General features: G+C 36.6%; 1 protein-coding gene across 1 annotated transcript; it reads right to left on the bottom strand.

Annotated features, from left to right (window-relative positions):
- Positions 1-34,009: 34,009 nt before the first annotated feature.
- On the bottom strand, positions 34,010-54,023 carry LOC141632800 (uncharacterized). The gene is made up of 2 exons (XM_074445312.1): positions 53,370-54,023; positions 34,010-34,711 (listed from the first exon to the last, which is right to left on the bottom strand). Exons 1-2 carry the CDS (start codon positions 54,021-54,023, stop codon positions 34,010-34,012), a joined length of 1,356 nt encoding a protein of 451 aa, XP_074301413.1.
- Positions 54,024-72,089: the final 18,066 nt, after the last annotated feature.

Here is a 72,089-nt window from a genome sequence, read left to right as displayed (position 1 = left end):
AAACTGCAAAGCTTTATTACTAATGTAGTAGATATGTTCGAATTTATCATTAGTTTTACCTGTTGATTACAACTTTTAAGAAAGATTTATCTCAAATCGTGTATTGATTGTTCGTTACGTATATTTTCGGGTTATGTCTTTGTTTTCCATCAATATTGATCAACTTTTATGCTTTGTTGAACTGATTGTGATCAAATAATGGGTATCTCCGAAAATCCGTATAAGTATAAAGACTACATAAGCTTGTGTTGTAGTAGCTGTTGGGTAAACAATTTTCGAGTTAAATTGCTACTCACTTTATCCCAATAAATAATTTACACTGGTTTAATGCTGTGAGGGGGAAATAAGGCAAGCGTAAACTATTGACCGGGACGGAGGGAGTACTATTAAATTAACATATTATACTCTCCTTCTAAAAATTATGTTTAGATAACTTAGGTCTTATTCTTTTGGACTTGATATCAGCTCATTTCAGTTTAGTTAAACTCTATTAAGTTCAGCTCTATCCAGTTTAGTTGAGATCATATTTTCTTAAATTAACTCTCACTCCAGTTCAACCCCATTAAATTCAATTCAGTTTCAGTTTAGTTAAGCTGTATTAAGTTCAGCTTTATCCAGTTTAGTTGAGATCATCTCTTCTTAAATTAACTTTTACTTTAGTTCAATTCAACTCCACTAAATTCAATTCAGTACATATTAATGTCAAAGGCTTACCTGGTAATTAATACAAAAGGTTATATATAAAATCCGAGGGAGTATAACTTAAAAATTTCACAAAAATAAATGGAACTAACAAATAAAGTTTTGAAGATGGTCTACGTAAACATAGAAAATAAATTAAAATTATAATCTGAAACAATTTGATCTATAAACAAAACTACCACCAGCATATATTTGCAGGGAACTAAGGTTATATATAAAATCCGAGGGAGTATAACTTAAAAATTTCACAAAAATAAAAGGAACTAACAAATAAAGTTTTCAAGATGGTCTACGAAAACATAGAAAATAAATTAAAATTATAATCTGAAACAATTTGATCTATAAACAGAACTACCACCAACATATATTTGCAGGGAACTTCATTGTCAACTTCATGTTGCATTGTTTCCATGGATTTGTGCTTCTAAATTTCTAATTATGAGCCCGATCATTATATTAACATATTTCACATCTATTCAAATGAAGTGTTGCTTAAGTGAAAATAGTTTATTCTTAATATGGAGTATATGGCATTGTTGCACAGACACTCACGCCTTATTATTAATTTCTCTAATCTATATTAAGCCTTAAAATACAACCTACAAAAAAAAAACAATATATGCAAGTTATTATATTACTAAAATTGAACACTAAAAACGCGATGAACTTATCATATATACTGATAATTGATACGTACATATCCTCGACTTAATTGAACAAAATATTCAGTATTGGCATCTATGTACATCCATCTCTAACACAACAATGACACTAAAGGTGATCTCTTCGGATGATGACTATTTTTCGACAACGTAATAAGTGTATCCGCTTATTACAAAAGTATAAAATCAAATTATGAAAATATACAAAAAACTGTAACGAAATAACGAAACAAATATCATTGAAATAAGTATCATGGCATCATTGGTAATTGAAAGTAGAAATCAAAAGAAATAATAAATTGTGAGCATAATTTGATCGGGCACAATTTATATAGCTGCAAGGAAGGAAGAGTCATTATGATAGAACTCTCTTTTAATCGTATGATTATAATCTTAATTAGTTTACTATATAGGATGTTGGGAAATGTGTCCTCAACAATAGTGCGATCACATGATTTAAATATCATTATTAAATCTCATTTTAAGAATACATGTGGGATGTAACATTTTACAGTCAACTGGTTCACACATATCGGTAATGATTGGCTGACTAGAGTTTGACATTACTGTCGTGCGACGGTGGTGATCAGTTGATCCCCTTAGGTCATACCTATAGGGAAATACTCTTAATTGATTATTTAATTGATCGTATACCGATACGAGTTAATTAAATTACTTAAAATTGACGGATGATCTTGTGAGTATAATTTACGTATCTTATTGTAAATATGATTAAATGAGACACGGTCTAAGTAATCGAATTATTTTATTACTTAGATGAAATTATTGTTTAAGGAAACAATTGAAACGGAATGAATAAATTATTATAAATACAGAATGTTGTAGTTTATAATTTGGAAACATTTTTGGTACAAGTAATTACGAATTACTAGTCGATTTTGTAAATGACATATTTTATGAGTATGTTGATTTTTAATATGTTAAAAATACATTACATTGTGACATGTCATGTAATATGTTACATGTGACAAATTTGACAAATTACAAAATAAAATGGGTTCTCCATTTTATGCTTAAAAACCGAAAATGAGGAGGTAGTGTAAGATATATATTGTGTTTTTATCTTGAGTGGAAAACACAATCATGATATCTAAGTACTAGCCTTGCAAGCCTAAGCTTTTGAGAAGAGCAAAAACAAAAGGCATTGGGCATACTACCCAATGCTTTCTTTTTTCGGCCTCCCACAAGAAAGAGAGGAGAGCTCTTCTCTTTACTTAATTATTCATTCTTCCCATCTTTTTCTAGTGTAAGAAAATCCTCCAAAAACTCTCTACAATTTATGATAATTCTAGAGAAATAAAATCTCACAAAAACACCACCTCTTGACCGAAATTTTCAAGAGTAAAAATACAATTTATTTGTATCAATTTTATTGTAAAACCAATATTGTTACTAGATCTAAATAGTATTGGTTTATTAAGATGTATTCCTTGGGTATATGCTTTTGGGAGGGATTCTACACTTGAATCCTTGTTCTTCCATTTGGAGAGCTCAAGAACAAGTGAGTAGGTGAACTCACTTGTGCCCATAAATCCGATTTTTATGGTGAGAAAATTATTTTTCTTCCTTATATTGTTTATTAGTTTGCATGCATAAGACCTTTATTAATTTTATGACAAATTAATTTATAAACATATATGAACATGTTAGTGTATATAGATCTACATTTCCTTCATAGGACTCTCTTGGACTCCTCTAAAAAATCTATCTTCTTAATTTTTATAATTTTATAATCTTAGGTTCAGAATAGTTGGACTAATTAATTTAATATTCCATTCGTAAACTATCTGTAAGTTTAATGTAGATTTTTAATACACATTATTTATTATACAAAAGCAGTAGCCAATGAAATCGCTTCAAAAGTTCCTCTTTTAAATATATATATTGATTGATTGTGATGAGCACGGTATTAGCCATAAATTTTCCGCGCGTACTACACCTCAACAAAACGGGGTTGTAGAGCGTATGAACCGTACACTTGAAAATATGGCTAGGACTATGCTCATTAGTAGTAAGTTGCCAAAGAATTTTTGGGCCAAAGCTGTCAACACATCATGTCACATTTATAACCGTGTTATGATCCGAAAAATGCTTAACAAAACACCCTACGAGTTACTTAAAGGAAGAAAGCATAATTTATCCTATTTGAAATGCTTTGGAAGCAAATGTTTGGTTCACAATAATGGAAAGGATAATTTGGTTAAATTCGATGCTCGTAGTGATGAGGCCGTATTTGTCGGTTATTCGGATTGAGCAAGGCTTATAAAGCGTATAATAAACGAACCATGAAAATGGAAGAAAGTGTGCATGTCATATTCGATGAATCTAGTCTTTTTCATTCTAATACACAGGAAGAGGATGATGAAGATGATGAGGACTATGAGCTTGGAATGATCCGACATGACGTGAATGATGTACACGAGGAGAACGAACAAGAGGAGCTGAATCAACAGTCGGATCAACTGTTGATTGAAGGAACTAGCCAAGAGACAAGGGGAACAGAACCACTTAAACCACAAAATGAGGCTACGACATCCAGGGGGAATGAGGGTACATTTGAACAAAACGAACAAACAGAAATAAACTCTCAAACACAAAATGAACCAGAACCAACAGTTGAGTTAACTGTTGAGTCAGAACCCCAAGAAGTCTCACCATCCGTACCAAAGAAGTGGAAACACCAAAAATCTCACCCCCTTTCTAACTTGACCAGTGACTTGAATTCGGGAAGGAAAACAAGATCATCCCTCAATGATTTCTTTGCATCTCATGCGTTCCTCTCACAAATTGAACCAACGAACATCATAATGGCAGTTGAAGATCCGAATTGGGTGATGGAAATGCAAGAGGAACTTAATCAATTCAAAAGTAATGAGGTATGACATCTTGTCCCTAAACCTACTGGTTGTACCGTGATTGGTACCAAATAGGTCTTTCGCAATAAGCTAGATGATTCGGGCAATATCGTAAGGAATAAAGCTAGACTAGTGGTACAAGGATTTAAACAACAAGAAGACATTGATTATAATGAAACCTTCGCACCAGTAGCTAGGCTTGAAGCCATACGTATGCTCATAGCTTTTGCAGCTCACAAAGGCATCACACTTTTTCAAATGGATGTCAAAACGGCTTTTCTAAATGGTTATTTAGAAGAGGAAGTCTTTGTGGAGCAACCACCGGGTTTTATGAACAATGAATTTCCAAACCATGTTTTTAAATTGGACAAGGCGCTTTATGGTTTAAAACAGGCTCCAAGAGTTTGGTATGATCGCTTGTCAAAATTTCTTTTGGAAAATGGTTTTGTGCATGGATCGGCGGATAAGACATTGTTCATAAAGTCACAGTGTGGTGAACTGTTGATTATACAGATTTATGTCGATGACATAATATTTGGTGCAACGAATGAACTCTTTTATATGTACTTTTCGGAGCTAATGAAATATGAGTTTGAGATGAGTATGATGGGAGAACTAGGGTTCTTCCTTGGGCTTGAAATCAAGCAAACTCAAGATGGTGTGATGATTCATCAACAAAAGTACATAAAGGAGATGCTATGTAAGTTCGGTATGACTAATTCTAAACCTTTTTCTACACCTATTGTTTCGTCCACAAAGCTTGACAAAGATGAGAACGGTAAGAAAGTTGATGATACGATATATCGAGGTATGATCGGTTCATTACTTTATTTGACCGCTAGTCGACCGGATATTTTATATAGTGTATGTCTGTGTGCTCATTTCCAAGCTAGTCTTAGAGAATCACATTTCATTGCCGTAAAACGTATTCTTAGGTACTTTGTTGGAACGTCTAATTTGTATCTTTGGTATCCCTCACATTGTCCTTTTGAGCTTTTAGGATACTCGGATGCAGATTATGTCGGAAGCGTTGTTGATCGAAAGAGTACATCCGGGATGGCTACTTTATTAGGTCCTTGTTTGATCTCATGGGCGTCTAAGAAACAAAACAACGTTGCTCTTTCCACCGCTGAAAGCGAGTACGTAAGTGCCGCATTGTGTTGCGCGCAAGTTCTTTGGGTTCGACAACAACTAAGGGACTATGGTATTATCTTAGATTCAACTCCTATATTTTGTGATAATACTAGTGCCATTAATCATGTGGAAAAAGGTTAAATTAGTCTTAAATTTTGTAGAACGGAAGATCAAATAGCCGACATTTTTACAAAATCGCTTGAAAGAGAACAATTCGTAAAACTTCGGTTGGAAATTGGTTTGTTGGATTCCGCGTAAAATTTTATGACGACTTGCCCTCGATGATTGACTAGAGTAGATGTTTACATTTGTTTTTATAAGGGATTATTTGTTAATTTTACTCAATGAATTAAATCATTAATTTGCATGTAAATCCAATGGGTAAAGATATTATTCACATGGAGCCACTCAATTACCATCTAACCATCAAATCTCACTTTCCCCATTACTCATGTACCTAGCCGCCTAAACCAACCTAAACCGGCTACACCCACCTTCCTCTCAACCAATCAAATAAAAAAAGCCAAACACTATTCATCCACCTCATTTACTACATGTATATTTTTCAACTCTTAAATGATGACCTCCCTTCTCACTTTCAAAATATTCAAAAAACTACATCTTCCCCAAACGTTCTCCAAAACCGTCAAAAGCATCCCCCTTCCAACCGTTACTTTTACTTTCACTATAAAAATCATGCCTTCAAAATCAACCAAACCGAAAACATTGAAGGAAATCTGAGACTCCTACAAGCCGAAAACTGCATCGGTTGAACCACAAATCGAAAGTCTTGGATCAAAAACTGTCCAAACTCAAAAAACACCAAAGAAACCTAGAGTCTTTGTGCCAAAATCCCCAATGACAAGAAAGAAATCAGTTGCTATTCGTCCTAAAACAGCGGCCGAAGCTAGGAGGTTCTCAAGTCGGGTTTTCAATCAAAAATTCGATTTGAATATGCCGCATGCAACCGAAACCGAGGGTGAAGAAGGAAGCTCATGGGTTGTTGGTGATGTTGATGATGATGGAAATCCAATCATTCAAGAAGTTGAGGAAGTTGATGTTGGTGTTGGTAAGGAAAGTGAAAAAGAAGAGGAGATTGTTGATGAGGATGTCGAAAAAGAAGGAGAGAAAAACAGTGAGGAAAATAAAGATGAAGGTGAAGAGGAGAATGATAAAAACAATTAAAAAGAGAAAGTAAATAGTGTTGAAAAATCAATTGAAAAAGGTGAGGAAAAAGAAAAGAGTGTTGAGAAAAGTGTGGAGGAATCGGTTGAAAAGAGCAATGGGTAATCGAAACCGATATCAAAGGGAAGTGTTGGTAGTGATGAGATGTTGAAGGATATGGTTCGAAATAAAAGGCAAAAAAGGAGAGGCAAAACCGTGAGTGAGGCAACGGTTGTGGAAACAGAAATCGATACGGAGAAATTGAATGTCGTCTTCAATGATGACGAGTTGTTCAAAGAGAAAACCGTTCCCAAACCGAAAGGCAAAGCTAAGAGAGTGTCCACTCGGTTGATCTCAAAGAAAAGAAAAGTGGAGGAAATGGCAAAGGAAATTGATGATGAATCGAATTGTGTTATGATTGCTATTGAGAAACCTCTCAATGAGAACAAGTCCAAGGCACTCGAGATTCTTCATGGGTATCGTTTTCCTAAGGAAATCTTTGATTGTTGCAAGCATGTCATTCAAGGAAACTTTAAGTCGGGCCGTCTCTATGAACTCGAATGGTATGATTCGTCCCCCGCTTTTAAATTCTTTAAAGATGCAATTCATGCACAAAAGTGGGAGAGTCTTCTTAATCTCTATAACCGAGTTTATTTAGCGGAGATTGTTCAATTTTATACTACGGTCAAAGTTGATGTCCAATCGGGTAGTCTTACCGCCGTTATCAATAACAAACCCTTGTTTCTCAATGTTAAAACTGTCGGGAAATTACTCGGTATTCCTACAACCGGGTTGTCCTCGTTTCCTAAGGGTGGTTGGCCGACTATTGATGGTATAAGTTCTTTGACCGTCACAAAGTTTCTAAGTCCCAAAGCTTCATCGCCTATCACACTTAAACCGAGAGAAATCAAAATAAACCACCGGTTATTTTTCAATTTCATTTATCGAACCTTGATTCCATGTACTGAGAGTCGTGGTGTATGTGGTGTGCTATACATGTGGTTGATCTATTATCTTGCTAAACACCTTCAAATTAACCTACCCGCTTTGATGTTCTTTCACATTGATCATCTTGCTAAGATAGTAGAGAAGCGTAAGGTTGATAGTTCCACCGTGTTAGCATATGGGATGTGGTTATCGGTCATTTTCGAGAAAATGGATATTGTGGAATCGAATAGTTTTGGTGTGGATCACATGTGTGACACTATGACCTCGGGAGTTTTATCACAAATGTACTTGAAAATTGATGGTGATAAACATACTCGTATTTGGTCGGGTATGAAGGCTACAGATGTCGCCTCCTCCTCAATGCAATCGTCTTCCTTGACACGTCTCACTGAGGATGTTAAAGCCTTGTTGGATCTCCAACATGCTGGGTGAGATTGCGGGTCTTCGTTTGGAAATGACGGGTTTGCATAAGGAACTCAAGGAGGTTAAGGGTCAAAATGAAGAACTCTTGGAGATGGTTCACGGGTTGGTTGGAGAAGAGAAAACCGAAGAAGTGGATGATTGATCTCTTGCTCGAAACCGTGCCTAGCCTATGTCGTACCAAGCCTTTTGCCATAACCATGCCTAATGCCTAATCAAAACAAAGGCCTTTCTAATCCTTTTGCCTTGGCTTTATGTTTGTGATATCTTGCTAATATTGGTTATGTTGTTAGTTGTTGAACAATTTATTTTGTATAACTCTAATCCTTATTTAGACTATGTGTTCTTCCTACTTGATGATGTCAAGAGGGGGGAGTTGTTTAAAATTGCAGGTGGGGATTCAATGACTCTTAGGCTTGCGTACACCGTATCTATGTTAACTTGGCGATTAAATGTTCTACTTAGGCTAACGAAAAATTTGACTAATTTTCAATGACCATGTATTTATGCATCTTATTTTGATCATGTTTTGACTTTTTAACCTTGACCATGGATTAAGGGGGAATTGCACACTCAATTTTACTTGTCTTGCCATCATCAAAGGGAGAAATTGAAGAAACCCAATTTGATTAAGTTAGATGTTGATGATGCCTAAAGACAAATTAATCTCATTATTATTTAATTGTATGCCTCTTAAGTCTAACCATGTAGCATGAAGCTCCAATTGTCAACTGAAGGTTATCAAGAATGTCATCATGAAGGTCAAAGATGAAGATTGTCATTAGTGCTAAAGTCATGTGTTGTAAGTAGATCCTTAACTCGAATTTACGTTTAGGTGCAAAAACAACAGTTCAGCCAACTGTTAATTAAGGCTCGTCTTTGAAAGAAATATTTCGAAATTATTTGAAACTTTGTTAAAATGCTTTCAAGTATCACAAATGATTTCTGGAAATGTTTTGTGGTCTTTTGAAGAAAATAAAGCTTTCAATGTCTTGCTAAAGAGTTTTCTTGCACAATAAGACACTTTCTATAAATGAGTTGTTTGCTTTTTACATTTATGGAAATGTTTATAGTTCCCATAAACACAACCATTTATGCTTGTTTCTTGATGAAAAACCCAACCTATTTTTGTATGTGTGCACAATCTGATTTCCTGCAATCTTAGGCACCGATTTCTTAAGGAAGAATACTCGGTTGCTTGGTGAAGAATTCGGATGGCTTGTGCATGTTGCCCAAGCAAACTGTAATACCCGCCCTTTTAGAGACCCGTTGACCAGGGTTGACCGACCTTGGGAGCAGTAATAGTCCTCAGAAGTGCGTACCAAAGTTATCCTGTGTTTTGAGTTATGGGTGGTTCTCGATAGAGTAGAGGCTACTCGATCGAGTAGCTTGGATACTCGATCGAGTAGGGGCCACTCGATCGAGTAAGTGGGTCACTCGATTGAGTAGCGTCTTTTCAGCGAGGGTTTATAATCGTGTTTTGTTAAAACCGCAAATCATTTTTGCCTTATTTCTTCAGATCTTTAGGTCGCCTCCTTCCCTTCCCTTTACAATATACCTTCCATGGGAGCCTTTGAAGGTCCTTGTGCCTTAGGAGTGCATAGCTTGAGTCGGGTAGCGGTCCTTTGCCAGGTTTCCTCATGTAGGTATGTCGTCATCATCATCCGTATCTTTGTCTTTGCAGTTAGGGTTAGCTTAGTAGTGATAGATGTTTGTATTGTGTATATAGGTGTTGCTTGATTGCTGGGTTTTGCGTGTATGGGCATGGAATCGTTGCAGTCGCTTAAAGGTAGGTTCGCCTACTCAGTTTCTGTGGGTGGTCTAGTGTGTCGGTTGTTGTGTTGTTGTTGTGTTTGTGTGGCAGAGTATATGCGGTAATCGGTTGGTGTATACAGTTCATTGGTTGTTGTTGTATTGCAGTTGTCTGTGATTGATTGTCTCTGGTTCTCGAGGTGCGTCCTTGGCTGAGTGGAGTCACTTGCGGGAGTGGCTTCACACCCTAGTTTCGCCCTCCGTGGAACCCTCCACGGGAGGGAATGTGCACATTAATGAGACAGGGTTATCGCTCGGTATGACGAGCGAGGCTTAGGTGGGAACGGCTACGGTCCCCCACTGGGAGGGCTGGTCCAGTGGACAGTCGGTGACGGAGATTTATTGGTGTGGGTATGATTGTGTGTGGCTGGTTGTGTTTTCTTTTGTGTTAATGGTTGTTGTCGGTTAATGTTGTGTCTTGTCTCGGTTACTGACCTTGTGTGGTTGTCTCTTTTGTTTATGTGTATGCCGTGATCCCTTATGGTGAACAGCCAGTCTTAGCAGGTGTTGATATGGTTGATGGCTGAAGTCCTGGCAGGGGTGAGTCGTCACGAGTTCCGATAGGGATAGTGTGTAGGTGATGAGTTATATCTTTATTTTGTTGGTTGGTTGTAACACTTGTAATATAATTATAAATGTTCTGTTATTGACCTTTGATGATTACTTACCTCGGGCAACCGAGATGGTAATGCCCTTATATGCTAAGGAAGGTCTGGTTAAGGCTCCTCGGTATATGGGGGTTTTACAAAGTGGTATCAGAGCGATGATTTTGAAACATGTAACAAATGAACCTAATGAACGTAGCGAGTCTAATAAAATGAACCTGGTGTATGTGTAATGGGAGCCCCAACTGATGCTATATTTTGGGTGAGTAGGCGCCCTCATTTCAAAATCTTGGTCCTATTGTGCTTAAGCCAGTCACTGGGTATGGGAATATGGAGTCAATAAGTATGTACTTAACGTGTATGTTGATTATGTTGGAACTGTCTGTGGTTGAGTATTTGTTGAAGTTAATGTAGGCACAGTAGTTGCGTCAGGGTCATGAATGGTGAAGTTTCGGTGGTGTCAGTGTGTGTATGTGGTGATAATGAGGAACGTCGAAGGTTTTATATGATAGAAGTGCGTGAAAAGTGTAGAAGCGTATGCTGTAGTATGAAATGTGGTAATGTTGGTGTTTGTTTCAGGTTGTTAGTGATGATGATCCTATATGAGTTTATAAGTCTTACAATAGCCAAATAATGATAGCTAAAGAAGTGTTGAGTTATAGTATGAGAAACATCAAAATAGTAGTGGGTATATGCAATGTTTAATGGTTGAAAGTTTTCGATGTGTGGTGATTAATTTGCGTAGAATAATTTGTTTATGTTAAAGCTTGAACGTGTTGATAATACACTTGGATGACATGTGGAAAATTTATCGTTAATTATGTGTTTTGATTAACGTAAGTATAAGTTTGCTAGCAATATGGTAAGACGAGTTTAGACATGATACAATGACATAATTGCATATATGGATGACTCGGTAGCAGGTAAACCATGTTGTGTGAAATTTGTTGTAGCGTAATGTGATATGAATCTTATCTGATGAGACTGTATGATATATTTGAGTAGTAATGGTAATATATGAGTGAATACGATAACCAGTGACGACTTCCGAACTTGGTTTGGAATCGACACGTGATATTGTTTTGCAGGAACCTTCAGTTAACCTTGTAATTCTGACCGTGTACTCAACCTTAATTGACCGAGTGCGAGTGCTTACTAGACCGAGTAGACCTCACTCGATCTAGTTAGGAAGCTATGACGTCGAGATGTAGGAATTTTCTGCGGATACTCGATGAAATAGCACCTACTCGATCGAGTATAGGGCACTCGATCGAGTACCCCAGGCCCTCGATCGAGTAGGCTACAGTACAGGGGCTTTCACAGGTTTCATAAAACCCTTGTTTTTCCTCATTCCTCTCATTCTTTCTTCCTATTTCGAAACCTAACCTCCTAAACCAAAAAATCTTATAACTTGTGTTTGTGGTGATTAATTTGGGTAGTTTTCTTTGCTTTGATTCGTTCTCTCACTTCCTATTTGATAAAGGTATGAACTTCCTTCCTATTTTCATATTTCCATCACTTATAATCTATTGGAATGGTAGAATAATCTGAAATTTCGATTTATATGGACGAAAAGTTGCTTGTAATTGTTGTAATATGATCCACATGCTTCCCTTTCATGATTGTTGATGATTATTGTGCTAAAAATAGAATAGAAATTGCAAATTTGAGGACGAATTTTCTAGGGTTTGTGAAATAAAATTGATTTTTGGGTGTTTTCTACATGTTGGGTGATGAAATTGAGTAGTATATGTTGCATATATCATGTTGGAAGTTGAATTTTGTGATTTTCACCTTAAAATTTGCCTTAAAACTCCGTCTTAAAAGTACCCCAAATTGGAATTCGTTTTCTATAATTGGGATTTTGTGTTGAATATGAATATATATGTAAGAGTTAAATCTTTAATATAGTAGTGGTGATGTTAATTCTTGCTAAATGTGTCAAAATTGTTACAGCTGTAGAGATTGTACTAATTAATTGAGAAGTTGCTCATAATGTTGAATGTCGGTGATGGTGTGTACTTAGTTGCCCTTCTATGAGCATACATGAATGTTTCACATGTTTTCAAGTATACATGGAGTAGTATTTGAGTCATGTCTTGACAGTTGTAGTAGTCGAGGAAATCATGTTTATCCATGCTAAAATTTTCACAGCTATAAGGATCATCTGGAATGCAATAAACTGAATTTATATATATCAAAATTGGGAATTGGTTGGTGAAAGTGTGTAGATAGATGATTATTCAATGTTCAATTTGTGAAGATTACATGTTTTGAGTACCTATGTAAGTATGTTTAAATTGTATGCTGAAACAGATGCCGAAACTAAACCTGGGGACCCGTCAAAGTAAGAGGGGGAGGGCTTCTCAGCCTGAAATTGGGGAGGGTAGTCTTTGTGGACTTCAAACAGAGGGAGAGGTTTGTAGCGTTACAGAAACCGAAGATGAGACCCACCCGTTGTGTGGACACCACACTTTTTGATGACCTGGGGATTGAGACGGATGGGGTTCACGGGGCTGTATCGTTTGAGGAAGCATTCCTATCCTTTTCTGACTTTGGAGTTCATGAGCTCGTTTAAATACGAGCCAGCTGAACAGTCTGTTGAGTTCCGTCTTATGAACAAGAGTTTTGTGTTGACCATGGGCCTCTTTGCTTCTCACCTTGGTTTGGCTAAGCCTCCCAAGGATTCCATCAGCGAGATTCCAGCTGAGTGCGGGGTTTTCCGCCTTATGCCTTGTCTTTCTGGGAAGTCAGCTCCCACCGCCAGCAACATGCTGATTAACGATGTCCAACATGTCACTTTGAGGGTCTTTCTTCGTTCTATATCTAACCTCCTTTATGAGAGGTCGGATATGAGTAAGCTGAACAATCACGAGTTCTTGCTTTTGATGTCTTATCTTAACCCGGAGCGGACTGAGAAGGTGGTCATCAATGCTCCTGCTATGGTCTGTGCTAGCCTTGCTTTAATGGCTACTTCTACTACTCGGTACTTGAGTTGTGGTGCTTTCGCCACCCGGTTAGCTGAAAAGCTAGCCTCCTTTGAGGCTTCTTCTGAGTACGTTCCCCTAGCCACACCGGTGCCCACCATGGACAGAGACTACTACCTCGATCTGAAATGGTTGAGAACCATAGAGGATGGTAGCCTAGCCTGGAGGGTGTGGGGTATGAGCTGGATGAGGATACCGGCTCCTAATCACCTCCCACTGATAGAGCTGTTAGACCCAGTTGTAGTTGCTGTGGACTCCGATGAGGAGGAGGAAGATGATGTACTCCGGCCGCGACAGACGTACCTCATTGATGATACGATTCTTCAGGTGATGCCCGAGCCGAGGAAGGGGGAGAACGTGAGAGCAGCGGAGGATAGACCCAGGCTAGGGAGAGGACCACGTCGTGTGAGGGAGAGGACGGCTGAGACCCAGCCACAGCCAGCAGCGCCGCCTCAGTATCCTTTTCCTTGTTACCCCTACCTCGATACCCCAGAGACGCGTTCAAGCTACTTAGCGGAGAGAGTGTCCTCTACCTTGATGCTCAGGAACATGCATGAGATGGCATATGCCCAGGGTATTGGGACCGAGGGACCACACCCAGTGTGGTGGAGCGGAGTTGGGGACTACAGTGGGGTTTTCCACTCTTACGGGGTGGACCAGACAGCATGGGGGACACCACAGTCCTTTGCTTTTGGTGGTTTGACCCCATGGTATGAGAGTCCTGGAGCTGGGGCAGGGGTCAATGCGGGTCTTGGGTCATCAGGAGCAGGCACCTCGGGAGGGGATGGTGGTGGAGATGAGATGATGGATGAGCAGCAGCAGCAGGAGTGATACTCCTTTCTTTCTCTTTGTCTGTGGTTTGGTTGTGTTGGATGGTAGTAGTCGTTTTTAGTTAGTACTGTTATACTTGGTTTGTATGGATGGCCATAAGGCCGAATTTGCTTAGTTTGAACTTGTCTGCAGGATTTTGGGGGTCGGGTTGTCATCCCGACTCGCGCTTATGTGACATTTTCTATATATATTGTGTGTGATAACAGGAAGGTTTCGAAAGTTTTGAACTGTGGCCACTCGACAGAGTGCCCCTTACTCGGTCGAGTAGCTGCAGGTGTGACAAGGATGGAGTATTCTGATCTCAGGCTACTCGATCGAGTAGCCAAGACACTCAATCGAGTAGAGGGCACTCGATCGAGTACCATATATACTCGATCGAGTAGCACTGTTACATGAACATTTCGTTATTTAAAATCGTTTTAATGTTAATATCATTGCATGTTTTGGTGTCTAACATAGTTATTGATGGTTGGTAATATGTTTGAACCGTTAATTCGATTTGTTGGAAGTCGTGCTTGGAATGTGAGTGCAATTAGCGACGAATAGTGAAAGTAATAGTTCCTTTTGTTGCCTTCTTTTATATATTTTCAATAACTCATTCTATTGGAAAGTCTCGTTATATTTCACGGAGTTAGCATATTTCCCATACACATTTGATACACTCATACATTCGTGTTTATGACTAATTATTCGAATAAAGTGGCATATACTTTTATGACTTAATGGTTGTATGAGTAATGAGTAATGTCACTAACGAATCATATGTGTTGGGTACATGTCAAAAGGTAAGTTCTAAGAAATATGTGTAGTAATTCGTGGTGAACTTTGTGGACGAAGTTCCTTTTAGAGGGGAAGAGTAATGTCGCAAAATAAAAAGGCCGATATTACAATCATTTTGTTGTTTGTTTATAATGTTTTCTATTATTTCGGTTACATTTCTTGTACGAAACTATAATTGTTTTCACTTGTTCGTTGAGTAATTTGTATGTTGAAGTAAAGGTTAAATAATGTGTTATGAAGAGACGGTCATAGAAAGATAGTTATGATGTAATGTGTTGGGAATAGAATCGTATCGTTGGGTAACATAGTTTTGTTAATGTGACATGTTTCGTGTTGATGGTTGTTACTAGTGAACGTGTAATCTCGTAGTGCGTGGCTAAGTGTTGTGAGCAGCAGTGTAGTCGTTGGTTGTGTTGGTCCATGTTGTGAGGTTGGTACTTCAAGGGGTAGGTTGCATGAGTTGATCTATACAGTGTGTTAGACAGTTGATGATGATGACATGGAGGATAGTATTTCCGGGGAGTAGTGACCTATGTCGGAAGAGTAGTGACCAATGTCGGAAGAGTAGTGATGTCGTTTTGTTTCCATATCTTGTGCATTGGGATAGGTGAGTTGAACTTCGGGGACGGAGTTCTTTTAAGGGGGGAAGACTGTAATACCCGCCCTTTTAGAGACTCGTTGACCAGCGTTGACCGACCTTGGGAACAGTAATAGTCCTTAGAAGTGCGTACCAAAGTTATCCTGTGTTTTGAGTTATGGGTGGTACTCGATAGAGTAGAGGCTACTCGATCGAGTATCTTGGATACTCGATCGAGTAGGGGCCACTCGATCGAGTAAGTGGGTCACTCGATCGAGTAGCGTCTTTTCAGCGAGGGTTTATAATCATGTTTTGTTAAACCCGCAAATTATTTCCGCCTCATTTCTTCAGATCTTTAGGTCGCCTCCTTCCTACCTTCCATGGGAGCCTTTGAAGGTCCTTGTGCCTTAGGAGTGCATAGCTTGAGTCGGGTAGCGGTCATTTGCCTGATTTCCTTATGTAGGTATGTCGTCATCATCATCCGTATCTTTGTCATTGCAGTTAGGGTTATCTTAGTAGTGATAGATGTTTGAATTGTGTATATAGGTGTTGCTTGATTGCTGGTTTTTGCGTGTATGGGCATGGAATCGTTGGAGTCGCTTAAAGGTAGGTTCGCCTACTCAGTTTCTGTGGGTGGTCTAGTGTGTCGGTTGTTGTGTCGTGGTTGTTGTGTTGTTGTTGTGTTTGTGTGGCAGAGTATATGCGGTAATCGGTTGGTGTATACAGTTCGTTGGTTGTTGTTGTATTACAGCTGTCTGTGATTGATTATCTCTGGTTCTCAAGGTGCGTCCTCGGCTGAGTGGAGTCACTTGCGGGAGTGGCTTCACGCCCTAGTTTTGCCCTTCGTGGAACCCGGCACGGGAGGGGATGTGCACATTAATGGGACAGGGTTATCGCTCGGTATGACGAGCGGGGCTTAGGTGGGAACGGCTGCGGTCCCCCACTAGCAGGGCTGGTCCAGTGGACAGTCGGTGACGGAGATTTATTGGTGTGGGTATGATTGTGTGTGGCTGGTTGTGTTTTGTGTTAACGGTTGTTGTCGGTTAATGTTGTGTCTTGTCTTGGTTACAGACCTTGTGTGGTTGTCTTGTTTGTTTATGGGTCTGCCGTGATCCCTTATGGTAAGCAGTCAGTCTTAGCAGGTGTTGATATGGTTGATGGCTGAAGTCCTGGCAGAGGTGAGTCGTCACGAGTTCCGATAGGGATAGTGTGTAGCTGACGAGTTGTACCTTTATTTTGTTGGTTGGTTGTAACACTTGTAATATAATTATAAATGTTATGTTATTGACCTTTGATGATTACTTACCTCGGGCAACCGAGATGGTAATGCCCTTATATGCTAAGGAAAGTCTGGTTAAGGCTCCTCAGTATATGGGGGTGTTACACAAACTACTTACATTATTTTATTCACTTGTGCTTATGAGTGTAAGATATTTTAATGTGTAAAGTATACTACTTGGACATTATAAATAGCTTGCTTAATTCATTTTTACAAGTGTGCAATAACGAGTTTAAAACTGAAAAAGACCTAAGCTTTCAATCGAGTAAATTAACTTTGCAAAACCGTTTATCATTTCAAAATCTTTGAATCATTTTGCAAGGTTGTTTATTTATCTTTTGAGTCTTTTATTGAGTTATTGTATTGCACCTAGTCGTTTAGTCGTGTTCAAGGATCCCGTGTTTTGTACTTAAACTTTATCTCATTCGTTCAATTGAGTGAACAACATTGAGATAAGTGGAGTCTTGTAACAACCGGGTAGAACCAAACAAGTCTTAGGATAGAGTTATCCTTAAGCATGAAGTCTTCGAAGCGGAGTAGCTTTTGAGCATGAAGTCTTTCAGCAGAGTAGCCCAAAGCAAAAGTCTTATTACGGAGTAGCTTTAAGCAAGGAGTCTTTCGGCGGAGTAGCCCAAAGCAAAAGTCTTGGAAGCAGAGTAGCTTTTAAGCATTAGCAACCGGAGTAGGTTGGGGAGTTGTTTTATTATTCGGGGTGGTCTTAGTTTGTATGAGTTTACTTCTGAGACGTTTAATAAAATAGCGCTGGACGTAAGTCGCGGAGTAGTGACCGAACCAGTTTTTAAAACATCGTTTGTCGTGTCTATTTCGTTTTATTTCCGCTGCACACTCTACTCACGTTTTTATCTACAGAATCAACTGTTGAGTACACTGTAACTTCTACTTGCTGAATCGTTGTTGATTATTTCTAACTCTCTAGTTCTAAGAATCAACTTCTCCTTTCATCTAAGCATTGTTCAAAGTGTTTAAGAGTTTTTAAAGAAGCTTTCATTAAGCTTAAATTTTAAATAGACACCTAATTTACCCCCTCTCCCTCTTAGGTGCTCTCGCCCGTGACTCTTCAGTTTGTGTACGTATAAAATGAAGTGAGAACTTCCCATTAATTAATTATTAGGCGAAGTTTTAAATATATTCCCTCCGTCGCAATCATTTGTTTACCCTTGATTAAGATGCCTCTTACAAAGAATGTAAAAGAATAGGACGGAGGGAATACTTTGCATGTGAGCTAAATGAGCAAGACATTAAGCCTTCCCAAGTTAACTAATACGAGTATAACTGAGTACTACAAATCGGTTATTACATTACGGAGGTATTAACCCTTTTTCTTAAAAAAAAAATTAAAAAATTGGCAAATATACATATGGAGTAATATTTATTTACTCCGTACAATTTTACAAGCAACAAACTATTGTGAGCTTTTCCTTAAGAAAAGCTAAATGAGCAAGACAGTAGGCCCGTAGGAAAAGTTAAATGAGTCTCCAACTTAAGATTAATAAATAATGGTAATTAAATCTACATGATAGAGGATAATGGTAAATTGGTAATTAAATCTAAATGATATTCCTTTCATTTTTCTATTTTCACCCCATTTCTCTATTATATTTGAGGTATATTTTAATGAAATGGGTGAAAATAGGAAAATGGAGGGAGTAGAAAATTTTTTTTAAAAAAAGATGTACAACCAATCAAACTTTACCCTCCAGATTTGAGTATCTTCTGTCTTAAGAAAACCAAACGTGTGATTCTATATGAAATAGAATCCTAAGAAAAGCTCAGTAAAAGCTGTACGGATATTGATGACACACTGAAATACGTTTAATGGCACATGACTCCTATACACACTCTAACACACCTACATAGTATTTACATCATAAGAATATGTATATTTTAATAAATAGAATATCTTCTCATATGGTAATTTGCAATGATTGATAATTGTTGAGATATCTTTCTTGAGAATGTTACCGTTTTGTCTTGAAACAATGCTGACAAATATTTCTTCCTTATTCTCCCTATAAAGGAAAATAAATACTTAATAAAGGTTAAACTATGCTAGCTATAAAGTCGGTAACATTGTATGTGTTTTTGTTGTTTACCTTAATAGGCTTTTCAGCTCATTGACTTCTGGAAAGTCTAGATTAATATAAACCTTGCTTGATGAGGAAGTGTCAAGCTTCATAGAAGCCGTGAGTATATTTTAATGTGCACTGAATAAGAATAAGGTCAGCAATATATCTATTAAAATCAAGAGAATAAATAGCCATAAGATGGCAAAGAGAATTGCTTACCCATATTGTAACCTTTAACTAAAGTAAAAGTCATGATTTGGGGATTTGCATGTCATTACGAGAATTAGGTAAAAAATGACAACGAGTTACAAGTTAAATTCAATCAATCATAAAGATGAGTCATGATTTGGGTAGCAAATAGATGTGGAATTAATCGGAATCTGAAAAGAATAAATGGAAGATGGGGATTCAATGTTTGGCGATTGAAAATGGAATGATAGGAAGTAAAAAGATCTGAGTTTGGGGAGGCGATTGGTGGTGGTTAATCTGATCGTTGTGGTGTTCAATTAGGATTGGTGGGTGGTGATGCGTAGTTCGGCAGGAGGACAACGTAGGTGAGTTGTGAGGGTGATGGGTATTATACATATCCAAAAGAAAAAGGGGTGAATTGAAATGATTAAAATGAATATTTTAGTTTGTTTTACATCAAATGTGAAAAACATTCACACGTGTTAAGTCATACGAAAGTTCTTTTATTAATAATACAAAAGCCATTGTGTTGTGGCTAATTGATTAAGAGCATTCATACGAAAGTTCTTAATTAAGTCGGTCTAATGAAATTTATCGTGAAACTGTTAAATATTTTATTTTTCGGATGAGGCAATTTAATGAATTAATGAACATGTATCACACATATTTTTCTCCGTACAATTCGACTGCTACAAGATTATCTGCTTTTTATAGGACTCTTGCTCACTACTTATTTACTGTTCGAATATGCATACACCGTCTTACACAAGAATTACTCACATAGAAAAAGACATGTCAAACGGGTTCATTTAGGCGCTTAATAATAAATGGTCTATTCATATAATGAGATTATGTCACAAAGTAACGAAATTGATCACTCAAACTGCAACATGCAAAGATGAAGTGAAATGTATCTGCTTTTTACGCAAATTTCATGAGAGTATATGCTTTGTTCAAGTCTTTTCATTCTTACAAAAGTACCAAACAATAGGCCCGTGCATCGCACGGGCATTAAATCTAGTATCTATCTATCTATCTATCTATCTATCTATCTATCTATCTATCTATCTATCTATATTAATAAAGGAAGCTTTTTTCGAGCGTTTACAGAGTCTCCAACTTTTGCAAACTACTAAACATTAATTAAAATCTATTTATAAATAAGTGTATTTAATCAATTTAGTTTGTGTAACCGTTTTTTAATCATCCAGCTAAACTTCTTATGTGTTTCACTTGAGCTGCAAAAAGACTAAGATAAAATTATTATATAATAATTAATTAATTAATAATTATTATTATAGATAGAATTGTAATTAAAGACTTTTGTTCCCAGTTCCTAAACCAATTCATCAATTGGTACCCAAACACCTATTCCTAAGTATAAATATGTATATATACTCCCATGGTATTTCTAGACACCCTCCCCCTGCCCATATTATGTTGGATTACCAAAATAACCTCATGTATGGCCCATAATTTTACTGTCATTGCAATCTCCAAAGGAGTAATAATAGAGGTAGTTTGGTCAATTAGTTGATTAAAGAAGATCCGTATAAGGAAACGTAAACAATCAAATAAAATGTTTCAAAACGAAATACGCAAAGAACTCAATGGAACGGAGGAAGTACAAATAATAGGTGAATGCCAATATTAATATGATACAAGTAACTCATGTACTTCATAATTCCTATATGGTGCTTAATCCCCATAATGTAATACGTGCAATTTTAAGACTCATGAGCAATGTATTACACTCCGTAAGTTTTGAGTAAAAATATTCCTTTTTCACGAAAAAATGTATTATGATAACAGTTCAATCAACATAGAATTAGCATTTGAATTGAACCTTTTCATGAGTAGGATTTGATATGGTGGTTTCCTATAGCATGATGAGGTTTATTAAATGTTGGGTTTTTCTACATGATAACCCTATATTTTTTCAAATTCTACATGGTAACCCTACTTTTCAGAGAATACACATGGTAACTCTTAACTCTGTTAATACGAATTGCCGTGACCCTTAACTTTTTTTCCGTCAGTTTTATCCGTTAAGTATATGACGTGGCCAATTGAATTTTGAGCTTTTCTATAAGGTAACCCTATATTTTTAAAAATTCTACAAGTTAACCCTACTTTTTCTACATATCACATGTGCATAAAAATATAATCCCCTAATCCTTATTTTCACAATATTACTCGATTACTCCCAAATTGTCATATCCACCCTCATTACCCTTTAATTAACCGAGTTTTTAAAGAAAAATCCAATAAGAACTTTGTTCAATATCAAAAAAATAAGATATTCTAAATACCAAGTAGAAGTACTCTATTCCGAGCATTATAATAATCAATCCCAAATTTGATTCATAGGATTTATCTAATTAATAAACTTTTGTTTTCAAGACCTCATCAAATACGACAAAATTTAAAATGTTGTAAACACAATAATAACTTACTTCAATTATTCGACAAATTTACACAATAAATTGACACAATAAAGTTGGGTAAAATTAAGGAGTGGAGACTCATTTGTAAACATTGACTTAATAGTGGATTTCTTTATTAATTATTGAACCCGGTTTTTGAAAATTTATGGTAATGATACCTTAAAGAGATGATGATATTAAGAGTTGACGTTTTTTGGAGTAATCGAGTGAAAAATGTACTAAGAAAGATAAATTTATGAACTAAGGGAGTATTTTTAAGAGTGTTTATCTTGTAAAAAAAATGAATAGGGTTATTTTGTAGGATTTAAAAAAAACAGAGGGTTACCTTGTAGAAAGTCTCAAAATTCAATTTGCCACGTCACATACTTAACGGACAAAATTGACGGAAAAAAAAGTTAAAGGTCACGGCAATGCGTATTAACAGAGTTGAGGGTTGCCATGTGTGTTCTCTGAAAAGTAGGGTTACCATGTAGAATTTGAAAAAACACAGAGTTACCATGTAGAATAACCCTTAAATGTTTATAAAACCAAATATTACAAGTGGCCCGTGCATCGCACGGGCATTAAATCTAGTATATATACTTAAAAGAGGAACTTTTAAAGCGATTTCATTGGTTATTGCTTTGGAGCGATTTCATTGGCTATTACTTTTATTGAATAAATTATGTGTATAAATAAAAAGAGAATTAGCTTTGATAAACTACTTTATAATAAAGTATGAAATTAAACCGCTAACTAATTAATTAATTATCAATCGTAAAGTAAGAGTTTTACTTATCCTACTAGTTTTATACCCGTGCAAAAAAATGCACGGGTCGTAACAACATATGTTAAGTGTTCAATATCGTAATAATATAAATTGTCCATAAAGACGGTATTGAATTTAATCGGACCTCTTATTTATTATTGTAACCACATATAATGAATTGAGCTGCTTCTTTATTCAAATGTTAAATTCAAATGACGGTATTGAAATTGTAAATATGATATTGTTGATGCCTGATTACTAAATAAATGTTTTTGTCTCATAATAATGCTTTGTAAGACTTGTGGTTTTTTTTAAGATAAGAAATTTAGTGCTGGTACTTTTTTATAATCATTAAAATCTTTACCATGTGTATTTTTTTTAACATTATAATTATATGAATCTTTTCAAATTTTGCTAAATTTTTTATATTTCTTAACATTATGAATTATAATTATATGAATGTGCTTTAATTCTTATCGAGACTTGCATTTTTTTTTTGTATAGGAATGTTATTTGGGTACCTATCAATAAGAAAACCAGTACAAATAATTTGTAGTTTTATTAATTTTATAAATTTTTTTTAATTTTTTTCATTCAGATGTATTCCTAACATTTTATGAAAATATATATGTATAATATGTAATTATAAAAAAAAGTTAAAACCAAAATTAAAATATCGTAAACAGTCGTTTGAAAAGGAGAAAAAAAAAACCAAATCAAGTGAAATATAGGAGAGAGGGTAATTAAATGTGTAGGATGAACATGGGGGTCCTACCTTAAATTTTTTCTTTTTAATCCTTAAAAATCATGGACCAATAGGAGAGTTTTATTGGCTTCAACTTTTATAGATAAAGGATTCTTCCTGTGAGTTAAGGGTAAGACAAGGACCCGAGCTTTGCAAATTTTTTCCGTTAAGGACCTCAAAGATTATTTTTTCCCGTTAAGGACCTTAAGACTAACACCGTTAGTTTCCGTTATGTTTCTAACATTAAAATAGATTTTAACAACCAATATATTTTATGAAAATACTTGTATATTTTATAAGGCAAAATATATTATGAAAATAAATTTTACTGACCAATATATTTTATGAAAATACTTATAACAATTGAAATTAATTAAGGCAAGAGCAACATATACCCATTAATCGAGTTAAGGATATGGCAAGGACTCGAACATTGTTTCAGCATACAATAAACAATAGAAACATCATATCACAAAAATCGGTTGGATTGCAAGACAAAGTTATCCAATTGAGCAGCTAGGGTCACGCAATCAGCTACACCTTGGGAACTTGTGAAGGTAATTGGTTTGATAGTTTTGATTTGTGAAGCAAGAAGGAGCTTAATCTTCTGTAATTTGCATTTTGGGTTGTTTTGCTATGTCACAGAGATTAACAGTTAATGTATTATACAACCGGTTGTTTATACAACTTATTCAGTGTTGTCGAGCTTTGTTACAAAGTTGCCGTGCTCTATTAACAAAATTATCGAGTTATGATACAAAGTTGTTGAGCTTAACAGAATAATTATTAAGCTCAATAACTTCGTAAAATAGCTCAATAACTTGTAAAATAACTCAACAACTTTGTGTGAGAACTCGATAACTTTGACGCGGTTGTACACTTGTACATAGCTATTATACAACTAGTTGTAGGATAGTACTAGTTTTCTTGCCCGTGTGTTGCACGGATATTAAAATAATATGTGATAATTTTCACAATAAAATGGAATATAGACATATAGTACATCCTTCATGTCTAAGATTTTATATATGCCGCATGAACAACAAATAATTCCCGTTAACATAATATTGACATAAGAATAAAAGAGTGTTTGATTAAAAAAAAAAATTTTAGGAAAATAAAACCAATATCAAGTTTATATATATGATACTTGGACTGATAGTTTTCAAAATTTGTTCATTAATACCTGTTTGTTTTTCAATTGGTCAAGGAAAACAATAATATCTACTCTGCATAATCAACTCAATGATGCAACAAATCTCATTCTTTCGAATAACAACCATAATTTAATCATTGCTGGATCAAATTGTAATTATGTAAAGACAATTAGAGGTAGTTAGAATGTTATATCTCCCGGTCAAACTATAGAAGTACGTTTGAATGTGAACCAAATTCTGACGTAATACTACATGTCTAGGGCTGGTTATGACCCCACACTCTATAGCTATAGTCTTGGCCCCCATCTTCTCATTTGAAACAAAATATTTCACGCAGACCCCTATTTTTCTTCTCTATTCACACACATAATCTAAAACAATCTCATCCCTTAAAAGATCGATCATTGTCTCTGAAACTTATCTCATATTTATCCAATCAAGTGAAAAACTAAACTCCTACTTCTAGAAAAATCCACCATCCAATAGAAACTAACCCTTTCTCTCGACAATGTTTTTTTTAGGAAAATAAAACCAATATAAAGTTTATATATATGATACTTGGGACTGAGAGTTTTTAGATTTTGTTCATTAATATTTGTTTGTTTTTCACTTGGTCAAGGAAAACAATAATATCTACTTTGCATAATCAACTCAATGATACAACAAATCTCCTTCTTTAGAATAACAACCATAATTTAATCATTATTGGGTCAAATGCAAGTTACGTAAAAACATTTACATGTAGTTAAATGTTACATGTAGTTAAATGGCTGGAGTTGCTTATGACACCCCCCTATAATAACAGTCTTGCCCCCATCTTCTCATTTGAAACAAAAGCCTTCACGCAGACCCCTATTTTTCTTCCCTATTCACACACATGATCTAAAACAATCTGACCTCATCCTTTGAAAGATCGATCCTTGTCTTTGAAACTTCTCTCAAATTTATCCAACCAAGTGAAAAACTAAATCCCTACTTCTAGAAAAAATCCACAATCCAATGGAAATTAACCCTTGCTCTAGACAATGTTGTTAGAATTAAGATTTTACTTTAATTTGGATTGATGGGGTCAAGATTAAGTTTATCAGTATGATCTTTTCAGGTTTCTTGTTATTATTCATGTTACCTATGTGTTTTAATGCAAGCGATATTTTGCTGATAAATAACCTTATTTATTATCAATATCCTCGTTAAACTCATCACCCTCCACAAATGCACCATCCCTCCACCCCACTAATTTACCCGCAAAATAAAACATCGCCCACTTGTGATTAGTTCTTACTACTTGAAACAACCTTCAATCCACTACCACTATCACTACCTTTCTGCCACGTTTTACATCTAAAAAGTCATAAATCACATTCACCTCCATAAAAATATAGATCGTCGTCTCCCTTATCGAAGACAATTAATTTCTCCTTCAACAAAGAAAAGTATAAGAAGCAATCTTCCCTCTTATCTCTCTCCTTTTCCCTTCCTAGTCGTTTTCTCGTCCCCTCCCCTACCTCCATTCATTTTTATTGTCTTTTTTTCTTCAAATTTTATTATCTTATAATTATTATCCCCTTTCTAGATCTAGTAAGGAAAAACTTTAGTCAATCAACTCGTCGCAATGAATCTCATTCCCACTCGAAACAACCTTTAGCCCACTACTTAATCCATTCGGTTCACACATAAAACGGTCTAAAATGCCAAGCTTTCATCTCTCTCTTGAAAAGTCCATCTAGTTAACAGAAACCTAACAGCTACATTCTGAACTTCATCATTTTTACATCCCGTAAAGATTAAGTCGAACATGACAAAAAAAAATGCAGAAACTTAGGTTTTGTTTTATAACGACAGATTGAACATTTTTTTTTTAGCATTTTGAGAGTTTTTGCACTATTTAAATAACAAATGTGATGTTTTGAGTGTTGATCATCGACATACTGAAATAGTAGATTGTGGTGTAATTTCCTGTTTTACATTATGACCTTTAATTAGTACGGAGTATATTATAAGAAAATAAAAATTGAGTTTTTTTATCTCTGAGGAAATTAAAGATCAAACTTTATCTTTATCATATTTATAATTAATATTCTTCACTTAAAATATATAAATTTAATCAAGTTCAAATAAGTTAGCTAAAAGTTATAAATCACACATTGTACGAAGCTGTATAATTATTTTTTTTATTAATATGAAATAAATGTCATAAACTTTATGAGAATAATGCGGTAGAGAACTATAGAAGAGTTGGCAAGTACGTGACCGCCTTTTAGGTTTAAATTATTTCATATATTTTGCGTAAAGGTGGTTAAAGCATTGTATTATGCATGACAAATATGTCTCACCCTTCCCCAATTTGTATCTCTCCTTAAATTATACTGATGATGTGCTCAATTTATACAAAAAAAAATATAGCATCAACAATAATTAGTTTGCTCCATATAATTGAATAATACCGTTTTTTATGCATGTAAATTTGTCAGAAGAAAAGCTTGAGAGAAACGGTCTTCACTATGTTAGGGAAAAACTACTCTTACCCTTTTATGTGTTTTTCATGACTTTTTTTTAATGTATCTAATAATTTGAATCTTAACCTTATACATATTTCTATAATAAGTGTATCTAATTTACCTTCAAGCCTCATTCAAATCTATTTTATTACTCGTGGTACCATTTTTACTTTAAATTGTAAAACAATCGCACAATAAAGTTTTTCAAAACATTTACTCATTTGTCATAATATAATATTTTGATTCGCAAATTAGCAGCAACTTTCTTTATCTTTTAATACTCCTTGAAAAATAGATATCAAACTTTTTACTCATCAATAATTTGTGAATATCTTATTTAAATTTTGATTAATATACTTTTATATAATGACAAATGAATGTAAATAATATAATAAAAAATTATCAATAGAAGTTGAAGTTTATTGTGAGGGAAATAACTTTAAAATTAGTAGGAGAAATACATATGATATTTGAAAAATAAATTTCGTATTATGTATAATTAAATATGACATTAGCAATAACAAAAGACGTAAGGGCATATTTCAGCGTTCATTTTACTCTTTACATGAGTAAATTCCATGTAGTACGTATTATGCATGCACATTTGTCATAGCCCAGTTCGGCCTAGGGTCTTTTAGCCTCATAATACCTCATTTTTTTAATCGAAAGTTGTTATAAAATTGGATATTATAAATATATCAAAGGTTTTTTGGCCTTCTAATTTAATAAAAAGTGAACAAATACTAATGAATAATTTTTTAATATTAATAAATTGTAGATAATTAATTTATTTCATGTTTCTTATAATAAAATTGTAAAATAATTAATTAATTCTAGGAAAGTTATATCCCTAATTATAATAGAAAAATTGTAAATAATTAATTATCTTCTAATTCTAATGCTAATAGTATTATTAGAAAAAAAAAAGCCTCCTTTAGTTATATACTAGATTTAATGCCCGTGCGATGCACGGGCCACTAAGTAATTTCTGATGTGGAAATGGGACAATTTTAGTATTCACGCCATTTTTTATGGCGGTAGTAAACAAAACTAATTAACTTAAACTAAACTAAATTATTAAATGTAGATGAACTAAACGAAGCTGAATTTAATTGAATTGAACTGTATCGAGCATAAAATAATGATAATGACTAATGAGTAATGACGATGGTGCTTATAATGATAGTAAAGATATAGAGTATAACTATAATTGAGTTGAGTTAAATTTAATGGAGTTGAGCTAAATTGAGCAGGATGAAACTGAAGTAAACGGAGTCGAGTAAAACTAAAATGAACGAAAGAAGGCTGAAATTAAACTGGGAAAAATATGGTCAAGTAGGTACATGTCGTGGCGTCGTGCTATACGTAGCTTTCGGATTGTAATTCTAGTACGCTTAGATAATCCTTCAGAAAAGCACTATTTCAAATAGATCATTCCCAAGAAAATATATCTCCTACTCCGTATAATTTTCGGATCGTTTTTCTTATGAGATGAGAGTTGAAGGATTATCTAAGCGTTTGTAATTTTCGGATCGTTTTTCTTCGGATCGTTTGAAATCAGGTTATTCAAACAACACTAGTAACGTCACTCCTACATTATATATTTATTGTATTTGTAATTTTTATGAACGATATGTGATGATTGCGTAGGCCGTATGAGATTGAACAACCAAAATCTAACCAAGCAAATACTAAATTTCTAAAATTAATCTTGAATAATATATTCATAAGACAATACTCCGTATATAGTGAGTTTTGGTTTATGTGAAGCACTCCGTACAATATAGTTTTAGTTTATATAAACAAATCTTAATTAGTATGAAGTAAGGGAGTAATTACATCAAGAAAAACTCTAAATACGGTATTATCGTGTACGCTAATCAATGAGAATGTACCTTTTAATTTTTACTTAGATTATCTTTAATTTGTTAATCGTGAAATATCGTCATCCAATTTTCTTATTAATTGAGGAATACGATGATATGGTATACTAAATAATTTCTCGATTAGCTTCTACTTTGTTTGACTCTCATTAAAAATGAGAGCCGTCATATAATGAATAATCAATTGGATAAAAAGGAAAACACATATAACTTTCGCATAATACTTTCGAGAGATATTGATTCTTCCAACATTAAAAGTATAGTAGGTCTCATGAGATACCGTCCCCCACTAATTTAGTGTGAGACATAATAGGGAAAAAAGAAATTCAGTGGATCCCTCACCCCATCATGTGAAAGGTCTCTCTATAACACTATTGCGAAACCGTCTCTCCGGAGTTTTTGTGATATAAAAATCGGTTTACAATAGTTTTTTCACACCAACAATGACGTACAATTACCCATCTACTAACCGGCAATTTGTCTAGGAATTGTTTATGCATAAGGTTATTAAATTACGGGTAATTATGAATAAAACTATATCCATTATCATAACCAATCTACAAAATATTACATTTACGTATTACATATGGAGTTAGAATGGGAAACCAACTACTCCATCTGATCTCTCCCTGCATTGTTTATATACAATGGTCAACCTCTTTTTCTTTATGCGATGTATGCAAAACTTTCAATAATCACTTGTCCACGACATATACTCCCTTCTTCCCAATTATTTAATCAAAGGCGAAATAAATAATTGTGACGAAGGGAGCATATAATTGCAAGTGCATAATGTGGATCGCTGAACAATACTAAGATGATACGATGCACTCCACTTCAGCCATTATCATATACGGATGTAGAAGATTTGTATTAGAAAAATTGCATCGTTAATTTGTACACTCCATAGACTTGTGCACCATAAAATATTGTCAAGCTTTAGATCTTATTTATTTACTTTTATAAAATATCGGGGCCCTATTGTACTTATAGGGCGTATCATCTTGCTACGATCGACAAAACTCGTCATCATAATCTAAGAGATTATAGTAAGAATATCACCTATCTCAAAAAAAAATTCTAAAAAAAAAGTTAATTAAACAATTCCAATTCAACAATAAGAGACATATACATTTAAATTAAACACCAAAACATCTGATCAAATCGTCTAAAAAACCTATGCGTATTAGTTAGACTTTAATATACAATCCATATAATTGTAAGGATTTTCTTAAGAAGAGGATATAATCACCGATTCACCGACTTACCGTTAATAACATTGACATGGTAATACGGAGTAAAAACTACTGATATTATTGTTGATGTGGCATTGATTCAATACCGATGTTCATTTTTCTTCACTATTTCCTGAAAAATCATAAAAAGGTACATAATTAGATCTCATTGCGTAAAAAATATATATTCACTATGACAAATATTAACACGATGCATTAAATCAAATATTAGAGTCGTACTCAATTTTTGGGGAGGGAACATTCAAAGGTTAATAGAAAGATTATTGATCTCATGGTTTATATATACACTAACTAATAATAGAGTTTGATTATGTGTGCAATTAAGGAACATTCAAAGGTTAATAGAAAGATTATTGATCTCATGGTTTATATATACACTAACTAATAATAGAGTTTGATTATGTGTGCAATTAAGAAATAATAATAGAGTTTGAGTATGTGTACACTTGTAGTTTGTGATAAACGGGTGATATATTTTTGTTTTTATTATTATTAATTGATTTGATAGTTGCAATTATTTAGCATTATCTATATTTATTTTATTTATTGAGGTGTTTGGCGAAGGTTGGAGACTCTAATATAGCTCGAAAAAAGCTTCCTTTATTAATATAGATAGATATATTGATTGATTGATTTGTGAAAGATTAATGGGTATGTGTGTTACTCTTGCCTTAATTAATTTTGATTGTTAAAATATATAAGTATTTTCATAAAATATATTGGTTGTAATTAATTGTTAAAATATATAAGTATTTTCATAAAATATATTGGTTGTTAAAATTTATTTTCATAATACATTTTGCCTTGTAAAATATTAGTTATTCGTAGTGCTTAAACTCATCTTGCTAGCGCTTGGAGAGGTTGAGGGAATCCGTGAGTCCACGATCACTTATTAGGAATTCCTGTGCTACTTATAGATTATACATCAAAAAATGCAGCCATAATGGGTTGATTTTTCTTCATAATTAAGATGGTGATGGAATTCTAAATTAGTCTGGTAAGAGTGGTTAAATAAAGTGTAAACATATCACCGGAATATAGAGAGTATAAGTATAAATACGAGAGGTTTTACACGGAATTGGAACTTTTTTACGTACCCATCTTATATGTTAGTCTTAATTATTCGCCAACATTAAAATCCATAATGTTGGATTGAAATTAATTGTGTAGCTACTTTTTTGTTAATAATGTATTTTTTTATTACCCTATAGTTTGTATGTCATTTGTTAGCCAATGTATATATAGTTTGTCGAGTTAGTTTTGGTGAAGACGGGTCGGAGCAAGTGACGGGTAATGTCACTCACAAAACGGATAAGGGGGGACAAGGTGGGGGCACCCCCATGTGCTTCCCTCTCTCCTTTATTTGGGTCATTTGTGAGAGGAATTGGTATCCGTCTATACGTATAGACGGATAGTATCCGTCTATAATGAGAATTTGTGTTCTTAGAAAAGGTAAGCGTTTATTTGTCATTCAATTATGTAAAAGGTAAACCTTGATTAAATAAAGTACTGTATAAGTTTGCGTTGATTAAAGTGCAACAACGTGCGTGGTTTCTAGCTTTGCTGAGAACAAATTTTTTCAAGTCTTGGTCAATGGATAGTTCTCGAGCATAGTAAATTACTTGAATAAAGTATTTGTTTAACCGATTTAAATATATCATACCATAAACTCCCAACTAATCTTCCACCACAACTAAAAGACTACCAGTAAGAAATTACGGAGTATATGATACCAAGAACATTACAAGTAAACTTCCACCCCAACTAAAAGACTAGCACTATGCAATTTTTTTTTTTTTAGGTGAAAACCCGTAGGCTTTACTATAATAACGATAAATCAAAAGAAACAGCATTGTTCGCGATCGGTGGTAGAACATCCGACCACATGACTCTCCCAACGACTCTAGGACAAACATGAGCTAAAGCATGAGCTACGCTATTGTTTACACGACCCGTATAAGACCAAATAACTGAAACAGAAGAAATACACGCATGTAAAATATCGTCCAACACTAAAGCTAGCAAACTCCTTCCTTTCGACTTCCGTTTCAGAGCCTCGATCACCGGTAAGCAGTCACTTTCCACAATAATTCGCGAGTGGCCTTTTCTTGAAGCTTCCTTGACCCCTTCTAGAACCGCATCCGCAACCGGCACGTCCCACGTTTGTACCTGCACACAAGAAATACCCCACAAGACCCGGCCATTTCCGTCCCTACACACCACCCCCAAGCTCACTCCCTCTCCCTCCTTAACACCGGCATCGACATTGACCTTGACATACCCATCCCGCGGCGCCATCCATCCCGAGCTCCTATCCCTGCCCACTCCTCGCTCCCCTCCTTCGCGTCCTTTCCTGTTAGTCACACCACCACCATCAATCTCGTTCAGCACATCCAAGGCACGCTTTATAACTCCCTGCGGGTCCGTCTCTCTCAAGTCAAAGACAACCTTATTTCGATGCTCCCACAGCGCCCAACACCCCACCATAAACTTAGACTGCTCCCTCAACCCGTACTCCCTCCACCTCGCTTCCACCCAGTCCCTAATTCCCCCACCTTCGTCCTCCTCTAAATCGAGCCCAAGACCCTCCCACACTCGTTTAGCTATGCGGCAATCTCTAAATAAATGAATACTTGTTTCGTGAGAAAAAGAACATAAAGAACAAAGAGAGACCTCACCTCGAACACGAGTAGCAATATTTGCCCTAGTCGCCAAAGCTTCGCTGCACAGCTGCCAGAAGAAGAGCTTTACTCGAGGCCACACCGGGACATTCCACAGCCTATTCCATAACCACTTCTCCCTTTCCCAGTCCGACGCTCCTCCCCATTCAAGGACATCCTTCTCCCCTGCCAAAGCCCTATAGGCCGATTTAACCGAGTACATGCCATCCTTTTCTCGACTCCAATACCAATCATCCCGAGGCCTATTCACACTAAGCCTAATATTACGAATTCTCTCTCTTTCGAAAGGCAAGAAAAACGCAGCAAGCATGTCCTCCCTCCACCCATTGCTATCAATTAAATCAGCCACCATAAGGTTTTCGCGCCCCGGACTACAAGGAGAAAGAACCCGTCCGGATTGAGACCCCGGTATCCAAGCATCAGACCAAATCCTCGTAGACAAGCCGTCCCCAACTCTCTTCCGTAATCCACCCTCAATAGCAGCCCACGCCTCAATAATGCCCCTCCAGGTATAACTCGGGTTATACCCCAGACTAGCAGTAGCAAAAGCACCGTTTGGGTAATAACGAGCCCGCATAATTCTCGCCCACAAACCTTCGGTCTCAGTAGTCAAACGCCACACTTGCTTCCTAAGTAAAGCCAGATTAAACAAATGGAAATCTCTGAAACCCAACCCCCCCCCCCATACCCTTCGGTAAACACATACGTCGCCAAGCAACCCAACTTATGCCTCTCTTGCCTTCCTCATGACCCCACAAAAACCGGGAAATCAAAGATCGCAGCTCATCACAAAAGTTGACGGGAATTTTAAAAATACTCATCACATAGGTAGGGAGTGAATTGGCGACTGCCTATATAAGAACCTCCTTACCAGCCCTAGACAAAGTTTTCCCACGCCAACCGCTGAGCCTCTTACTTAGCTTGTCTCATAGAATATCCGTTAAGCACTTTTTTGATCTCCCAACCACCGTAGGAAGCCCCAAGTATCTGGAATGTTCCTCAACCTCGGTAATGCACAACCGAGTAGCAAGGTTACTCCTCTGTTGGATCGACACACCTTTACTAAAAGACACAGTTGTCTTATTTAGACTAACCAACTGACCCGACGCATCTTCATATCTGCGAAGGATAGTATTAATAGTATCGGCCTCCTCCATGTTTGCTCTAGCAAAGAAAATACTATCGTCCGCAAATAGAAGGTGTGAAACAGCTGGCGCGTCATGGGCAATCCGAATACCGTGTAGACTCCCCTCCTCCACCGCTTTCCTCAAAAGACCGGATAAAACTTCCGCACACAAGATAAAAAGGTAGGGCGATAGGGGATCACCTTGTCCTAATCCTCTTGTAGGCCGAAAGCTATGAGATGGACTGCCATTAATCAGCACGGAGAAAGATACCGTTGTCACACAAGCCATAACCCGATCCACCCAATTTCTATCGAAGCCCATCGTGGTTAGAACCTTCTCCAAGAAGCTCCATTCAATCCTATCAGATGCCTTAGCCATGTCTAATTTGATAGCCATAAAACCCTCCCTATTTTTTTATTTTTTCATAAAATGAAAAAGCTCGAAACCAATAAGCACATTATCCGAGATGAACCTTCCTGGAGTGAAAGCACTCTGATTTTCCGAGACAATATCACCAAGGAATAATTTCAGGCGATTAGCCAAAACCTTGGAAACCAATTTATATATAACGTTGCAAAGGCTTATCGGCGGAAAATCACTCACTTTATCCGGGGCTTTCTTCTTAGGAATTAACACGATGTTGGTTTTATTGAACTCCTTTGGCATCCTATTCCCACGCAAAATGTCCAGGACCGTGCTCACCACCACCAAGCCTACCGAACCCCAATATGTTTGGAAAAATAAACCATTCATCCCGTCCGGTCCCAGCGCTTTTAGCGGGTGCATTTGATTCAAGGCCTTTATCACTTCCTCCTCCTTATAATCCTGCGCCAAATTGCTATTCATATCATGTGAAACCCGCTGCCCCAAGCTTTCCAGAACCTCAAAATTCCGCGGGTTCGAAGATGCAAACAGAGATTGGAAATACGCCATAGCCACACTAGAGATTCCTTCCTCCCCCGTATGAGTATTCCCGTCGTCATCCACAAGCTTATGAATAGTATTTTTCCTCTTCCGTTCTCCAACTCGAGTGTGAAAAAATTTCGTATTGCGGTCACCGTCCTTGAGCCAAAGTGCACGAGATCTCTGACGCCAATATTGTTCTGTGGGATTTATCTGTATGCATCCCTTTATATTCAAGGATTATAACGAATTTTATGAAGATGATCACTAGTCATAAATAAAATTACATAAACAAAAGTAAAGGATTAAGAAATAACCTTCGGTCCTAGCAAAAACGGCCTATGAACAATATCGCAATGATATTCTCCTATCAGTTGCACCCAAGATGATATGAGATATGCCCTTTGATTATGCTAGAATCGATCCAAAATTTTCTGTAAAAATTTAAGTTATTTGTGTTTTTCTTTGATGAGAGGGAGGCAAGAATGGCTTAAGAAAAATTAGGTTAGAATAATGTTCTCCCTCACTCCCTATAAACCGTGTATTATGAAGTAATTAGGATAGATCATATTCTTTTAATTCTCGGCCCATTTCACCGAAATAAGGAGTATAATTTCCTTATTTTCGGTTATTCCAAAAATGTATAAAATGTGTTAAATTGTCATCTAGTGAGGATCGAACCCATGACCTCTTGGTTTGAGTACCCTCACTATTACCACTATGACACATTCATCTTGTTGATATTAAATATAACCGATTACATTTAATTACGAATTAACAGATTAATTCGTCCAAGCTAACATTACATACATTTAATTAAATATAACTTATTATATTCAATTTACGAATTGACAGTTAAATCGTCTCAACTAATATTATTTAATCTTCATTAAATAATTGTCTCATCAACACATTGACTAACTGTTTAGTCATATAAGGCATCAATGTGATCATATTTCTATAACCACATCTCTCAAACACATCCTATAGGTGTGACCTTTAGGGACCAGTTGATCACCGCCATCTGTATGATAATAACGTCAAACTTTCTAGCAAGCCAACCGTTATTAGGTAATCGTTAATCAACTGATTTAAATACAAAGTATACCCTTGTGAACCTGTAAGAGATTTACAAATGTTATCACACTAATTTTTGGAGGACACAAGCTCCAACAAACTCCCACTTGTCCTCACAAGTGTATGTGCGATAACCGATTCTCATATCCTAAAATTTCTCCCACTCAATGTAAAACAATTTGCAAAATCCGTATTCACAAAGGTCGTATTTTACAAGTGATCTGTATCAAGAGTGGTTTCCCCGACTAGAGAGTAACATAACTGATAAACGAATCATCATTCGAGCATGACCATGCATTTCAGTTACAACTCCTTGAGTGGCCCTGAGAAATAACTATACCTGATAAGGGTTGGATATTTTCCTCAACTCGAATCCTGCCGATTTAAGCACAGTATGAAATGACCCAGAAAAAATCTACTTAGCCTCCAGTTACGGAGACCGTGAGAAAGAAACCAAAGTCACCCAAAAACTGCCTTAATCTCAAGAGACCATCGATAGTCAAAAGAATCGACTCTAGGAACACAATGGATGTCCTATCCACGACCTGGCACCGAATGTTATTAAACATTTAGGACTCCGTTACGTTGTCACAAAAAGTTGTCCTACGAGGTATCGTTATAATCTCGCATCTGTGATCGATCAGTCAACCGCTTGACTTATGGCTCGTTGAACCCACCATCAATCGACTGCACAATATAATAGCCGGAGTTATCAGCTCACATTGGCGATTACGGACCAAAATAAATATAATGTAATTCAGTTCACTTTGTGGCGTTCAATATTGTCAGTATAATCCACATGAAAAACAAAATATTATATATAAAACGATGAAGTTATAGTATATGAAAAAAGATAATGTATCAAATCCATAATCAACTACTACAACTCAGGAACACGTTTAATTCCCATGGAAATAATGTGCCCTACATGCTTATCATAATTCAACGAAAAGAGTAGAATCGCTACAACACTCTGTCTGGAACTCTTCCAGCTGATCGCAACACCATTAAGAGTGAAGACGAACCCGGATTGAGATTTTAAATCATCTCGATCCGTTTGGAAGCTAGCATCTGCGTAACCGGTTGTGCATAGCTTAGTATCTCCTCCATAAGTCAATACCCAATCCTTAGTCCTCCGTAGGTACCTGGATTCTTTTGGTACTGACTCGTCATACTCAATGCATATGCCACATCTAGACGTGTGCATATCATGGCTTACATGATTGATCCTATAGCCGATGCATAAGGAACTCGACTCATGCGTTCAACCCCTTCAGGCATCGTGGGTGACTAAGACTTGCTCAACTGCATCCCAGACGTCATTGGAAGGTTCCCCTTCTTGGAGTTGGTCGTGCTGAACCTCTAAAGAATCTTATCCAAATAAGACTCCTGACTAAGTGATAACGTCCGTCGTGATCTATCTCGGTAGATACGGATTCCCAAAATGCGTTGTGCCTCACCCAGATCTTACATCTGGAAATGGTTCTTCAACCATCCTTTAACCGAAGATAGGAGAGGAATGTCATTCCCAATCAGGAGTATGTCATCGACATACAATATCAAGAATACAATCTTGCTCCCACTCGACTTGATATATAAGCATGGTTCTTCGACCGATCGAGTAAAACCATACTCTTTTATCACCTGGTCGAAACGATGATTCCAACTCCGAGAAGCTTGCTTAAGTCCATAAATGGAACGCTTAAGCTTGCATACTTTCTTAGGATGTTCAGGATCTATAAAACCTCCGGGTTGTACCATGTACAACTCTTCCTCCAAATAACCGTTTAAGAAGGCGGTTTCACATCCATTTGCCAAATTTCATAATCATGAAAAGCGGCAATCGCTAAGATTATCCGAATGGAACGTAGCATGACTACAGGTGCAAAAATCTCATCATAATGCAATCCGTGCACTTGAGTGAAACCTTTTGCCACTAGTCGTGCCTTATAGGTATCTGGTTGCGCGTCTACAAAACGCTTTATTTTGTAAAGCCATTTTCACTGTAGAGGTTTTACCTTATTAGGTAAATCAACTAGATCCCACACGTCATTCTCATACATGGAGTCCATCTCGGATTGCATGGCTTCGAGCCATAGCTTTGAGTCGGAACAGGTCATAGCACCTTTATAGGTAGCGGGTTCATTACTCTCTAGGAGTAAAACGTCATTCTCCTCGACCATACCAATGTATCTGTCCGGAGGATGAGAGACTCTACCCGACCTCCTAGGTTCCTCAGGAATACTAACCGTATCATTAGTTGGAGGAACCACTTCATCCATCTGTTCCTCGGTTGTTGGTTCTGGAATCTCCGACAGCTCGAATGTTCTATTACTCGTCTTGTTCTCGAGAAACACTTTCTCTAAGAACGTCGCACTGGCCGCAACAAAAACTCGATGTTCAGTAGGCGAATAGAAGTAATGACCAAATGTCCCTTTTGGATAACCTATAAAGTATGTCTTGACCGATCGCGGGCCGAGCTTATCCTCGTTACTCCACTTGACATAAGCCTCGCAGCACCAAACCCGAATAAAGGACAAGTTAGGGACCGTTCCCTTCCACATTTCATATGGAGTCTTGTCGACAGCTTTAGTCGGACTTCGGTTAAGTATAAGAGCAGCTGACAAAAGAGCATAACCCCATAATGAATCAGGCACTAACGTGTGACTCATCATGGATCGAACCATATCCAGTAAGGTTCGATTTCTCCGTTCGGACACACCATTTAATTGAGGTGTTCCAGGTGGAGTTAACTGTAGAACGATTCCACGTCTTTAAGGTGTTGATCAAACTCATTTGAAAGATATTCGCCACCCCGATCTGAACGGAGTGCTTTAACCTTTCTACCCATTTGGTTCTGAACCCTGTTCTGGTATTCCTTGAATTTCTCAAAGGACTCACTTTTATGCTTCATTAAGTAGACATATCCGTATCTACTCAAATCGTCCGTGAAAGTGATAAAATATCTATAGCCATCTCTAGCGGCAATTGATATAGGTCCACAAACATCAGTATGTATGAGTCCTAATAGGTCACTAGCGCGCATTCCAACACCTTTGAAGGAAATTCGAGTCATCTTGCCAATGAGACATGATTCACACGAACCATATGTAGAAAAATCGAATGCGGGAATAGTTCCATTATCGACGAGTTTCTTCACGCGTTTCTCATTTATGTGTCCCATTCGATAATGCCATAGATAGGTTTGATCTTTGTCACCAACCTTTATTTTCTTATTATTCACGTGTAATACTTCCGTGGTTTGGTCTAAGATGTAAATTCCATTCATGGAAACTGTGATACGTGCCTAATATATAGTCTTTTTAGCCTATTTCAGCACGTATTTCTATGCATTTTTATACTGTTTTTATAGTATTTTTCCCCGAATTGGCTACTTTGGTTCGTTTTGTCCATTTTGTAGAAATGAACGCGAAAGTAGTGGAATCGTACTCTTTTTCGTCCTTTTTGCATGCATTTAGAGGAGACGGGATCTGTCCAGAGGAAGATACTGCGTGGGGAAGCGTCATGGCATGGATTACGAGGCATTTAGGCGCGGACTTGAGCTGATTTGAAGACGAAGTACTCGATCGAGCAGTTTTACCACTCGATCGAGTGGTTTTTACGTCTCCCATTGGTCGATCGAGTAGAATTCTACTCGATCCTTAGCCTGCAGAAAGATGAGTTACTCGATCGAGTAACTTTCTACTCGATCGACTAGATTTGATAGGGTGTTTTCTCGATCGAGTGGTTTTATTCCACTCGATCGAGTGGTTTCGCTGATTTGGGCTTCTAATTAGCCCGTGTTATGTTTATTTCGTTAAAACTTAATTACTTTGCTATTTAAGCACGCTTTACTTGGTCATTAGGATCTATCTTTCATATTATCAGAAACTTTACTACGTTGCTTTACATTACTCACGGTAACCTTACTTTGGGATTATTCTTACTCGGATTTGATTGTTCTTTACGCCGGATTCGCTTTATTGTAATTCCTTCTTCTTCTCTTATTAATAATTGATCATTGTTTGCTTAAATTTCTTGTTTACTCCATTTAATCCCTCTGCCCTAATTTACTTTTATGCAAGTTATTATTTATTTCATAATGTTTACTGCTGGAAAATTATCTGCTGATAGTTTAATTAGCGACATGAGTAGCTAAACCCCTTTCATGTTGGGATTAGGGGATCTGAGGTAGGAATGTGACGATGTAGTAAATGAATTAGATGAATTAATTACGAGACTCTGTCACCATAGCAATTTAATTGTATTCACCGACTTAGTTGAGTGCACACTTCTGAGTCACCTCTTTAATCTGGCTAAAATTAATCCTAGATCGAAAGATTGGACTAAATAGGCCTGCTATGAACAGTAGACTACCCTGACGAGAATGAAAGTTAAGTTAGTGGTAATTTAGGATAGAAAGTGGACCGAAAGGACCTTTCAACATCCGTCTTACATTAATTCGTCTGAGTCATTTACAGCTGAGTTACTGGACTACCGTAGTGAACCGAAATCCTGACATGTCCCTCTCTATCTGATAGTTTAATCTTATTTCTCTGCCTTTATTGCTCTCGCCCTTTATTTCTCTTCCTTTAAAACTTCGTAGTTTAGATAACAATTAAAACAACCCCCCCCCATTTGTGACCAAATAGACGGACTTCTACAGATATCTTGCCTCCCTGTGGAGATCGACCTGACTTCCCTAGCTATATAGTTAGTTTAGTTAGTTTATTTTTGACAGGTACACGACAGACGTGTCAAATTTTTGGCGCCGTTGCCGGGGAGGCAATTGCCCTATTTTTTTTCGTTCCGTTTATTTTATCCGTCTCAGGGAATTTCTATTCCTTGAGGCCGTTCTTATTATTTTCTTTCATGGTTGTTTATGCCCAGGTCAGACAGGTTTGAATTAGTTTCAGCTGATTCAGAACCGGAGAGATTATTCAAGCATAGACTCCGTCTGCTAAGGAAAACACGAAAGGAAGACTTGAGTACTTTTGAGCCAGAGCTAGATCATTCCCTTTTCGCGGAAGACAATCCGATTTCTACGGTAAAGATGCCAAAGCTTTCCAGTCATTCAGTGGCTAAAGCATCCTCTATTCCGAAGGGTTTCAATCTCCAGACTGAGGATGGTAATACATTCGATATTCGTCCTTTTTATATCAATCTGGTGGAGAGGAATATCTATAGAGGTGTGGCAGGTGAAGATCCGAGGAAGCATATGGAGACCTTTACCGATTACTGTTCTACTATCCCCGCCACTAAGAGGGTAACTCAGGACAAGATGGTCCCTTATTGAAGAGATGGCGAATCACAGTGCTGAATATGGTAACCCGAGGGATGGGATTAGGATAGTTCATGCAGTTGATAAGCAGGTTTTGGCTCAGCTGGAGACCATAAATGCTAGGTTCGACAAGTTGGAATTACAAGCTGCTGGGGAGCCTCAGACGGTCCATGTTCTTACTAGAGGAGAGACCGTTTCTTGTGAGAGATGTGGGAGTAATGATGGCCACACTGCTGTTGGCTGTCTTGTAGAGAAGGAACAAGTCCTTGCCTTTCAAAGCAATATAGGGGGGGGGGGGGTTCTATTACAATAATCAAGGGGCGGTCCATCCCAACGAGGTGGACTAGTCGAATGTGCCCAATCCTACTCCTCCTCCGCACCAGCAGCAGCCTTATGTCCCTCCACACAAGAATCAACAAGGCTTTCAAAAGCCCCCTTCTTTTACTCCTCCTAACCATGGTGCATCATCTTCCGGTGGGGTGAGTGAAATTGGTGAGCTTAAGTCTATGTTGCAAGCCTTCACGAAGCAGAGTGGCAATTGATTAATCAACGAAAGATCGTCCATAAAGGCACTTGAAACTCAAGTTGCCCAATTAGCCACTAATCAGTCCACAAGAAAGCAGGGTCAATTACCGACTCAAAATGAGAAGAATCCACACGAGACGGTAAATTTCATCAATCTGAGAAGCGGACGTTCATATGAGGGACCGGAAATGCAGAAATCAGACCCGAGGAGAGTTGTAACTGATGGTGAACAGTGTTCTGGCGAAGAAAATGAGCTCACGGCAAAGAAAGTGCTCGATCGACTGGTTTCAGGTGGTCGATCGAGCAGATTTGGGGATGAAAGTGGTCGATCGAGTGAAAATACCACTCGATCGAGTGAACAGGAAAGGCAGAATGGTCGATCGAGTAGTTTTTCTACTCGATCGAGTGATGAGCAAAATGGAGTTGATCGATCGAGTGAAAAAACTACTCGATCGAGTGGTATTGATGAAGATTCTACTCGATCGAATGGGTATATTGGTCGATCGAGCAGTTTTGATGACGGGAAACTTATTCGAGAGCCTGCTAGTGCTCGTTTAAGCGATAAATCACCGGAAAGACCTCGTTCGAGAGGTAAGAAGCGTCCAAAGGATACAGAACTTGCTCCGGAAGATACATTGGAAGAGAGAAACAAGGGACTCGAGATACCTATCACGGTTCCCTTCCCGAGGCGGTTGCAGAATACTAAGGCCAATCAACAATTCGGCAAATTTATCGAACTTCTAAAAAGCTTGGAAGTCACTTTGTGCCGTTTCCGAGTTTGCGACAAAGGTACCCTCTTATATTAAGTTTATGAAAGAAATTTTATCGCGTAAGAGGAGTATTAGTGATAGTGAGACCGTAGCTTTGACTGAGGTGGGGTCAGCCCTATTTCAAAATAAGTTACCTCCTAAGCAGTCAGACCCGGGTAGTTTCTCAATTCCGTGTCATATTGGTAACTATTTGATTGATAACGCGCTATGCGATTTAGGCGCTAGCGTAAGTGTCCTACCATTGTCTCTGGCTAAGAGACTTGGTTTGACAAAGCTGAGCTGCACCAACATGACAGTCCAGATGGCCGACCGTAGTATATCATGACCACTAGGCATAGTAGAAGACGTACCTGTGAGGATCAGGAGGTTCTTTATTCCCGTTGATTTCGTTGTCTTAGACATCCCCGAAGATGCACACATCCCTATTATTTTAGGGAGACCATTTTTGTCCACTGCCCGTGCAGTTATAGACGTCGGGGGAAATACTTTGACCTTTCAGGTAGGGAACGAGGAGCTGATTTTTCATCAGTCTAAGTCCCAGAGGGATCCCATGCAAGCTCGGCCTTGCAATGTCCTCTCTTCTATTGACCCTATTATTGACACTCCAGATGAAAATTTGGAGTATTGTGCTGCAATTGTTATCCCTCCGCCTCAGACTGAGAGCAAAAAGGGGGAAAGTTCGTCTGTTTTCCTTACTGCAGGTACAGATGAGGGCAATGAAGGAGCTGTCAAAGGGTGTTGTGCAACTACTTTCAATCAAATTGGAAGTAAGGATGCTAAAGACGGTGATAGAGGAGCAAGGACGAGGAAAGTTCGCGCTTATGTGGATGTGAACTATTCCCCTCCTAGAGAATTAAATGATTCAAATTCATGCTCATGGAAGTTAAAGAGGACAATTAACGTTGCTGAGATGACGTCCTCCAGTCAGGAGCCCTCCAAGGGGCTACTGAATTGCTTTGGGAATTAAGCGGGGAAATGCCCCGTGTAACACTTTGTAATAGATAATTTTTAAAATTTTCCGTTGAATTTGTTTTATTGCTTTTAATTAGGACAATTAGTTTTTAGACAGTTTTTAGCGTAGATTTAAGACTATAGACTGTCCCTATGCGTATTTGGTATTTTGGGAAATTTTTGCACATGTGTTTATGCAGGTTTGGGGAAGTTTTACGCATTCCAAGGAAGAAAAGACGAAATTCAAGAGCTTACGCAAGAAAAGAGCTCGATCGAGTACTTTTTGTACTCGATCGAGTGAAAAAAAATGGTCGATCGAGCACTTCTTCCAGTCGATCGAGTAAAGCAATAAGTGGGACTTCTCGATCGAGTAGTTTTTTACTCGATCGAGCAGATGGAGCATCAAAAGTGCTCGATCGATTACACGTTTATTTTTCACCTTTGCATTTTTGTTTATTTCATTTAACCCCATTTTTTCGTCTAAACACCCCCTAATTGCGATCAATTCATCCCCAAATCCCCAATTTTCTTGCCCAATCTCCAAATCCGCCTCCTACAATCTGTTACCTGTCAATTAATCTCTCATAGCCCCATATTTCCCCCTTAATTTGTGTTCATTTACACGGTTTTTAAAGCGGGTTAGGGTTTGTGGTTTTGTGATCGAAAAATCGCCTCTTTTGCTTGTTTGATTGAAGATTAATTGCATTTGTAGGTTGTATTCATCAAGATGGAGTCTAGTACTTTACCTTCTACCAGTACCACCTCTAGTCCGTCTTTGAGTGAGACAGTGGCCCCTGCTGTTGCCACTGCCTCCGCCTTAGTCACCACTACAGCCCCAGTGTTTCTAGTTTCAGCTGCAGGGATAGTTTTTGCTCCAACTAGCTCAGTTGCTAGCTCAGTTCAGGCTGCCTCTTCCTCTACGATCACCACCACTGCTAGCACTGCTGCTAGTTCTTCTTAAGTGGTGGCCACAACAGCCACTACCTCTGCACCAGCCTCTACTTTTACACCTGTGGCGGACTCGCCAGCAGCCGCAGCTGCCTTTAGAGTAGCCTTGGTTCCTCACACCGTCGCTGCACGGGCTTCAGCTCTGAGTTCCAGAGGCCGGGGTCATAGACAGTCTCGAGCTACGCCAGCTCCTGTTACCTCTACTTCCGCTCCTAGCACTTCCACAGCTGCGCTTCGCTTCGCTTTCTACTTCGCACGATCACGGTCCGAGGGGACACTTCCTCGACTCGACCCTCACCTGACTACCCACGGGTACATTTCATTAACGTTTTACATCGCAAGAAATTTTATCATTTAGTACGCTGTGTGCATGTACCTTCCCGATTTCTAGAGAAATCGGCCCTTGAGAGACTCGGCATTTACGAGTCGGTTTGTGACTTACTTCGGGCCACGGGGATGGCTGGGCTCATCACTATGAGCAATCGGAATTTTCTGGAGCTGAGCCTCGAGTTTCTCAGCTCCTTTATCTTCTCCTCGGGGACATACAAGACTGACCCCGATTGTTCTTCAGTGTCCTTCCGGTTGTTTAACCGGACTTTTCCGATGACCTTAGGGGAGTTTGGTAGGATACTTGGCCTTTCCTCTACGAGCGCGACTGTTGCCCCTAGGAAGGTCCACCGCCAGCTGTGGCGGACTTTAGCTCAGGCCACCTACCAGGAGCGAAAGCTCCATCAGGTCCACCATCCCCCTGTCCGTTATTTCCTTAGACTGATGGGGAGCACTAATTTCGGCCGAAAGGAACCGAACAACATTACAAACAACGAACTCTCTATCCTGGGCGGTTACCTAAACATTGACTGTGGAGGTCCTTTTACCTTCAACATTGCCTACTTGACCGCCCAGTACCTTCAGAGCCAGGGGCTGAAGGAGACGGGAACCATTGCCTGCGGTGGCATAGCCACCATTCTTGCCCGTTCTCTTTTCCCCGACTGGCCTCGTAACTTGCAGTACCTCAAGGGAGAGAGGCTACTGAGTCTGGAGGCCATGCATTCTCGCATTGGGCCGACCCAGGACTACCATACTTGGAAGATAGACGACTCCTTGTCTGTTGACTTACCTTGTGACACTCTCCCCCGTCTTGAGCCCTCGCCCACTGTTGCTAGGGGCACCCGTCTGCCGTCACTGCCTAACCTTCACCTTCCACTCCGACCACGACCACCTCCTGCTACACCTGCCGCTAAGAAGCGGCGCTTTGAGACTGGAGAGGGGTCCACACCTTCAGGGAGTACCCAGCCTTCCACGGCTACTCCCATTCCGACCCCTACTCCCACTACTACTACCACTCCTACTCCCACTCCCACTGACCAGACACAGACTGGGCCGGTCCTACCCACTACTTTCGTACCACCTCCTCCCTTTGTGGCGCCCTCGGTCCTGGACCAAGGGGGCGCCGTTTACGGTTTGTTGCTTGCGGTTGCAGAGTGTCAGGCTCGTATGGAGAAGGATTTGGCTCTTGCTTTAGACCCTCTGTACGAGTACCACTTGCGGCGACACAGACCGATCCCAGAGAGTTGGCCATACCCTTCCTTCTTCCGGTTCCCACCTGAGGGGTACCCGGAGTCTGCTGAGGAGGAGGAGGACGAGGACCCTGAGGTGGCAGTGGAGAGAGCTCGAGCTGAGGAGCAGAGGAGGAGAGAGGAGGAGAGAGACCCGGAGTTCAGGGTGGAGGAGATCCGTGACAGCAGTGACGACGACGACGATGACGAGTAGCTACTGGTCTACTCACTTCCCCAGTTTTCTGGCTGGTTTGGGGAAGTTCGTATTTTGTATGTATCTCTTACTCTTTTATTTTGTCTCCTTTATATTTATTGTTTTTTTTATTGATTGGTTGTATATTCCCGTTCCCTTGTATATATCTGCTGATGTATGCTGGAGGACAACGAGGGCGTTGTCCGTATTGGTTTGGGGAGGGTATTGCATCCTTTTGAGTCTGTATTTGCATTTGTTTTGCATTCACGTTTATTTTTCAGCTTTGCATTGTTGTTTATTTCATTTAAAAATCAAAAATCCAAAAAAAAATTAGAAAATTTCAAAAAAATCAAAAAATTTCACGTTTATTTTTGCATATAGGTTGAGTTGGAACGGTAGATTTCCGTGATGAAAACGCACTATAACTTGTCATTTTGCTTGAGCCTTGCAATTTTATTGATAGTTATTAGCTTTGTCATACGCATAGTCTACGAGTTTCTGTTCAAATATAGCTTACTGTTTAGACTTGACCTGATAAATTGGCAAACTACTTGAAAAATTCTGAGTTTTTAGAGCCATAACTGGTGACATTCATGACCAGTTCATTAGGAATTGAGAGTAGTACTCCTTGCATAGCATGTTCGTCTCTTTTGCACTTTTATGACATTCAATTTCTTGTCAAATGCACATATTCGGGTTTGTGGTCGGTGTCACATGCAGGGAGGTGCTTGCAAATTTCCCTTTCCTTATATTTTTCACCCATTTAGCTCCACATTAGCCAAAACTTGCCCTTTTGACCCATTAGCTACATCCTAAATTAAGCCTGCCTAGTCAAGCTAGTTAGTATGTTCTTTTGTGGTATGTTTTCCGTTGCAGTTTGGCCCATATATCTCTGTTTTGGAGTTGGTGGAAATTGAGGAAGGAGGAATAAGAAAAAAAAAAGAATTGAAAAAAAAAAAAAAGAAAGACGTGAAAAAGAAAGAAAGAAAGAAAAAAAAAAGAAAAAGAAAAGCTGGAAACGTAAATCAGGAAGAAAAAAAAAAGGAAGTTTGAAAAAAAAGAGTTGTTTTATTTGAGTTAGTTCATTCAGACGGTATTAAAAAAGGGAAGTTTGTGACCGTCTGACTCCTCCGTTTTATCCCATTATTTTTGAGGAGATTGTGTTTTGAGTCTAGTGAGTTTTGTGCCAAATGAAGGGCACTTGTACTAGGTTTTTCAGTCAGTTGAGATTCAGATGGTTTCTTTATGGTCCTGTTAGGAACTAGCTTGACGCTTTTACCTCCACATTTCCATAACATGTTTTGCCTTTTCTCACCTGAACCTCACTATTCCCATATTATTTGTAAGCCCTCGGCGGCAACGGACATTATCGGTTGGAGTGTGTGCATTAGTACTTGAATTTTCTTTCATTTTTGTTGCATGCATGCTATGTAGGTCGCAGTTAGGTGAGTGACTGTCTTTTCGTACCTCTTTTACATATATCATTCACCTTTGCTTCATGAGAGAAGAGTGGCCAAGAGAGAGTCCGATTTTGTTGGTCTTGCAAGGTCGATAAGTTGGCTATATTTCCGAACAGCTTATAATTCGCTTGCGTATTTACTGCTTAGCTTTAACTGTTAGTTTTTGTTGCATTAAATTGGTTCAAGTAGACAATTTAAGCTAGCTCTGAGTTATCATTTCCGTTCCATTAGTTGCATTTTAGTTTACTCGAGGACGAGTAAAGGTTCGGTTTGGGGAGATTTGATACGTGCCTAATATATAGTCTTTTTAGCCTATTTCAGCACGTATTTCTATGCATTTTTATACTGTTTTTATGGTATTTTGCCCCGAATTGGCTACTTTGGTTCGTTTTGTCCATTTTTTAGAAATGAACGCGAAAGTAGTGGAATCGTACTCTTTTTCGTCCTTTTTGCATGCATTTAGAGGAGACGGGATCTGTCCAGAGTAAGATACTGCGTTGGGAAGCATCATGGCACGGATTACGAGGCATTTAGGCTCGGACTTGAGCTGATTTGAAGACGAAGTACTCGATCGAGCAGTTTTACCACTCGATCGAGTTGTTTTTACGTCTCCATTGGTCGATCGAGTAGAATTCTACTCGATCCTTAGCCTGCAGAAAGATGAGCTACTCGATCTAGTAACTTTCTACTCGATCGACTAGATTTGCTGGGGTGTTTGCTCGATCGAGTGGTTTTATTCCACTCGATCGAGTGGTTTCGCTGATTTGGGCTTCTAATTAGCCCGTGTTATGTTTATTTCGTTAAAACTTAATTACTTTGCTATTTAAGCACGCTTTACTTGGTCATTAGGATCTATCTTTCATATTATCAGAAACTTTACTACGTTGCTTTACATTACTCACGGTAACCTTACTTTGGGATTATTCTTACTCGGATTTGATTGTTCTTTACGCCGGATTCGCTTTATTGTAATTCCTTCTTCTTCTCTTATTAATAATTGATCATTGTTTGCTTAAATTTCTTGTTTACTCCATTTAATCCCTCTGCCCTAATTTACTTTTATACAAGTGATTATTTATTTCATAATGTTTACTGCTGGAAAATTATCTGCTGTTAGTTTAATTAGCGACATGAGTAGCTAAACCCCTTTCATGTTGGGATTAGGGGATCTGAGGTAGGAATGTGACGATGTAGTAAATGAATTAGATGAATTAATTATGAGACTCTGTCACCATAGCAATTTAATTGTATTTACCGACTTAGTTGAGTGCACACTTCTGAGTCACCTCTTTAATTTGGCTAAAATTAATCCTAGATCGAAAGATTGGACTAAATATGCCTGCTATGAACAGTAGACTACCCTGACGAAAATGAAAGTTAAGTTAGTGGTAATTTAGGATATAAAGTGGACCGAAACGACCTTTCAACATCCGTCTTACATTAATTCGTCTGAGTCATTTACAGCTGAGTTACTGGACTACCGTAGTGAACCGAAATCTTGACATGTCCCTCTCTATCTGATAGTTTAATCTTATTTCTCTGCCTTTATTGCTCTCTCCCTTTATTTCTTTTCCTTTAAAACTTCGTAGTTTAGATAACAATTCAAACAACCCTCCCATTTGTGACCAAATAGACGGATTTCTACAGATATCTTGCCTCCCTGTGGAGATCGACCTGACTTCCCTAGCTATATAGTTAGTTTAGTTAGTTTATTTTTGACAGGTACACGACAGACGTGTCAAACTGCTTTGCCATAAATCATTTCATTGAAAGAGAAAATACAACTATTATCCTTTATTGAAAATGCAAAACCGTCTTTAGCAAGTACGGAAACTGAAAAAATGTTCTTAGACAAACTGGGTACATAGTAACAGTCATTTAAAAATAACTCAAAACCACCAGGGAGTTGGATTACATATGTTCCCTTCGAAACAGCAGCAACTCGTGCTCCATTCCCGAGTCGCAGGTCTACATCATCCTTTTCGAGAGGTCTGATGTTATTTAGGTCCTGCAAATTATTACACAGATGAGAACCACATCCAGTATCTAGTACCCAAGTTCCGAAAGTTGCATGGTTAATCTCAATCATACGAATATAAGATGACATACCAACAGGAACGAGGCGGCCTGCATTGATGTCCTCACGGTACACGGGACAATTCCTCCTCCAATGTCCAGTCTTGTGACAATGGTGGCACTCAATGTCACCGCCCTTGCTCTTTGCCTTGCCCTATGAGCCACTAGTCTCACCGGGCCAACCCTTACCGTTTCCTGGCTTCTTAAACTTTGGCTCACCTACAGCTAGGTCGCCATGAGTCTTGCCCTTTCCTTTACCCTTGTTGAAAATCGTGAGAACATCCTGCTTCACACTCCCACTTAATTTCATATCCTTCTCGGTCTGTACGAAAAGGGAGTGTAGCTCATGAGGACTCTTTTTCAAGTCATTCATGTAGTAGTTCGCCCTGAAAAGGGCAAAACCATCATGAAGAGAATGAAGCATTCGGTCAATGACAATGCTCTCACTGATTTTGCAATCAAGAGCCTCCTGCTTCTCGACATTCTCAATCATGTGAAGAATGTGTGGGCTAACCGGTTGGCCCTTCTGGAGTTTCGCATCAAAGAAGCGACAGGTATGCTCATATGTAACGATTCTCGGTGCTTTTGAGAACTCGTTAGTGACCGTGGTGAAAATCTTGTTCGCACCCTGAGCAATGAAGCGTCTCTGCAAATTGGTTTCCATTACAAAGATGAGTACGTTCTTTATCGCACCCGCTTCCATAACGAAGTCACTATAAGCGAGTGACTCGTTGACTCCTGCATTGGGGCCTGGGTTGACCGGTATTGGCTCAGTTAAGTACTTTAGCTTACCGTCAGCAATGGCAGCATTCCGTAGTGCCGCCTCCCAGTCCGCAAAGTTGGACCCATCATTCTTCAGTCGCGTGGACTGATTCATGTGGTCCATGAAAGCTTTCAGCCAGGACTCGCGATCAAGTGTGGCACTAGGCATTGGGATTGCGTTATTTCCAGCCATTTAGTTGTAACAGTATTATCAAAATAATCGTGTTCTATACTGCGAAAAGAAGAATAAAAATAATAAGCATGTGCATCGTTTATAATTTTAAGTCTAATGAACTAATGTCATAACGCGAAGACTAAAAACATTTATACAATTGACCTCCCTCAAGAATTATATAAATGATCCCAAGACTCAATTCTCTGTAAATTGATAAGCTAACCTTTTAGCTAATTCTACCGTTAGAATTCTTGGTCGATAAATTTCTGTAAATTCTATCTTTAGTCCATCATAATCACGAGAAACACTTCGGACTATGATGTTGAGGTAAACTAAGTCAACACAACTACTTACCCAACGTAGAAGGGGTCATATTATGCCTACCGACGAAGAAGGGATTCATAGTTGTTTGCCCTTATAAAGACTAGTCTCAATTTCCGTTTTAGAGGAAGATCCCATCAACTTTATTTTAATTCATTTTAAGTGAACTAATATCTAGCATGCGAGAATGAATAAACTAAGGTGATGGCTTAATAAGTCTGTGACATCTGTATGTCCATGAAAACTAACATACAACCTATATGAGTCAATTTTCATGTATTTTAGTAGTAGGTGGTTTGGTTTTAGGCGGAAAATGATGCATTAACTGGCATGTGAATGAAAAACAATAAGAATGAAAACGTAAAAACAATAAAAGGTCCTAGTGTGGCCTATCCTATCAAAATGAACATTAAATACAAGTTTGGAATCCATCCTTGGACCCGAGAAGCTTGTCTTGATGTTCCATCTTGATCCATGTAGTGGGAGTGAGCTCCAATCTCCATCTTTAGTCTTCTTTGAAAATTACAATAAATAAATTTACATAATAAACCTATTTATTACATTCTAATTTCAAAACTCTAAACTAAAGGAAAAATAAAGGAGATTCGAGATCTCATAATTACATAAAAATCATGTTTCCTTCATTACGAAAACATAATTTGACTAAGGCCACACTAAGCATTATAAATTACAACCGATTGCAAAGAAAAGACGTAAATAAATTCATTCAACGATTCATTCAACAAAAATAAAATGCATCAACTAAAAATAAATTAAACATACATGACACAATTCCTTAATTATGTTGATTAATTTATCCAAACCACCTATTTAAATTAAATTAAGTGACAATTCCTCAATTAATCACATTAATTTCAATCTTAATTCATATTAAACTTGTAATATGAATTTAGTCCATCAATATTTTAAACTGCTTTAAAATAATTAGGTATTTTTTAATTATGAACCGCTTCACAATAATTAATTGGCCCAAAAAAAATCTTTAAAATTAGCTCGGTAAAACCGAAACAACTCAAAAATAATCTTTCTCTCGGTTTTACAGCTAAAACCAATTTTTTTTTTTTTTATAAACTGTCCAGCCGTGAACAGTAACAGTAAAAAAAACAGCCCAAATTTTTTTTATTTTTTTTTTCATTTTTGCGGCAAAAACAACAAGACAAAAATAGCCCGTTTTGTTTTCTTTTTAAACTCGGCTTTATCTGTAAAAACCGAAACACAATTTTTTTTTTTTTTTTATGAACTGCTACAGTGAACAGTAACACCGAAACATGAATAGTAACAGGAAAAAAAAATTCTTACTTTTATCGAATGCTTTACAAATCGGCATAAACAAAAACAGCCACAAAAAACTTTAATCGGTTTTTCAGGAGAAACCGAAAGAAAGAAAAAAAAAACAGAATTTTTTTTTTAAAATACTGTTCATCCGTGAACAGTAACGGAAACGAAAAAAAATTCCACGGCTCAAAAAAATTCCAGCCGATTATATTTTTTCGCAAACCCTAATTATTGTTTACAAACAATTTTATGAGAATCATCAAAATTAAAATTCGTGGCATTGGCTCTGATACCACTTGTGGGATTTATCTGTATGCATCTCTTTATATTCAAGGATTATAACGAATTTTATGAAGATGATCACTAGTCATAAAATAAAATTACATAAACAAAAGTAAAGGATTAAGAAATAACCTTCGGTCCTAGCAAAAATGGCCTATGAACAATATCGCAATGATATTCTCCTATCAGTTGCACCCAAGATGATATGAGATATGCCCTTTGATTATGCTAGAATCGATCCAAAATTTTCTGTAAAAATTTAGGTTATTTGTGTTTTTCTTTGATGAGAGGGAGGCAAGAATGGCTTAGGAAAAATTAGGTTAGAATAATGTTCTCCCTCACTCCCTATAAACCGTATATTAGGAAGTAATTAGGGTAGATCATATTCTTTTAATTCTCGGCCCATTTCACCGTAATAAGGAGTATAATTTCCTTATTTTCGGTTATTCCAAAAATGTGTTAAATTGTCATCTAGTGAGGATCGAACCCATGACCTCTTGGTTTGAGTACCCTCACTATTACCACTATGACACATTCATCTTGTTGATATTAAATATAACCGATTACATTTAATTACGAATTAACAGATTAATTCGTCCAAGCTAACATTACATACATTTAATTATATATAACTTATTATATTCAATTTACGGATTGACAGTTAATTCGTCTCAACTAATATTATTTAATCTTCATTAAATAATTATCTCATCAACACATTGACTAACTGTTTAGTCATATAAGACATCAATGTGATCATATTTCTATAACCACATCTCTCAAACACATCCTATAGGTGTGACCTTTAGGGACCAGTTGATCACCGCCATCTGTATGATAATAACGTCGAACTTTCTAGCAAGCCAACCGTTATTAGGTAATCGTTAATCAAATGATTAAAATACAAAGTATACCTTTGTGAACCTGTAAGAGATTTACAAATCTTATCACACTAATTTTTGGAGGACACAAGCTCCAACATGTTCTTCTTTTCGTCTCAAATCAGCCAATTCCGCAACAAGCTTTCTCCTTCTTCGTACATTGTCCTCGGTCCTCTCACCTTCATTCACTCTAGCCAATTGTTTACATTTCCTCCCAATACCCCTTCCAATATCAGATATCCTCATCCCTTTCCATTTCCCCAACTCCCGCGCACACTCAACAAGGACACGAGTTGCGTTCTGCCCCCCCTTTCTACCCCACGCTCAATGGCCTCCCTACACCCCTCATCACCCACCCACGCCTGTTCGAACCTGAAGATCCGTGATGAAGACCCGCGTAACTCCCTCCTATTCAAATAGAGTTTAATCGGCGCATGATCCGGCCATTCTCTATCCAAATAAACAAGCCTTACGTAAGGGAACATATCAATCCACTGCGTCGAACACATAGCCCTATCGAGCATGCTTTGTCTATTAGCCTCCCCCGCTTGCCCATTATCCCAAGAAAAATTATAACCCTCCCACGGCACATCACGAAGTTCGCACTCGTCAATATCATTCAAGAAATTATTCATTTGCCACTGCTGTCTCTGACCTCCTTTCATTTCGGTAGAAAAAAGAACCTCATTAAAATCCCCAATGCACACCCACGGCATCGTTGATTGGCTACCAAGTAACCGAAGAAGCTCCCAAGATAGATGACGATCCGCCACATTAGGCCAACCGTAGAAAACCGTAAGCCTCCAAACTCCCCCTTCACTTCGCACTTCACAATCCAAATGGTGCAAAGACGATGACTTAAAAGTGCAATCAACGTCTTTCTTCCACAACAAAGTTAACCCACCGACTCTACCCGCACTATCCACTTCCAAACCGTAATACCCATCCAAACTGTCCCTCACCCTCCTCATCTCACGACCACTAAGTTTTGTTTCACACAAAAACAAAATGGTCGGGGCCTCCCTTCGTACCAACGCACGGAGCGCAAGAACCGTGTCGGGGTTGCCCAAGCCCCAACAGTTAAGACTTAAGATATTCATTGGGCCCGGCGGGGTTGACCACTGTGAACCTCCGCCTCAGGTATTAAGACGCCCCAGTCTGGCGTAGCTTTCAACTTGTTTTGCCCTGCAACCCAAGAATCATCCTCCCGCCCCCGTTTCTCCCCAAGTCCCTGCCCAACCTGCTCAACCACGCTGTCATTCACTCCCACATCAGCTCGCAAAAGTCTTCTCCAACTCCCATTGCCCTCGACACCACCAGTCACTCTACTGCTCCCCTCTCCCCCGTCCTCCACTCTACTCACTGTCTCCAAACCCTCTTTGTCGAGCTCCATAGCTTGAGCCCAGCTATTTCTCCTCCCCGTAATCTCCCCCTCCTCGTAAGACTCATCACCATTCTCCTGAAACACCCGATGCCCCACAGCTTCCCCTACCCCCCCTCCTGGCAGAACCACCCACCACCCCCACTCCTGCTTTATCCGTCTTCATTTTGGCCTCCGATTTTTTGTGCTTAAGATCGATTGAAATTGCTTGTAGTTTACTAATCATAGCCACAATTGCACTCTCCGAGTCAGCCTCTTTAACAGCTTCAGCCTCAAAACTTGGACGAAAATCACGTGCCGCTTTCCCCACCCCTCCTTAACAGTCTTGATAACTTTCCAAGGCGACACTCGTAACCAATCCCCGAACTTTAAATCCTCTTCCTCATAAGGCCCCTCCTCACAATCTTTCTATCCGTGCCCTATGAGACCACACCCATAACAATATGTCGGTAGCCTTTCATATTTAACAGAGAAATTGACGGTTGTTCCATTCTTCATGCGAACAGGAATAACAGCTTTAAGGGGCACATTGATGTCATATAGAACACGAACCCTAATAGCCCTATCCAGCGCGGCATTGGGACCATGTTCGAAAGCTATAAATTTACCCAGACAATTCCCTAATCTTTGCGCATTCGTCAAACTCGTTCTACCCCCAATTGGCAGGTCATAAATCCTCGTCCAAATAGGAAAATAATGAGACAAAGGGACATCCGTGATTTTACCTGAAGAATTCGGTTCATTGAAACACCACATAAATTTCTCAAAATGCCATGGTTGACCTTTGAGAACCCTAGCCTTGTCACGTTCTGCCCCAAACCGGAACACGAAAGTCTTCTCCTTTGCATCGACAACGTTCCCCATCATTGCCCTTGATGCCCACAATTTCCTCACAAGAATCAACTCGTTTAACCCCGCCGTTTCCTCACCGTCATCATCCCATTCCACTGAACCCTCATCTCCACCCATAGGCTGCTTCCCTTCCCGGTGATGGCCCCTGGATCCACTCGATATCTGACACCTGCACAAGAAACAAATAAACGAAAAGAAACGAAAACCAGAAACAAATCCCACGATAAAAATCGCGAGATAAGCCTCGAGCGAGAGAAGAGATCGAAGAAAATTAGACAGGAAGCCCTAGACTTGTCTAGCTCTCAACTTTTCACTATGCAAATTTTAGGTAAGCATAATAAAACACCCATTTAATCATCTAGATTAAATAACAAAGAATCCGTTACATAAGAACTAACCTATATAAAAAGTTATAGATTATTGATTTCAAAGTCCAATATTATTATTATGGATTTTGTATAATACATGAATATGACAGTCGAAGGAAGGTCGTTTAATATGGAGTAGATGTTTATAGAAGCATATATGGACATCTAAGCTCTTTCTATTGCATTATCATATACGCCATACAACTACTTCTACAACTAATGATGGTAACATCCTAAAAGGCTAAAACGACTTATAAAATAAATCAGCGAGATTTTTAAGCACACATAGTAACCGAAACAAAAGCAAATAGTCATTTAAAATGCCTTTATTATCAAGGTTGACCTCATGATTATATTACTCAAAAGCACCTTGAGAAATGACAACGCCCGGGCTTTAGTCGAAGTTTTGGGACTATTTGAAATCAATCATACTCTAATAATCGTCTGTATATTCCTATTACGTTAAGTTTTTTTTTTTTTTTTTTTTTTTTAAAGATAACGTTATGGTAATGACTTTGAACCAGGTTAAGATATTACCCGGGCAACGCCCGGACATGAAATCTAGTACTCCCTCCGTCCCGGTCATTTGTTGTCCTTTTTCATATTGGGGTGTCTCACTCAATTGTTGTCCTTTATATTTTAAGAATGAGTTTGATGAGCAATTTGATCATTCACCCTCAATTTGTTCCACTTGTCATTTAATAATTAGTCTCCTCCTCTTTCCTTGATCTTTGTGTCAAAACCAAAGGACAACAATTGACCGGGACGGAGGGAATATCTATCTATATTAATAAAGGAATTTTTTTTCGAGCGATTATAGAAAGTCCAACTTTTACAAATCAATACATCAATACATATATATAAAGCAGAAACTTTTCGAGCGATATTAGAGAGTCCAACTTTTTTAGAATTCCTAATAGGTGTAGATCTAGATTTTTTCTATTAATAATTTATGAAAAAATTATCCTAATCAAAGTATATCTAATAATTTATGAGAATGTAATCCTAATAGAAATTAAATCTAATAATTTATGAGAAAAATAATACTAATAGAAGTGGATCTAATAATTTATCGCTTATTTTTTACTAAAATAATAATAATAATAATAATAATAATAATAGAAAAATAACTCTATAAAGAATATTTATTTTAGAAACATTTATAAAGCAAAAAAAAATCATATAATAAACGTATAAAAGTGTTAAAATTGTATATTTTATAATCATACAATTAATCTTTGTGAGAAAAAAAAATATCCTAATTTCTTACAAATAAAAATATCGTCAAAAATCTAAGTTGTTCGATTTTAACTACTTAGAAAAAATCGTGTAGTAACAAAGATAATTTTATTTAAAAACTTTTTTGAATATTTAAAAGATTTACACGAGTTGTTAATTATAACCAAACCCGTAATTGTCTTACAAAAACCTTAGGACAAAACTAATTTTCATTTTTAAAAAAATATTTCATGAAAAAATAACATGTCATAAAAGGAAAAAGAAGTAAAGATTAACATTTACTTAACATTTGGTAGAGAAAAATTTCTACAATGACAATATTAGAAATAAACAACATCAAAGATGGCATGAAATATTTTTAACTCTGATTTACTATAACGTATCAAATGTGTATGATTAGATTAACAATAATATTCACATCAGATTAAAAAAATTTGAGCTACCATTTATAAATATTAAATAAGTCTCATATCGATTTTGTCAAATGAGCCAACAAATTAAATACAAATGAACAGAGTCAAGAATTATGATTTTATACGGGATTAATAATCCAAGAACCAGCTAACTATGAATAAATCAGTGTACGATAAATATATTGAAAATTTGTGAGAACTTTATATAATCTACTATTATATCACCGAATTTTTTCTTCAAACTGGTTTCAAATTCATATCAAATCCATAATAGACGTTAAAAATGTATTGAACTGCCAAATATACAAAATTATGCGGTTACATCAATTTTTACTTTCTAAATTCTAATTCATCTACGTGTTTTTATTCACTTAATTATTTACCGCGGTTTGCGTATGGTTGGTTATTAGACTTATTACTTTGTAATGTACTGATTGTATATATAAAAGTGCAATAGTTTTTATTGTAGCTTTTCATTTTTTTTTTTGGAAAATTTCCATTTTGGTCCCTGAGGTTCAGATTAATTTCACTTTAGTGCCCTGAGGTTTGCATAATTCTACTTTGGTGTCCTAATATTTCGACTACTTCCCACTTTGGTAACCTGGGTTTTGAATAAAATTTCATTTTGGTGATCTCAAACATTTAATAGTCAACCTTTATCTTAATTACATTTTCAGTAAAATAAAGTGCAAAATTGGATATTAAACTTCATACAAAATAGTATAATCAACATAATATTACAAAAAAATGTCTTTATGTTCAAAATATTTTTTTAGTACTCCCTCCATTCCATTTCAATAAAATACTCCCCACATATATTAGATAAGGGGGAAGATAAAAGATAAATGGAGGGAGTATAAAATACTAAAAATGTTATGTATAGGTCACTAAAGTGGGAAGTAGTCAAAACCTCAAGACACCAAAGTGAAATTATGCAAACCTCAGAGGACTAAAATGAAATTAGGCTAAACTTGACGGCATCAAAGTGGAAATAGTTCTTTTTTTTAATGGTTAACTATGAGATATCCCATATGAGTAGTTGAATATAAAGTACTCCTTAGTGTAATAAATTAGGTTAAACTCATATATATTGGTTAAGAAGTGAAACGATTGTACATATATATTTAGTAATTTCAAGCCATTTCTTAAAACTGAAACTCTTTTCTGATTCATTTTGTTATTATAAATAAAGAGTAGACATCAAGTCTTCATTGTGACGGGTATATCTGTTACAAGCTTGCGACGGATCGAGTACTACTCATGTGGGTAGATAAGACAAAACAGATTGATACTCCCTAGGCATTCTGCTTTTGTCTTATCTACCCATATGAGTAGTATTTGACCCGTCACAAGCTTGTGACGGATATGTCCATCATAAATGAGAATTTGTGAACAGTAAATAAAAATGTAAGATAATGAGACTTGATTTTGTTAATAAATAACATTTCAAATAAACAAAAATGGGTTATAATTTTAATAGAATTAATCTAAAACCAATCGAGTTTAAGAGTAGTATCCTAATATCCTACTCTCGCCAATCCACACAAAACTTCTGATTTGTTTTTTTGAAGGTCAAACTTTGAAAAGTTTGACCGTTAATTCACTCAAAAATATATCTCACATCTAAAAAAATAGATTTCGTATTTTACATATTTCTTATGAAGTTCATAGGGAATAACCAGTCTTAATGGTAGATACTCAAAAACAAATTTTTATTATTTAGAGATCCAACAAAAATCCTCCAAACAGGCTACATATATAATTGAGATACATGTTGTTTTGCGTACCACAATTCAACATTTACACTATCGTATGCATACAAAATGGAATATTGGTAAATGTTGTAAGTTAATCTAATTTGTGAATGTTATAAAACCAGTCTCAGTTACCACGTGTTCATTTTATGGAATTAAACCACATTTTTGGGAATGACGCTTTAAATTAACTAAAATCGGTGGTGCGTACAACAATAAAAATAAGTAATTACATAATTCAACTGATGTGTTTTCGGATGCTATACAACTGTTATAATTAATACCAAAAAAAAGTAGCTTTTATGGTAAAGATACTGATGATCCATCAACAATCAACTAAATCAACCCTGAAGTTTTTTGTGTTCCGATTTTCAACATAGTTGGACTTTTTTTGTTATCAACTTAGTTGACTGTTATTACCAAACCATGACAATGTAAACCAACCTTTGAATTCTTAGAACATTCAACATGCATATTGTTAAGGATGATCCTAATGGGAGCCTCATGCATTCGATGTAATAGAATCACATATATTTGTGTACTATTGTTTAGAGACTATTAAATTTATTGGAATTCAGTATGGATTTGATTTTACGAGATGTATATAAACAACAAAACACTCTCTTAATTATAGATAGTCAAGGTAAACTTATGTTATAGGAGATCTAACATTTTCTCTAAACACACTAAATATTGATAATTATGATACTTGTGGCTTTACATAACACCATTTAGTTTTACGTAGTTATAAGTTAAAATAATTTGCAAAACTTTGCAAAACTCGTAAAGGTCTGTCTCAGTTATTAAGGGCGGTTCATTTGGTGAGTTGCACTATGTTTATGGAGATAACTGTTGTATTTAATTAAAACCAGTGATACCTATAACAATAATGGAAAAACTAATTACATACTTTTACCATGTTACTTGATGTTTCACAACTGAATTGATAACTACTAAATGACAAGACTTCTATGCTAGAAGCACTAATAGTTCATTGATGATCAACCACACGGCTACACCAACCACGAACTTTTGTTTATCAATGATTTATACATAATTGAACTTCTTTTATCAACTATAAAATATATTTATACAGATGATCCTAATAAGAGCCCGTGCATCGCACGGGCTTTTCAACTAGTCACTTGATAAAATAGAATAACATACCATGTTCGTAAGGTATTATAATACCAAAAAACTGTAAGTAATGAAACTGGTTTGTGTAAACTTGTATGTTATTGATATGAGATACAAGGTATTTATACATATTACAAAGGTATGAACAAGAATGTAAATAAGTAAAGGATATAAACATATAGCTAGAAATAAGGAGAGAAATATGGCAAAGAGAGTATTCACAGTTGACTTGCATTCTTATGAATGATATGGACGATTATATGGGATCATATTCCAAGATATGGGGAGCCATATCTTTGACTATGATTTTGTATTATCAACACTCCCGCGCAAGATGGACGGTCGTAGACGGAGTCCAATCTTGGATGATAGCTCGTAAAACCGGGACTTGTGTAGTGGCTTCGTAAGAGTGTCAGCGAGTTGGTCGGAGCCATTGATGTGTTGTATTCGAATTGATCCTTTGCGAACCTGTTCTTTAACAAAATGAAATGATAGTGCAAGGTGTTTTATACGAGAGTGAAAGACGGGGTTAGCTGAGTAGTGTGTCGCAGATAAATTATCACAAAATATAGCAGGCGGTGTATTCTGCGAAAAACCAAGCTCGGCTAGGACCGAGACTAGCCATAGAATTTCTGAGGTCGTGTCAGCTACAGCTCTAAATTCTGCTTCGGTGGTTGAGCGAGAAACCGCTCTTTGCTTTTTAGAGGACCACGAGATTGGGTTTTGTCCAAGATAAACTATGTAGCCAGTAGTGGATAGGTAGTCTTCCGTGTCACCTCCGAGGTCCGCATCACAGAATGCGTGGAGTGTGAGTGGGGTCGACTTGGTGAGGTGAATACTGAGGTGCAAGGTTCCATGGAGGTAGCGTAACAATCGTTTTAGGGCTGACCAATGGGAGGCAGTAGGATAGGTTAGATATTGAGCTAGTTTGTTGACGGGGTAGGCGATGTCGGGACGGGTGAGAGAGAGGTATTGGAGACTACCGACAATGGCACGATAGTCCGTAATATTAACAATGGGTTGAGTGGATTCTTTGCATAGTGGCGGGTGAGGGACCATGGGAGTGGTGGCTGGGTTACTTTCATTCATATGAAATTTGTGCAGGAGGTCGGATAAGTATTTCGACTGGTTAAGGTGAAGACCCGTTTTGGTGGGGGTCACTTCGACACCAAGGAAGAAGGAGAGGGGTCCAAGGTCCTTGAGGGAGAACTTTTGAGATATTTGGTTGATGAAGGTTTGAATGTGCGAGGTGTTAGGGCCAGTGACGATAATATCGTCGACGTAGACAAGGACAAAGAGTGTGGTTTGGGGCGTGTTTAGGACGAACAAAGAAGGGTCGGAAATGGAGTTTTTGAAGTTAAGAGATAGGAGATAGGTTTTGAGCTCGGTATACCAAGCTCGAGGGGCTTGCTTGAGTCCGTAAATAGCTTTGTGGAGTTTGCACACAAAGTCAGGTTTCTCGGGGTCAATGAAGCCGGGTGGTTGGTCCATAAAAACCGAGTCAGTGAGATGTCCTTGAAGAAAGGCATTGTTAACATCGGCTTGATGAAGATGCCATTGTTGGGACACGGCTATGGAGAGAACAAGGCGGATTGTGGCGGGTTTTATAACGGGACTAAAGGTATCCGAGTAATCGATGCCGGGGCGTTGATGAAAGCCCTTGACAATGAGTCTTGCTTTATATTGTTTTAATGTACCATCGGGATTGTATTCCAATTGGAAACAATAGGTGATCATTCATTAGTTATTACAGGGGCGAATCCAATGAGTAGCAAAGGGTAGCAACCGCTACCCCAATGAAAAAAAAAATATTGTTTGCGTATTTAAGCTGCTACCCCAAATATGACTGTAATGAATAAATAAAACACGGCGCCTATTGTATGCATGAAAGCTTGTGTGTTCCAGCGGTAAGAGATGTGTTAGATTATCCAGTAGAGAAGGGTTCGAATCCCGTTATCTACATAATTCACAAATTTTTTATCCTTGTTTTCATATCATTAAATGATCTTTAAATCATTAGATGATCTTTAAATGGTGTGAAGGAATCCGAAATAAATTACTCCGTATAAATTAAGCTCCCACGCTACAATAATTATTCAATATTTAGCTTCTCTTCCTAGTTCCTTTGATGAGTTATTTATTTCAAATTTTCAAATTTTTGATGTCCATTATATTTATGCATTCGGACTTTGTGTTTCTATTTTACCTGATAATTTTATCATAATTGTATGGAAAATAAAATGAAGATAATTGGTCAATTCATAACATGAATTTTAAGTAATTACATAGTACACCCTCCATCTCAGTCAATAGTCAATAGTTTACACTTGCTTTATTTAACTCTCACAAAATAGAGTAAGTGTAAACTATTCACTGGGACAGAGAGAGTAATGGTTAAGCCTTTTTTTTGTATACTATCATAAGTTGTTAAATTATAAAATGAGAATATTAAGTTAGTCCGGAGCACTCATTTGTTAAAGCGTTTGTATTTTGAATTTCTATACAATATGTAACACATTTTTTTCACAACTTTCCTTTTTCCATATAATAATCCATTTCATATTTTCGCTACCCCAAACTTAAAATCCTGGCTTCGCCCCTGAGTTATTAACAGCCACTATATAAGTTGTAGGTGTGGTAATATATAAAAACGTGGTTTTAGGTGAACAACAAAGAGTTGTTTAATAACGAGCAAATCTAATAGTAGTGTAATATTAATTAGTCAATATTTTACTCTTAATGCACATACTAGGAAAGTATTACTACAAGTTTACTGCAAGTAACACACATCCATTAGAAATAAACTCTACCACTTAACAAAGTAGTCACAATAAAAAGAATTTGAGTATGAATAAATTAGACTGGATTTTTACTCCTAATAGGAGACAACTATCATAAAGTATAGTATATATAAATCGTTATATTATAATCAAACTTTCAAATTTGAGATTCTGCCTATCCTCTTTATTTTCTTGTGATGTTTACATGAATGATAATAATTATAATTAATTATTATAAGACTAATATGGGTATTTTGTTTTGCGCAGTTGGAAAAAATCTGATATTTTACAAGAATTCGCATACTTCAGGTATAAGATCTTATCTCTCCAATTCTCGAATGAAATTCGATACAAAGTTTATGCGATATTTAGTGTATTGTTTTTCTGTCTAATAGCCCGTACTAATTTCGGCCAATTATGCACGCGTATATGTTTATCGGTGCTCCATTGCCAAAAGCATTCGTAAGAATTGTGTGAATTTGTTGTATTGCATATCGCCAAATATAATATATAGTATAATAATTAGGCGATGGCAATTCAATGTTTAAGGTAAACTCCTCCACATCTTTTGTATTCATCGTCTATTACTTTTTATTTGCGTAATTGCATTGTTAAACGTAAGTTTATATTATTAGAGTTATTATTGTTGTTATTCAATTTGTTTAAGTGAGTAATTCTCTAAGATATACTTTCGTTTGACAGGTACCTTGAAATCTGAAGCCTTTTCAAGATGGCCGTGTCAATATGTCATCGATATTTCGAGTATTTTGGCACAACATTGATACGATGTGCATAAAGAGCATGGAATTGTGTATGGAGCATATATGAGTTAAATATACAATTTTTATTTACAGCTACTAAACTCATATTATCGTTCCTAATAATTTAGTATTAATCTTAAACAGTTTGCTTAGATAAAGAGTAAATAATACATGGATGTAAATCGTTTAGTAGTTTTGTGATAAGATTGCAACAGTTGGTAAGTTCCCAACTTTTTATTCACAAATTCTCACACGGACACTATCCATCTAGTGTCCCTCTCACAAAATGAGAGTGGATAGTGCAAGTGGTTGGGAAATCACTTGCCCTCTCACTTCCATTTTATAAAAGTGCCACTATCCGTTCACAGTTTTAAACGAATAGTATCCGTCTAAAGTAAGAATTTGTGCTTTTTATTTGCATAAACGCGTAATTGCATTGTTAAACGTAAGTTTATATTAGAGTTCAGTTATTGTTGTTATCCACTTTGTTTAAGTGAGTACGTGATTCTCTAAGATACATTTTTCGCTGGAGGCACCTTGATTTCTGAAGCCTTTTCAAGACAGCCATGCCATCGATATTTCGAGTAAGATAAATACGCCAAAAACGCTCCATATCAACAATGAGTTAATTATTCGTTGATAAAACACATAAAACTTTATATTTATGTGAATAGTTATATAAACGCTTACATTTAAAACCCGTACATGATTCATTTTTTCCTTATCTATATATTAGTATATGTATGGAAAAATATCACTAGTCCTATTACTAATGACGGTACAAATAAACTTAAGAAGATGAGCTTTCGATTATCGCGTACGTTTTTGGTAATACTAGACCCTGTTTTTTTGAACGTAAAGTCACTTAATTTAAGTTCACTTCATATACTATAAGTTTAGTTTCAGTTCAGTTCAGATCCTCTAAATTCAATTCAGATCCTATAAGTTCAGTTTAGATCTTATAATTTCAGTTCAGTTCAGATCCTATACGTCACTTAATTTAAGTTCACTTCATATCCTATCAGTTCAGATCCGTTAAGTTCAGTTCAGATCTTATAAGTTTAGTTCAGATCCTATAAGTTCAGTTCAGATCCTATAAGTTCAGTTCAGATCAGATCAGTTTCAGTCCAAAAGAACATAACCTTAAAGTCACTTAATTTAAAGTCACTTACTTTTGTTTAAGTTCAGTTCAATTCAGTTCAGATCCTACAAGTTCAGTTCAAATACTATACGTCACTTAACTTGAGTTCAGTTCAGATCTTATAAATTCAGATCCTATAAGTTTAGTTTAGATCCTATAAATTCAGTTCAGTTTAGATTAGATCAATTTGAGTCCAAAAAAACAGGGCCTAACTCAAATACATACCCATTAACTTCAGGATGTCAAAAAATGATGAAAACCATAGAGTTTGTGTTTGCATGTGTGTTTGCATGAAACGCTATTTGAACTGCATAGTGATCTGAATGAGTAGTAATTGTGTAATTTGTAAAGCTAAAAGAATTGTAATATACGATGATAAACTTTTAAATGTAGCTAACTTGAATTGATAAATTTAGCAAAGCCCGTTGCGATCATGAAAACACTTTTAATTTGTTACTACATTATATATGACAGAACATTATAAATAGGTCCGTGCATCGCACGTGCATTAAATCTAGTATATCTATCTATATTAATAAAGGAAGCTTTTTTCGAGCGATTATAGAGAGTCCAAATTTTCGAAACTACCTAAACTATTTTTATTTATTTATTTATTTATAGATAATCATTAAGATGTAAATTAATTATATATTGGATAAGAACAAATTTTATCACATCATGATCACAAGTAACCGTATAGAATTGTAAAGCTAATAAAATTGTAGAACGGTTTGTCTTTTTTATGCAAGCTAAATTGTTAAGAATTTAGGACTATCTAAAATATAATAGTATATAAACCCAATGATCATGAATATGTCATTAACCTTTCCAATATCCCCATTCCTCTATATTAATCAGAAACAAATTGAACATGAGCTTAATTTATGTTGTGAACTTGTGATGCACGTTGCTTTTAATTTGTTACACCCAATATAGTTTTACACTATGAAATCTAATTATATGTTTTATTTTTTATTTTTTATGATTTTTCAGGAGACAAGAAGAAAGGATTTGGATAATTGCAACATCAACAATAAGATTAGTATTTCTTTTATCATAGTATCGGTGTTATTGATGGTAAGTCGACAACTACACGTATATACTGTTACGAGTTACGAGTATATATACAATTGTAACACTACGGATTTTCTTTGGTGACTACTCGACCGAGTAGAGCCTACTCGGCCGAGTAGTGCTATTGTTATGAGTTGTTTTGGTTCTGCCGATGAATACTCGGCCGAGTATAGTGAATACTCGATCGAGTAGAGGATACTCGGCCGAGTATTCGGTCTGGCGAGTATTATTTTGACGGTTTGATTAGGGAGCGTTTAAGATTTATTTTATATCCCGCGTCAGTTTTTAAAAACATCATTTCTACTTCATCTTTTTACGTTAACCCTAATCTCTCCCTAATCACTCCTTAATCACCCAATTGCTTTGTTGTTTGCGAAACCTTCGGAGTCCTTACGTACAATCCCTCATCCTACTGTTGGTAAGTTTTATTCTATGTTGTTGTATTCGTTGGGGTTACTGTATAATTATGGAATTGGGAATATGGGGGTTGTGCAGTGTGTAATTGTGTGATATGATTATGATATAGGAGAAGACTTCGTAGAGGAGCCTTTCTGAGTGTGCAAGTTCATTTCCACTGTTGATTTCTAAGGTAGGGTATCCTACTCAATTTACTGTTATTGTAAGACATGTTGTTGTGTTTATTGTTATCTGTTGATCATCGGTGTATGGAGTTTGTGGTGATGATGTTGGTGTAAGGGTGTTGAGACGGCTGTGATATCTTGTGATTATGATTGTGGTGGAGTCACTTGCGGGAGTGGCTTTACACCCTAGTTCGCCCTCCGTGGAACCCGCCACGGGAGGGGATGTGCACATTAAGGGACAGGGATTGTTTGTCGCTCATTGAGAAGCTGGACTAGGTGGGATCGGCCGGTCACCCATGGCGGCGAGGATTACCCATTGCGATGGGTAATCTGGCGGGGCTACACACTTTGGTGTGTAGTCGATTCTGATATGGGAACAAAGATTGGAATTGGAAGATGATCAGTTGATTGTATCGTTTGTCTGTCTTATATTGTTGAGTAATACTGACCCCGTTGTTGTTTGTGGAATCTGCGGTGATCCATTCGGGGATGGTGAACAGGCTTGACAGGTATTGCTAGTGTGAGCTTGGGGACTGTCTTGGGAGGAGTACCATCACGAGTCATAGCATCACCGTCTGAGTCTTAGTTGGATTTCTTTATTTGTCAGACTTTGAAGTTGTATTTTGTTTAAAACAGTATTTGAGTTTGGATGATGTAAGCTTTACACTTTACAGTACTTTAATAAATGTGCTCAGTTCAGACGCTTTTTGATATATGCTAACCTCGGGCAACCGAGATGGTAACACACTTTCATGGTAGGGTGGTCCTGGTAAGGCACCTTGGTATGAGGGGGTGTTACAAATAATAAGGAAAGCTATGACGCATTAACTGACGTTTGCATGTACAGATGCGATGCATTCGTGAATCTGCCAATCCTTAATCAAGGATTATATAGTAAGCATATTTGTTGTTATAATAATAACAATTATTATAGTTGTAATTATAATATATACGTACGAAGTATTGTTTAATTGTTTATCATATGTGATTGTAGACAATTCTAACAATGTTATAATGTCGATGCAAGAGCCTTGATGTATAAATTGTCGGCTATACCAGTTTTCCTTTCTTTATTTGGAGCTCGTGATTTATTTTGCTTTCCATTCTGTTGGAAAAGGTATAACTATGATAATAGATTCATTATGTTCGTTTAATCTAATGTAAATTTTATTTATTTATTTTAAATTGTTTCCCTAATCTGATGAGGCTTAATGCATAGCTTTACTCCATGTACAGGGTGTCAAGAAATCAACCACCTAGAGTTTTTTACAAAGTAATCCCTCCGTCCCGGTCATTTGTTGTCCTTTTCCATTTTTGGGTGTCTCAGTCATTTGTTGTCCTTTCTATTTTAAGATTGAATTTGATGAGTAATTTGATCATTCACACTCAAATTATTCCACTTGTCATTTAGTCATTGGCTCCCTCTCCTTTCCTTGGTCTTTGTGCCAAAACCAAAGGACAACAAATGACCGAGACGGAGGGAGTAATAAAAATTGAAGGTAATCAAGCCTAATTTTATTTACATATAGTATCTTTTTTCAACAGTCAAACTTCTAAATATGAGATTTCTGCATAACTTATCTCTAATAGTGTTTGAAAATTTATTTTATATGATTTTAAGTTTGTATAATTAGACATATTTTAGTCCTTAGATTTAATGAGAGCTTTTTATAATGCAAACTTCGTTACCGTCACACGCATAAATATCGCTAGCTAATCTTGGTCGTTCGCCATTAATTTTCCTATTATTATTATTATTATTATTATTATTATTATTATTATTATTATTATTATTATTATTATTATTATTATTATTATTATTATTATTATTATTATTATTATTATTATTATTATTATTATTATTATTATTATTATTATTATTATTATTATTATTATTATTATTATTATTATTATTATTATTATTATTATTATTATTATTATTATTATTATTATTATTATTATTATTATTATTATTATTATTATTATTATTATTATTATTATTATTATTATTATTATTATTATTATTATTATTATTATTATTATTATTATTATTATTATTATTATTATTATTATTATTATTATTATTATTATTATTATTATTATTATTATTATTATTATTATTATTATTATTATTATTATTATTATTATTATTATTATTATTATTATTATTATTATTATTATTATTATTTATTTATTTATTCTCACATTATATTTCCATATTTTATCTTTCTTATATGTCCCGGTTTTTGTAAAAATTTCCATCCCTTACATATAACCTACCCTCTTCATTCTCTTATGACTTAATTAACGACAGGGTATGTTGCTCAGATCCAAAGAATCGAGTTAGGCCTATTGTCATCCTACACTGCTACTCTTTGTTCCTAGATGTGTTATTTGGTAATCTTTTTTCCTTTCAAGTATGTACAACGCTAATTTGCGCTCACATCGACTTTGTTGGGTTTTGAGATCATAATCGGTTGGAAGATGGAACAACAAGAATATGAGGTGTAGTCGGGACTCCTGCATAAATAGAATATGGAAGAGTTGTATATTATATTAAGCATTTTAATTGTTGTAGGATGCTCAACTTCTTTTTTGCTAAGTTGACGTCAAATTTGAAAATACAATAATATATTCATAATTGTTTGACTCTTAAAAATTCATAAAACTTGGACTTCGATCACATAGATTCTTATATTGTTTTCTTTAGGAAAAATTAAAATAGTCTGTAAAAGTTTGAGACTCTATATTATTAAGATTTCTTAAGTAAAACTAGAGCATAATAAAACAATAGATTTACAATTAGTTGATCAAAACATTAATCTCATACATAGGAAAAACACCATAAAAACATAGTAGCATATAGTATCACGAAAACACTTTTTGGTTACTACATTATTCAAGACAACACGACAGAGCATTACAAGTAGGCCCGTGCATCGCACGGGCATTAAATCCAGTATATATACTTAAAAGAGGAACTTTTGAAACGATACTATTGGCTACAATTTTTGTTCAATGAATTAATTAGTTTATGAAATATATTATCTCTACTAATGACAACTAAGAAGTAATATCTTTTACTAGCTTTTGTTTAATAAATTTGCCTTTCCAATACGGAGTAGTATATTAGAGAAATAAAAAAATGAAAAATGCAAGACACATACACCACAAAGAACGTACTGTAGTTTGTATGGGTAAATAAACAAAATAAGCTAAATGAGTTATAATCGGACACAAATTGCCAACTATGTAAAAGATACAGTTCTTGACTATTTATATTAGAAATTCAAGAGAGTTTGTACACAACCTAGGGATTTTGTTGATCGTCTCTAACTAAAATCTTACTTATTTTATATAAATCCATTAACAAGAACCAGGGGCAGCCAATAAATTATCGAGGCCCTGTTCAAAGTATTGTTTAAAGTATTCGCTGGAGGCCCTCAATTATAACCACTAAAATATTAATCCCTTCGTGCGTTAGAAGTGAACCTTCTTTTTGCATGAATTAAAACGCGATAAGCTTCGAAAAAAACATCGAATTCTAAAACATTAAATTGTTTGATTTTAGATATAGCGACCTTGGCCTATGACTAAGTTAGTCGGAGTAAATTTAACAACTTTGTTAATCAAAGAAATCGAGAGATAAAACAATGAAATTATGCATACCCTTAACAAATACAAAAGCAACAAAGAAATCGAAATAGATAAATTAACGAAAAATTAATACCGTAAAACCAAAAACAAAAGAAAAAAAATTGGAATAAGTTTATATACCCTTCGTCCTGGTCATTTGTTTACTTGTCACAAATACTATTGGATAATAGGTTATGTGTAAGGATGGCAATGGGTAGGGTCTGGGTAGGGTCCGCCTAGACCCGGACCCGGACCCGAGTTTAGTAAGTCGTAATATAAAACGTAGTTACTTATTCATGGACGGATTTTACTCATTTATGTACTTTTTTCATTATGTTTCCATAGTATGCCCTTTGCCTAATTTTCTCTAAGTCCCTCTAATTCTCTCCCTCACAAAATTAATCAAATCTTCAAAATTAATTAAATCCGTCAAATTTCACAATTATGGATGTCAATTCTCATATCGTAATAATTGTAATTTTTAATTAAATTAACTATATTGTATCAAATTAAGGATTGATTTACACAAATTAAATTAGGGTTTATTTAAACCGTCGCCGGCGTTGTGGTAAAGGGAGGTGACATTCGAAGTCAGATTGAGGGAGGGTGTGTGGCCCGCCATAAATGTTGCTTGTATTGGGTGTTAATGGTAGTAGTGGTCGTGGTCTAGGTAGCACAAAAACGGACACGAACACGGGACACGGGCACGACACAGACACGTGACATGGCATCCCATAAAATTTAGGACACGGACACGTTATTTAAATTAAATAAATATATATTTTATAATTATGAACGTTCAATTTTATTTTTATAAAATTATTTGATAGTAAATTTTAAAAAGTGAAGGTAAAATTTGCCCTTGATTATAACTTATTTTCATTTACCATCTAAACGTATCTTCTAATCAATCTCTTTCGACTACTCATTTCTCACTTAAAGAACATCATTCACCTCAAATGATGTCTAAATGTTATGGACACGCGTCGGACACGGCCCAAATACCATGGACACGCGTCAGACACGTGCCCGAATAAATGTAGAAAGTTAGACACGGCTTTATAGGTGTCGGACACGTTTCGGTGTGTGTCCGAGGAGTGTCGCTATCCGACACGGTGTCGAACACGGAACGGCTGATTAGGAGAAGTGTCCGTGCTACCTAGGTCGTGGTACATGAACATGTTGCCGCTTCTCTGCATTTCACTTTTTGGTTTTTGGTTTTTGGTTTTTCGATTTTCCTTTTTTTTTGTTATTTTAGTAATTTTTACTATATTTATTTATTTATTTATTTCAGGACTCGGACTCAGGAGGTCGTCAAGACCGGCTGGTGGCGTAAGGAAGGCGGCGGTGAGGGTGGTGAACAGTGGTTGATGGGTGGTGATGGTTAGAGTGAGAAAAGAGTAAATGAAGAAGAGGGAGAGAGATAAAATAAGGGTATTAAAATGAAATCAGTGAAATAGAAGGGGTATTATGGTCATTAACGTCCATGAAAGAGTAAAATCCGTACATAAATAAGCATCACCCATATAAACTACTAAAAATAATCGAAAAGGGAAAAGAAATACATATAATAATATTACGTAAGATATCTAATGATAAACTTATTATAATATTGTCTCCACAAGAAAATGATGAGGAATCAATATCTAAATACTCCCTCAATACCAATTCAAAGGTAACATTGACTTTTTTCACACTTACCGAAACACGTTTTGCAACGTGAATATCTTTAGTTACACATTATTAAAAATTATAAAAAATTGATATTCTTATAGCATTCATGACGATAAATCAAACAATATCTCACATGACTATATTTTGTCTTATAGATTAAGAATAATATCGAAAATTCCCTACAACCATAAATAGTGCCATTTTGATCAATGTTACCTTTGGATTGATTGGTATAGAGGGAGTATA

Source organism: Silene latifolia, chromosome Y, assembly GCF_048544455.1.
Source record: "Silene latifolia isolate original U9 population chromosome Y, ASM4854445v1, whole genome shotgun sequence".
NCBI classification, from domain to species: domain Eukaryota; kingdom Viridiplantae; phylum Streptophyta; class Magnoliopsida; order Caryophyllales; family Caryophyllaceae; genus Silene; species Silene latifolia.
This window is presented reverse-complemented; position numbering and strand designations above follow the sequence as displayed.

What these genes read in the sequence shown, in the direction of transcription:
- LOC141632800 (XM_074445312.1), bottom strand. Translation starts at nt 54,023, where the DNA reads ATGAGGAGGGTGAGGGACAGTTTGGATGGGTATTACGGTTTGGAAGTG. An exon ending in GGGAGGCCATTGAGCGTGGG is followed by an intron (nt 34,712 to 53,369) that starts GTAGAAAGGGGG and finishes GGATGCATACAG; the next exon opens with ATAAATCCCACAGAACAATA.